The sequence below is a fragment of the Cottoperca gobio genome, chromosome 21 (genome assembly GCF_900634415.1).
Source record: "Cottoperca gobio chromosome 21, fCotGob3.1, whole genome shotgun sequence".
In the NCBI taxonomy this organism is placed as follows: Eukaryota; Metazoa; Chordata; class Actinopteri; order Perciformes; family Bovichtidae; genus Cottoperca; species Cottoperca gobio.
The window spans coordinates 8,681,631-8,753,248 of record NC_041375.1 but is presented as its reverse complement, the minus strand read 5'-3'; the positions used below and the strand labels follow the sequence as shown (position 1 = coordinate 8,753,248).

At 39.9% G+C, this 71,618-nt stretch overlaps 2 protein-coding genes across 2 annotated transcripts; one reads left to right on the top strand and one right to left on the bottom strand.

Moving 5' to 3' along the window:
• Positions 1 to 11,046: 11,046 nt before the first annotated feature.
• Positions 11,047 to 16,895, bottom strand: LOC115026605 (melanoregulin). Its single transcript, XM_029459477.1, has 5 exons — positions 16,649 to 16,895; positions 16,290 to 16,548; positions 11,760 to 11,850; positions 11,494 to 11,660; positions 11,047 to 11,275 (listed from the first exon to the last, which is right to left on the bottom strand). Exons 1-5 carry the CDS (start codon positions 16,723 to 16,725, stop codon positions 11,198 to 11,200), a joined length of 672 nt encoding a protein of 223 aa, XP_029315337.1. The 5' UTR covers positions 16,726 to 16,895; the 3' UTR covers positions 11,047 to 11,197.
• Positions 16,896 to 17,514: 619 nt separating this feature from the next.
• On the top strand, positions 17,515 to 23,428 carry LOC115026678 (carboxypeptidase O-like). Its single transcript, XM_029459582.1, has 11 exons — positions 17,515 to 17,582; positions 18,058 to 18,121; positions 18,342 to 18,443; positions 20,723 to 20,833; positions 20,928 to 21,044; positions 21,228 to 21,321; positions 21,700 to 21,792; positions 22,086 to 22,195; positions 22,452 to 22,536; positions 23,022 to 23,102; positions 23,229 to 23,428. Exons 1-11 carry the CDS (start codon positions 17,515 to 17,517, stop codon positions 23,426 to 23,428), a joined length of 1,125 nt encoding a protein of 374 aa, XP_029315442.1.
• Positions 23,429 to 71,618: the final 48,190 nt, after the last annotated feature.

The following is a 71,618-nucleotide window of genomic DNA, read 5'->3' as shown; positions in this document are numbered from 1 at the left end:
TAAAGAAAATACCAAAAGTACTGAATTGTCAGTCTGCACAAAAAGAATGAACTTTCAGCTCGAGGAAACATTTGATTTGGAGAACTAAACTTAGCAGTCATGAGGTTTTCACATGATAGCAGCAGTTTCTTTTTAGATAAATCTGAAGTGCATACGAGCCCCTTAGAACTGCATCTATTCATCACTTGTTCTCCTCATGGCCTCCAAGGTGTGGTTTTACTATCGCTCCCTCTCGGCCTTCATGTCGAAGCAGCTGACTCTACTTTCCATTTTGCCCTCCGCTCCTCTGCCTAACCACCGCTGCACTCACACTCTATCATTTAACTGTACCACAATGAGTAAAGTCTCCTTTTTGATGGGTCCACCTCTATTTGTGTGGCTGTCTAATGTGTCCCTCCCAGAGGGAAGGGAGGAGCAAAGTAATTGAGTCAGATAGGATGCTGAGCCAGTGTTCAAAGGAAAAGGAACACGCAATCACACACACACACACACACACACACACACACACACACACACACACACACACACACACGCACACGCACACAAAAATAGAAAAGTCGATGCCACATTCAGATCTGCAGATGGCAATGACCATTTTTTATTTTTCAAATATCACATACTGACTAACTACTTACATACTTGAGCTGTATCCACACCTTAGTTTGATTTATACCAGTAGATTGCTTTTGCACATTCAGCACATTGGTCAAAGATGGACCTTGGTGAAGATTCAATATTGGCTCAATATATATCTCCTTAGGTATTTTTTTGACTTTCCCAAGAATGTTTCTATGTATTGATTGATTGTATTGCATCTCTGGGGAAGTATAACAAGATGTTTACCCAACACTGACATATTATGACTTTATAAAGTTGGTATGTTGAATGTGTTATATTTACACATTTAGCAGATACAGAGCAACATTAGCTGCGACAGCGACACTGGCATTGTTTCCACCTTCTGAGTCTTAGTGTGTGTCCTGGAGACACCTGCTTGAGCAGGAACTACAGCATAAGTGGTTTTGAGTACTTTGACAGGTGCTTATATGTTTGTCTGTCTGTACGAAAACATTACAGATGTTTAGTTGAGATCCCAATGAAGGCAGAGTTTGAAGATGGGTGTGGTCAAAGCAATGGAGTAGCGGAGTAGGAAGTGTGGAAAGGACCATCGGCCCCCCCACTTTATGCTTCAGGCCCAATTTGGCGTGGCAGCTGGTGTGATGCAATTGTAACACGGTCTCTAGTTTAGCTCTGTTTTGGTCTAACCCAACTTCTGGCAGAACTATGTGGCTTTTTCAGCTGCAAAATGCTGCACTGTGTTTAACAGCTAGTCAATTAACTTTGTCTGGTGCTGAGCAGGTAGTGTACAGTAAAATCTAAATATATATAATACAAGATCATCCTTGTTTAATACAATGTCTGCATTATTGTTTTGGCCATCCTATCTATATAGTAATTACATTGTACTTGCCAAGTAACTTGCAGAGTTCTGGGAATGCAGCAACATTGGTTAAATTAGCTGAATGAGGAAAACACTGAAACGAACACACACACACACACACACACACACACACACACACACAAGCCGTCAGATGAAAATACAGTTTTTAAACAAACCACTAGGTTGGAAACTACAAAAGTTAAGATCTTAACTCATACTTAACCTGAGTTATTCTTTAACTAAAGTCAGATAGACAGACAGAAAAAGGGAGACTGAGATACAGACAGGTAGATAACGAGACAGTTAGACATACGAGGCTTTCCCCCTCATTTGACCTTTGTGAGCGAATGGCAGCTGCTTTTCAATGAGATCATATTGGTGGAAGCCCAGTATTTGTCATGCCTGTGTATGTGTGTATGTGTGTTTGTGTGTGTGTGTGTGTGTGTGTGTGTGTATTTGTGTAGATGTTTGTGCGGTGAATCACAGAAAGTGGAGATTGCAGAGTCAGGCAGATACATATCCCAGTGTCCCGGAGCTAAAATACACCCCCTACCTATACACACACACACACACACACACATACACACACACACACACACACACACACACACACACACACACACACACACACACACACACACACATACACATGCAGAGATTTAGAAATCACCTCAGCAGCAGATATCCGACATTAGGTGTGTGGTTGTCGGTGCAATTTGATGATAACTTAGTTATTACTTGTTTTATTCTCCTAAATACAATTGTTTTTGTCTGTAGACCACCATATTTGTTTTACACATTTTGTAATAACTAAAAATAATGATTGATACTGTCAATAATTGAATTTACTGCCTATTAAAACTTATTTTCAAACATCATGAAAACGATGTAATCTATCACATGAACAGGTGGAAATGAAATGTTTGACTATAGAAAACTTCTGCAAGTGAAAGAAAGATAAAAAAGAATATTCTTTGGAGATGAAATATCCACAACAGTATGTTCTAGCTGTAGCATGCTGAAAGGCATACAAATAGATAGGAAGAGGATTGAGCCTTTGATCAGACATCATGATTGATGAATCATCCGTGATGTCTGGCAGCTTTGAGCAGCAGACATTATGAGCATCGAGGTTCACCAAAGATATTCATCTGAATCAAGTTGAGACTATGACTTCACCATTGCCAGAGAGATGAAAGGTTGCAGTAGTTTGTAACGTAGAGACCGTTCATTTAAATGAAAATACTGAAGGCCCCAACACGTTGTAGACAATTGTCTCAGATTGGATTACATAAATGTATTGCTATTAGTGACGACCGCAGATAGTGCGGGAAAGACAAACAGCTGGAAAGTCAGTTTGGTGTTTTTTGCTGTGTGTGTGTGTGTGTGTGTGTGTGTGTGTGTGTGTGTGTGTGTGTGTGTGTGTGTGTGTGTGTGTGTGTGTGGGAGCTTTTCTGACTTTGTCTCTCTGTGCACTTGTTCAAATGAAGAACCAAAAGTGACAAAAGAAGACGTACAAACTATTATAACTTTAAAATAGTTCTCTGTAAACCACCTATTCCGTGTATGTGGACACAGTGGATTTGGCGATACCAGTAAATCCTATTTCAGAATTTGTTTTTGATTTCCAAACCATTTGTCAGTGTAATTATGTCGAGGTTGCAGACACACAGCCACTGGATAGCACCAACCTATATGTTTTTATTATAAAGTGTTAGCAAACAGTTGCCTTGTTACCCAAGTAGAAGACACAGAGCACCATTAGCATTCATTTAGTTCATTTTCAGTTGGGATTCTGGCATCCTGATGATTAGAAGTTCAATATTCAATCTGCTTTTAGCTGTTCTTTTTCACTCGACAATCTCCTGAGAAAATGATCGAAGTCTTCTCGCTGCTCAACGTTATTGTCTGTGGTCTAGCTAACTCCTCTTTGTCGTACACCTTCATTGTTCAGCATCAGTGAGCTACACCGTTGCACACGCTCCTTTATTACAATGAACACAGGCACTTTAGTTTATTTTGAGTCAACCCCACAATTACTACTCGTGATGCAGAATATATTCAGAACCAAGAGTGTGCTGCTACTGGAAACAGTCCCCATAGAAATGTTTTTCTCCTGTTTCGTTGGTTTGCTAAAAAAGAAACGACAGTTTACAGCTGCTTTAGGAAGTTGTTCAGCATTTACATTTTTTTACTATATATTTATGAAGACTTTTTAAAGATTAGGACTTTAAAAGGAACAAATGGACTCAGGCCTTAGTGCCAAAGACAAGGTAAGGACGTCAGAATATACTGACAGATTTATTAACGTATTTGTTATTTTTCGTCTTTTCATAGGATTTGCTGCCAATAAGAAAAACATTGGATAATACCCGTCTTTAAGGAAGTGTTGAATTTTAGCATCTCTATAGCAATTCAATATAAAATGTCGAAAGAATCTGAACCCAGGACATCTTGTTTATATATTACAGTACTTTAATCGGCGCCATTCAACTTTTATAATTCAAAACATCATTATTAGAAAAAGAAAGGCTTGATGGAAACTAAGTTAAAGAGACAAACATAGAATATGAAGTCACTGGTCTGGTCTGACCAATCCTGTGGTAGATAGAATCATGGAATCACAATTAAAATTCTATTGGTATTCCAGAAAGACTTCTATGAGAGGACTCTCTCCGCTTTCTACGATTGACCTCCCAGCTGTGGTATTAAACACATACACACACACACACACACACACACACACGCCACGCTACAGCGATGTCTTAAACATTGGACAGGACTGACTATTTCAAGGTATGAACCATATGTTTATGCTGTAAAGTGTGTGTGTGTGTGTGTGTGTGTGTGTGTGTGTGTGTGTGTGTGTGTGTGTGTGTTTCTATTTGTTAGTCTTTGTATATTAAAAGCAGAGCCGCTCTTCCATCTGCACCATCATTACATGACATCATCCACAGTCAGAGCGTCTGTTGCAACAAAAGGAGGCTCTTCTCTTCTTCAGTCAGTATGGTTGCAGTCTATATGCCATAAGTACAAGGTGCTGATCCAGCCTCTGATTCATGTCAAAGGAACGATGAACATGAGTGGGTTAGAGTGTGGGGCTGTTGTCACGGCTGCAGGTCAGGTTGTTCGAGTGATCAGATGAGTGTTGACAGAAAACCCAGCCAGATGATCATATGGGGGAGTGAATCATTGTCTGACTTTGCTCTGGAAAGAGGACCGAAGGGGAGATGGGGGAAATATTCTTTACTCATCACTATGTTTTTTTTGCTTACTTTTTACCATTGGTAAAATGACAAAGGACTTTTCCCCATCACTGCCATTTCTCTCCTTCCTTCTTTCTTGTGCCTTTATACACACACACACACACACACACACACACACACACACACACACACACACACACACACACACACACACACACACACACACACACACACACACACACAGAGACACGAGAGGGTTATTATAAAGACTAATTATTTGTTTCATAACTGGGGATTTGATTAAGTTGAATACTTTCCTTTTGGTCAGTTTAGTATGTGGTCTTAGCAATAGTGTATCCGCCCCATTACATACATATGCCCATACTTAATAGGATGATGCTATATCAAAAAATTAAAAACACAATTTAATTTAATTTACACACTATCATTTTTTTGTAGCCATCACAAGACTTACCAAGCACAATCTTATTTCAGACGGATACATCCAAATCGATGATATCATTTAGTAACAGCACTTGGAACTGGAAGCAAGGAAAACATATGCGCACATGTGGAAGTGAGTTTTCAGCTGTGGGGGTAGGGCTTAACAGCTGTGTGAGACAACTCAAACATCCAAAACCACATGAGTGAATGCTGAAACACACATATATACATATACTGCATGTACACACAGCTGCATCTGGATGGATCCTTTACTCCCATGATGAAGCTGATTATTGGTTCTAACCAGGACCTCCCCAGCTCATGTGTATAACATGTGTGTTCCTATATTCCAGCACATTCTCACTCCCAAGTCGTCAAATATGGAAGCTTGGCCAGTGGCCCTAGACTTCAAACTAAGACGCTCTATGTGGCTGTAGTTATGTCGGGAGTAAAGGAGGAAGTCAGAGGGCTTTCACCCAGGAGGCTGGTGTCCGTGTCCTGTGTAAAACCAAATGCAAACGCTGACATATTTTTAAGTTACGTAGCATACTTAACTTACGTTGTGTACGCAATGTAACCCATTACGTGACGTAACACGTTGTATAGTTAACTACATAACAATCATACCTTTGTTTGGTTAAACTTAACCAAGTTGTTTCCTGTCGACACCAAAGTTTATTTTGATAGGACAGTGTATGCAAGCAATGAGCGACACATACACAACGGATGCTAGAGGTGTACGTGGAGCGTCATAGTTTGAAGTGTAGGGCCACTGACCAAGCTGCTGAATGCAAGGCCCATCAAAACATACAATACCTACTAAGTACTATTGTCAGATGTTGACCCTCTATGTACGGATCCTCCTTCTGAGTCCTGAGGTCCATGACCAATGTAGTTATAAGAATAACAATTACAGTAACAATGTCTATTCATGCAGTGTTAAATTCAGGAGACTCCAGTTTATCTCCTTTAATCATGTTCGATTTGAGGGAAATAAATCAGGATATTTCAAGAGCATCAGTGGACTTGTGTAATTACAGATCCACCACTGATGACCACAGACATGCTGTAGAACACACCCTGCCCTGCCCAAAGGCTTGCTCAACCCAGTGTGTGTGTGTGTGTGTGTGTGTGTGTGTGTGTGTGTGTGTGTGTGTGTGTGTGTGTGTGTGTGCGTGCGTGCGTGCGTGCGTGCGTGCGTGAGTGTGTGTTCTGCATTATTTTCTGCCTTAACTACGAAGCTAAGAATGAAAGTGATGTCGAGCATGACTATGATGTCAGTGAAACAGCACAAACGATGTAGAATTGTAGATCTAGAAAAGCTAAAAGCGGCTTAAAATAAAAATAAAAACTATTCATTGCGAAGATGTTGGAAAAAGTAGTTTTATAATGACTGTTGCCTCAAAGTAATTAAGTTATGATAGACTACAGCTTATATATAGCTTAGTTTATAGCTTTAAATCTAAATCTACTTCCCACAACTGACAATATTAAAATTGCGGTTGGGAGAGTTTGACTTGAAAGCAACATAATAATGTTGCCTTTCCTGAGCAGACACTTGACCTCTGACCCTATGTCGGGAGTCACAGAGGTCAGCACACCATGGCCTGGGTTATTTGCCTGGTTCTCTAAACATCCGCTACAAATTATACTGAGTGTGTGTGCGTGTGTGTGCATGTAACTACATGTTTGCTAATGTTTGTGTGTATGGGTGTAACACTGCTGTCAACACTGTCTTATCATAAATAACTCTGAGATAAATAGTGGAGGCTTTGAGCGCTAAGGTTAAAATGGGAGCATTTGCAAATGCAATTTTCCTGGTGGAGTAAAACTAAAGGTGAACAAATTGAACCTGTATAGCTCCATTTTGGTTTAAAGGTAACACATCCTTCATAAGTATACCTTTACTATATTAATCTTATGGTTCTGTGTAAGACAACATGTACATCATTTGATGACAAATGTGATGACCACCCGTTCTGTTTTTGGTTCTGTTTGTTTGTCTGTTTGTCAGCAGGATTAAGAAAATATTACTGACACGATTTTTTGTCTTTGATAAAATTAAAATGACACAAAGTATAATCTCTTCTTTGTACCCAGCTAATCCTGAAACAAGACTAGGAGCCCACAGCCATGCTAGCGGCTCATTGAGGCTGTACTCAGGTGCAGCAGTGCGTTTAGCATAATGCGAATGTCACCATGCTAACATGCTCACAAAGGCAATTCTAAAATGTTAATGTTTGGCAGGTTTTAATGGTTACCATCTTTGTGCCTTAGCATGCATTTATTAATTAGCACTTAACACAAAGCACAGCTAAGACTGGTGAGAATGCCATTTGCAAATATTTGGTCATAAACCAAAGTACTGGACAAAGTAACATTTTATTTGTCAAGATAATTTGGTCTGAACTAGAGTGGAGGACGAACTGAACAACATAGCCATCCATAGAGCAACGCTGCTAGCATGGCTAAATATTTATAATACTCAAATGCTGAGTTTACCGTAGTTCACTAAATCTGACTCCTCATGTCTCAGTCACTAAATAAAGTAAATGTAGATCAACAGTAAAACACATGTCCAGTGTGTGAATGATGAGAGGTTCCTGCTTGAGCAGATTTAAGAAGTGTTAAAGCAATACGCAGTGATAAAGATAATGGATTGTAACCATGTTTAGGTTCCAAGAAGATGAGCAGAAATACATATGTAGTTACTGTTATGACCTTTGTTTATTGAATATGTGTTAATCCAATCAGTGGATTCAATTATGGCAGTTATTTGAGTCAACTGTATAAGCTCCAAATGTAAAAGACACTCCATAGTTCATCATCATTACAGACTTTGATATTTAAACCGTTAGTCACTGTGACAAAGTGTTTTGTATCTGGACATAAACAGGAAGCTCCTGACCTTCTGAGTCGTGCGTCTGCATTAGAAACTGCCTGAGATGTGAGATTTCAATGGAGGACAGCATACACTCAGGACCAGGTCTGTGTTTTTTAGTCTTCACACACTCAAACAGACACACACACACACACACACACTCACACACACGAGAGGGCAGAATGACATGAATGACATGGTGTGATGAAAGAAGCAAATGTCCATGAAAAGAAAGAAAGATCAGGGCTATACATTTTTACAATTTAATCACATAATCTAATTTGATATTCTTAACACATACATATTATAGCCAGGTGCAGTTACTTCCTGGAGTCTCCGCTGGTTGTTTGGCAACTTCAAGAATAAAAACGTGTTGTTCTTACACTTCGGTTCTTGCACGCATTAAAACAAGGGTTATACTGTGTTCATTTGTGAGTTTTAGGGTGCAGTAGGGGGTTTCGTTACTGTTGACAGAGTAAGGCTATCTCTTCCCCACTGTTTCCAGTATTTATGCTAAGCTAAGCTAAGCTCCTGGCTGTAGCGTCATATTAACGAACAGATATGACAGTGGCATCGATCTTGTCATCTAACTCTTGGAAAGAAAGCAAAAAGGCTTTATTCCATAAATGTTAAACTAAACTAAACTAAAACGTAAAGATGTAAAGAAGGAATAAAGAAAAGATGGACAGACAGGTTTATTCAGACATAACTTCACTGTGGATAGCCAATGCTATGACGAGAAAAACATCTCTCACCACTTAAGCTACGTGTGTGTGTGTGTGTGTGTGTGTGTGTGTGTGTGTGTGTGTGTGTGTGTGTGTGTGTGTGTCTGTCTGCCTGTCTGTGTGTCTTTCTGTGAGTGTGTGTCTGCGTGTGTGGACAACGCCCCACTAGAGACTAAATAATTATAAATGACCATCAGCAGCAGGAGCCACAGTCTTAATGACCATCGTCTCCAGTGTGTGTGACCATAATGCACTGTATGCTCTGACCACTGACTGGCTTTTGGCAGTATGTCGTACACACTTTTACTTTAACTTTTGTACTCCAACATTAAACACAACCACCCTCCTAATCATTCCCTTCTTTGTCCTGTCATATTTAAGTCCAATTATTAGCAGAACCATGATCTGTCTTGCCTACTCTCTTTTGGAAATCAAATAGAATTCTGAAAATTCTGAGAGTCTGAAGAATGATGTCAGCATTACTCGTTCTAAAATGCACACACATACACACACACTCATAATGAGAAAAAGGTGCAAGCAGCACAATGCCTTTCAGTGCTGCCAGATCATTGGTCTTCCCATATTGCTCCCCTCCCCCATCGCCCCCCTCTTTTAGTTCCACATCTGTTTCCCAAACTTGGGGCAGGAGCCTTGGAGAGAGCAATATCTGGGTCAGACGTGAACTCTCTCTTTCTGTGTGCATGTGCGTGCGCAAGCATGAATGTGTGTACGACATACCACAATCTTCAACCGCATGAAGAAGACTATCACACACTCTTTGAACCTGAAGATAACACAGAGTATTAAACTCATAATAGTTATTCAAAAGCTAAGATGAGACGTTATCATCTGCTTCCTGCACAAATCATGAAGAAAGGGAAGTTCAGAACATTAAGAAATGGCAAGTTTCATTTCCCATGGATCGGCAGCATTACTGACACTGTGAGCCATATTCTTATTCTTCTGTTCTGATTCTTCATTATTCCACATTATTGTTTTGACAATAAATGAAAGAGAAAAAGAAACAACTTCACAAGATTAATTTGATCAAGCTTTACCCCATCTGTGATACAGACGAATCCAAATAAGTGCATTCTTTTTTTTTTCCTGTTTAACCCACTGGAGCATGACTAGAGTCTATGCTGCCACCTTTTGGATAAAGCGGCTAGCACAGTGGTAGACTTAACTAAATACTGTAAATTTGAATTAGACTACTAACTGACTGAGCACATCCAGGTGCTGGACTGATCAAATATACTTTATTAGTGATAAGGTGAGCAAAAAACAACCCAATATCACAGAAAGTACACAGTTTTATCATAAGTATTGTCAGTTAACTAATGTTTTAAAGATGTTTGTGCAGAGATAAAGGAAGATATTTAAATGGATTGTCTAATATTTAATATAGACAGTGAAAACACTTGTGTACAATGTCATATTAGGACCATAGGCAAAAGAAACCTTTGCAAAAAAGGAGCCGAGGGAGGGAGATCATTTTGTGAGAAAGAAATCAGAATTTCCAGGATTAAAGTCGTAGATTTACATAATAAAAACTTGGATATTCTTTGAGATGAAGAGGGGAACATTTATTAGAAAAAAACTCAAAAATAGATTTTTTAACACACATTTACAAGAAAAGAACTTGTGAAAATAGGGGGGAGTTTTTTGTTAAGGAACAACATCGTTTAACTTTGTAAGGCTGGATTAACCTCATCACTCCACAGATGCCACCGGTAAACAGGGAATGCCACACACACATGTTAGTGAGGAGGTGTATGAATCAGGGCGATATCCTTCATCCGTCCAACACACTGTAGTTCCTGATGCACTACAGCTGTCACCTCATCCAAATCTGGATGTTGTTTTCTTCTGAATAGGCCCAATTCACGCCAATGTCTCTTCAAAATCCGGATGCTTATGACAATACGTGGATTAAGGGCTGAAATCACAAGTTATTCTTTATGCTGGATCTGATTTCTAAGTATAATTTGATTAGGTCGTCCACTGCATGCAAAACACATGTCACTGTGGTGTGATGAGGTGGATCCAACCTCGCAAAGTGAAGCGATGTGGTTCTCGTAAATTTGTGAGTTTCATCTCAGAGAAGTTTCTTATTTTTTTCTCGCAAATGTATGGCTTTATAATCTGAGAGAATATTATATTTTCAAGATGAGAAACAGTGTACCAGTGCAACAGAAATGCTAGAAGAGTAAAACTTCTGCTTTTAAAAGAAAATGAGTACATTAAAAACACAGCTTTTGCATACTGCATTACAAATTGCATGGTCTAAACAACACATGTGTAATTTACCAATACACAGTGGAATAAAATGTATTCAAACAGGACATCTCAAAGAGAAGGTATTTTAATTTGCCATTAGAATTACATTTTGCTCTACAAATAAATGAATGTTACAGTAGAAATGTTTTACTGGTACAGTCTACATTTTTCTTTACCCTCCCTCCCAGCCTTTAAGTCCTCTTGTTGCTGTCACCATCTCTCAGCCTACTTTCTTAGGATACTTTTCTTTGGCCAGTCGGACAAAGTCCTCAGCACTGTCCAGCGACACCAGGCGGTCCTGAGAGAAAGATGGAGGCAGACAGGGACAGAATGAAATACGTGAGGTTTGGCAGATGTAGCTGAAAGAGGAGACAAACCAAAAAGAATGACAGGGGAGATAAAGAGGATAACGGGAAGGAAAGAGAAAAGAACAAAGAAAGAGGTGTGTGTCTGTGTGTGTGTGTGTGTGTGTGTGTGTGTGTGTGTGTGTGTGTGTGTGTGTGTGTGTGTGTGTACCATAACACAGAGGTATCTGTTCTGGTGTTCTGTTTGTGGAGGAAACAGAGAGGTGTGGTCCAGCAGCTGTTTCAACAGTTCAGTGGCTTTGTGAAGATGCTCCTGATCTCGACTGAAGCGGTTCTGTCTGTTCACGAACAGCAGGGCATCCACCTCGCACTGATAACCTGCAGAGAGATGAACGTGAGATCACATACAGACAACAGAACACAACAGCATATATCAGGTTAGGGTTGACTGGATCAAATACCAGAAGAGTGTCTCACCTAGCCGCAGCAGGATTTTCTTCCATCGAGATCTGACTTCTCGTCTGGCGTAGCGTAAAGTGTGTATGTCATAATTCAGCTTCTCCCATTCCTATAAGCACACATGGATACAATCAGCCTTTTTAACTTACATGGAAAGTGGTGGATAAAGCTGTTTTTTAGTAATTGTGAGAGTACACATTTGGTTACATGATCGTTACCTGCTGCTGTAAGGTCCTGCATTCTACTCACACAGGTGTTTTAATTTATGCCTGATTAGACCTTTAGTCCCTTTAGTTTAGTTTCACCTTTTAGGGTAGAAAAGTTATACTTTTTTAATTTGCAGTTTGGTGACCCAACTTAAGCAACATGTCTTATGAAGACCTTGAACACGCATAGTTCTAACATTTAAATTAAAATAAAATATTTTTTAAACATGCTGCATGATTGTGGACCTGGGAGCACCTTTGAAAAAAACCATTGTAAAAACAAAACAAATGTTTTTTTAGGTAGGTGTTCAGGGTCTTCATAAGACATGTTACTCATTCTATTATTTTCATCGCTATATCTAGAAATTGTAAAAAGAAATTCACCAGATTTAGCCACTTTCTCATGTCCGCCCTATGGAGCAAATATTATTTCCTGGTTTCCTGTACAAAAATTTATAAAGTAACCGAAAATGTTGTTGCTAATCATTGACATGAAAATAAATCCACATAGTATTTAGTATGTACAGAAAGTAATAGAATGTTTACATGTTTGTTTGTTTATGGAGAACTTTCGGTCGGCACCAAGGTGCTTCTGGAACATCGTCCGGTACCTCAGAAGGGGGAAGCGAGCAACCATCCAAGCTGTGTACAGCAAGGGTGGGACCCTGCTGACTTCGACTGAGAAGGATATCGGGCGGTGGAAGGAGCACTTTGAGGAACTCCTGAATCCGACTAAGGACGCCCTCTATGGTAGAGGCAGAGCTGGAAGTTGATGGGGGATCATCGTCGGAGGTCACTGAGGTAGTCAAACAACTCCACAGTGGCAAAGCCTGGCAGGGGTTGATGAGATCCGTCCACAAATGTTGAAGGCTTTGGGTGTTGAGGTGCTGTCTTGGTTGACACGCCTCGTCAACATTGCGTGGAAGTCTGGGACAGTGCCTAGAATGTGACAGACCGGGGTGGTGGTTCCCCTATTCAAAAAAGGGGAACGGAGAGTGTGTGCCAACTACAGGGGTATCACACTTCTAAGCCTCCCTGGTAAAGTCTACTCCAAGGTGCTGGAAAGGAGGGTTCGGCCGATAGTCGAACCTCTGATTGAAGAGGAACAATGCGGATTCCGTCCTGGTCGTGGAACAACGGACCAACTCTTCACTCTCGCAAGAATCCTGGAGGGGGCCTGGGAGTACGCCCATCTGGTCTATATGTGTTTTGTGGATCTGGAGAAGGCGTATGACCGGGTACCCTGGGTAATACTGTGGGAGGTGCTGCGGGAGTATGGGTGAGGGGGTCACTTCTGAGGGCCATCCAATCCCTGTACGCCCAAAGCGAGAGTTGTGTCCGGATACTCGGCAGTAAGTCGGACTCATTCCCAGTGAATGTTGGCCTCCGCCAGCGCTGCGCTTTATCACCAATCCTGTTTGTGATTTTCATGGACAGGATATCGAGGCGTAGTCGTGGAGGAGAGGGGTTGCAGTTCGGTGGCCTGAGGATCTCATTGCTGCTCTTTGCAAAAGATGTGGTCCTGATGGCATCATCGGCCTGTGACCTTCAGCAGTCACTGGATCAGTTTGCAGCCAAGTGTGAAGCGGTTGGTATGAGGATCAGCGCCTCAAAATCTGAGGCCATGGCTCTGGAGAATCAGAGCAGCGGGGGCGGTAATGCGTTACCGCACCGTTGTGACGAAAAGAGAGCTGAAGCAAGAAGGCAAAGCTCTCGATTTACCGGTCGATCTTCATTTCTACCCTCACCTATGGTCATGAAGGCTGGGTCATGACCAAAAGAACTCATTTCGGTACAAGCGGCCGAAATGTGTTTTCTCAGATGGGTGGCTGGCGTCTCCTTAGAGATAGGGTGAGAAGTTCAGCCATCCGTGAGAGACTCGGAGTAGAGCCGCTGCTCCTTTGCGTTGAAAGGAGCCAGTTGAGGTTGTTCGGGCATCTAGTAAGGATGCCACCTGGCCGCCTCCCTAGGGAGGTGTTCCAGGCACGTCCAGCTGGGAGGAGACCCCGGGGAAGACCCAGGACTCGGTGGACAGATTATATCTCCTCTGGCCTGGGAACGCCTCGGGATCGCCCAGTCGGAGTTGCCGGATGTGGCCCGGAGAAGGGAAGTTTGGGGTTCCTTACTGGAGCTGCTGCCCCCGCGACCTGACCCCGGACAAGCGGTAGACGATGGATGGATGGATGTTTGTTTGTTTGTTTTCTTCATCAAAAACAAACTGCCATTTAAAGGGTTAAAATTCTGAAAAATAATGAGTATTTGGTAAATGTGATCAGGACTGATGGCGGTTTAAATTTCTTACTGGAATATAATATTAAATAACTTTTTTACACAGACATTTTTGTTCTGTAATTGTTTTCTCTGCTTTGTTTATGACTTAAGAACAGGAATACAATTACTTTTGCCAGGATAATCTTTGTAAATTTGTCCTTTTTTTATCTGTGAAATACCAGGGTCCTGATATTGTGCAACACACTGTCACAGCTTACTTGCCCACTTGAATAGAACAGAGCCATCATTAATGTTATTAGTGACACTTGTACTTTTCTTACTATGACAAGTCAACATGTCTGCTGTGGAAGAGGCCTACAGTATGGCAAACTGCACACTTAGGCCAAATAATCTAACTAGTAATGTTTGAAACATATTTTCAAAAAAAAAAAAATCTGAACTGTAACTTTTACAGAGTTTACAGTTCAACTTTTATTTACTGGGCTAGTTTTCCCCTCAGTGCTGAATTCCTTTTTAATGTAACAGACCCATTCTCAGTTTGTTTGGCGTAATATTAAAAACAGTCTCACGACACGAGTAACTGGTTCAGTGAACATTCTCTTTGAATTGCCAGCCAGACTGTTGGCCTACATCTCCATTAAGGAATTTCATTTATTAAACACAATGTGCCCACTGTGTCCTGCAGCCCGCTGTTCTCAACACGAAGACTGCCGGTCACATGTTCAACAAACTCAAACTCTCTACTCAGCTTTACTGTGACATCCTGACATTTTGAGGAAAAAGGTGACTTAGTGATGCTCCCGATGTCTTCCATCTACAGAGTAATGGTGTATGTAAGAAGGTATTTTATGTACTGCAGGGATCATCCTTCAAAGATAACATTATTCAACCTCATCAAACACACACACACACACACACACACACACATACACACACACACACACACACACACACACACACACACACACACACTATCTATCTAATCTATTCACTCTCTAATAATAAACAACCTACAGTTAGTGACCGTGTGAGAAGTATTGGGTCACTGATTGAATGAGTGAATAAAGTTTATCTTATCTGTGTGTGTGTGTGTGTGTGTGTGTGTGTGTGTGTGTGTGTGTGTGTGTGTGTGTGTGTGTGTGTGTGTGTGTGTGTGTGTGTAATTACATTAGAGAGCTGGAACAGTAAAACCGATAAGGAAAGGTAAACTAGATTGCTGAATTACTGTAGTAACTCTGTTACTAGTACATGTGTGGAGTTTAAAAAGCTTCTACATCTCTGTGCAGCTATGAACACCAGGTCTCTGCTGAGTTAATTTGCCACTAATCACTGGTAACTGATGACTATGTAAAGCTGATCAACAGCTATGCACAAACAGAGTTATGGATTCACCAAAACCCAGTTAAAAGATTATCACAGAAGGGTTTGGTAACTTTGTGTCTGATTCTTTTAAATTATTTAAATATTGTAAACAGCTACAAGGACTTTTTTTGCATTTTTGTAGAAAAAATATAGGGTCATTTTAAATAATCACACTGATATAACAAGGGCTTTTAAGTGTAAAAATGTGACCTTTGCTGCATTTTCAGATAACCCATTATTATATTATGTAGATTTATGGTTGTGTACAGTCTGTGTACTGTATATAAGTGGTGTCACTTATAACAACTTATATAACATCCATTTCCAGACATCAGATCACCTGGAAAAGGATGATTATTTCAAAGAATGTAATTTCAAACTGAACAGAGGAAAACTGATTCATACCTTGCATGGTGAAAGCAGTCTTTTCTAGTAGTTTTAACTTAATCTTAATCACAATTTTATTTTAAAATGTACAATAAACATCACATGTATTGTCAAGAGAATAATAATGCTAAAGTCTCTGCACTGAAATAACGGTGGCAAATGTGTTTATTAAAATAAATTCTTCAAGCTTTATTTTCTGGGATTTGTCGCTGTTAAAAAATCCACAAATAACTGATTCTTCTCTTTTTTTAAATACATATAACATATAACCAGATATGCTGCTGATTATGTCTATTTGTATACGTGTGTTAATTCCCTCCCACATTGCACATTTAATATGCAACAACACGCTTTATCTCACCTCTGTAGCCTTGTCAGCCTGGTCTCTCATACTGATAAAAGCCTGTAGCTCTGTGTCCGATCCTCTCCTGATGGGAGACTCACAGGGTCTGTTTGTGTTGGGCCACAGATCCACAGTGCTCCTCTGGCTCGCCTGGTTGTTCCGTGACTTCCTTCTCGAAGGACGTGGGCGCCCAAAAAGGCTGTCCTCTTCTGTGTCACTGTCGCTGGACTCACTGGGTAACAGCACTGGTTGTCTGGAAGCTGTAGAGGTGCGCATACTGGAGAGAAGGAAGAAGAAGAATAAAAGGGAATAGCTGGTTTAAAATCAGGATTAGATGCTTGTGGGTTGTCATCACGTCTGCCAGGTGTTTATCTCACCGCAAAATAGCATTCTTCTCTTCCCTGTTGTGTTTCAGATAGTACTGACAGCAGCAGATGGTAAACTTGGCACCCATTGGTCCTTTCCAAAAGTTTGTGACAATCAAAATATATCCTCCCTGATAAAATCCTCAAACAAACACACCGGCTCCTCTAGAATCCTCCCAAAATCGAAATATTTCCAACCTGAAATGTCTTCATTTGCAAATGTCGAAGACTAAAATTCCAGGCACTGTTTTAACTTGTTCTGTCCGTCCCCCTTTGCCTGTGCCTATCCTGGCCTGAATGAGAGTCTGCTGTCAATTACATTATCCACGTGAGTCCAAACAGGGGACAACAAAAACAACAACACACACACACACACACACACACACAGGACAGCTCAGGGATGAATGGCACTTTTATTCAGCAACTCCTGATGGTGCAGAATGCAGGAGGAGAGGCAAAGCTTTCTAGCTCTATCGCTGCAATACACAGGCTCACTGCACAACCTGTAGTTTAGATCTGGATTAGTATTATCATGTACTGCCTGCTTTCTGTTTCCTAATGTTAAATGTATGTGGAGAAGCATAAAGATTTACACATATATACAAGACAGCAGAAGGTCTACTACCCGGTGATATCAGCTGTTATATAATTTTAGTGGCACTTCATAAATGTTAATACATAACTGATTTATGACTTTCTCTCATATAATTCCTCATAGGTGACATGTGTTTGACTTGTGTATGTCACCTGGCTAATAAAAAAACACCACTGCTACTAGAAGTGACTGAAAGCAGTGTTAGTTAGTTAGTGCTTCAAGGGATTAGGTAGCAACACCGCTGAGTGAGCAGATAGTAAAACTATAAGTAAGAAACGAGCAAATGGAGAAAAAGACGCTTACATTATGGGTACTTAGTTTGTTCCTGCTGGTTTTAAAGACTTCTAACAGGTGAGCTGTGTTGTGTTCATTTTAAGAAAACAGCAATTGTTCAAATTTTTGTCTTGAATAGTAGCAATCACATACATTCAGGCATTTATGAAACAGAAGAGACACCATTCAGATTCAGATAAACTTTGGTTGCAATTGTTTCCACTTACAATGGAAGACCTGAGAGGCAAATCAAGGAAAAAACATTTAGTTGATCCATTTTCTCTATGTGCTCATGACTTTTTTTGCCAGAATATTTCTTTCAAAGTTACTTTTTTCCATCTGTGAAAACGGGTGGTAAAACAAATTGTCGGATGATTACAAAAGAAAATCAGGATCAAGTGTTTTGTTGTTGTAATAGTCATGTTGGCGACAAGATGCTGAAGTACACCACTACCTCATGTGCTATATATATATATATATATATCTATTTTTTTTTTTAAACAATGCAAATAAACATGTATTCAGTAACTCTATTCATCTTTTTAATTCACAGTTTAGAGGAGGGCTTGGAATCAACACGGATGCATGACTACGCTAAATATCACCCCATGGAGGAGGTCAGAGTCTATTTAGAGCTCTATAAATCCAGATGGCAGTTTATTATAAATAAATATTATTTTTTGTCTCACATCCATGTTTGTTCCCTATGACTTGGCCTTTAATATTTGTAGATGACAGATGGCCCTTGAGCAAAGAGAACTATAAAAATCATGATCAGAATGAATAATAACACAGTAACTTAACAGTAACAGTAACTAACAGTAAATTGTAATACAGATATACACGTGGATGGAAGAAGTGGAGCGAGGGAATCCAGAGCTGGTCTCCTCTGCTGTCTACGGACGCACTTATGAAGGAAGCAATATCACACTGCTGAAGGTATACACCACAGTCACTATAACATTAACATAACTGAATTATTCACATAATGTTATCTATTGTTGAATTTACGGAAGTGCTGAAAGGCAAGATTCTGTCTGATCTAAATTGTTTTTTTCCCTGTGTTTATGGCTTAAGAATAGTTGAATTAAAAGGGTTCGCCAGGATCATTTTTCTAAATTGTTTTTTTTTAATCTGTGAAAATAGATTATGATCCTGACCATTTGTATTTAAACGATTGTTGTTGTAATACTAAATGTGGCCACAAGAGGCTCACGTGTAAACTCAAAGTGCATTGGGGAAAAATAAAAAATCCCTTGGAAGAAAACCTAAATGGCTTTACTCCTATTTTGAACATGTGGTAGTCGTGCACTTCAGCCTCTTGTGGCCGAAATTATTCTGACAATTCTCACCTGTCAAAAGTTGTCAAAACAAAACAATTTAGAAAGATTATCCTGGCAAAACATCTCCTTTTTACCCGTCATAAACAAAGGACAGAAAATAATTTAAATCAGACTTGATTTCACCAGAATCCTTTTTCTCACTTGCCTCTCGGGGCTTCCGTCTGAACTGAAGATGAACTGCATATGAACTGTAGTCATTAATATGTATGCTCTTAAGACAAATGCTACTACACAAAGTGTCACTATCTATGATTGAGATAACACAAGGTGATTAGGTGGTAGAAATGTGTGCTGAACCAAAAAGCTTTAACTAATTATCTTATTAAATATTGCACAAGATCCACTCATACATATATAGCTCCGGTGAAATGGAATACTTTCCTTGCGATGGAAAATACAGGACAGAATGAACTCTGGAGCAGAGACCACAGCAACAAAAAATAATGACCTAATCCGGAGGTAAAGCAGCTCAAATGGGGACCTGTCCAACCCTGCAGTCCTAAAGATGGGAAATCTATATTATATAGTCTTACTTTATCATTACATACTAACCCCCTGTTACCCCCAATATTTATTTATTTATAACCTTTATTTTACCAGGATATTGAGATTAAAAATCTCTTTTTCAAGAGAGTCCTGGCCAAGATAGGCAGCAGCACAGTTACAGACAAAAACAAAATCACAACACAATCAATATCACAACATTAATTAAAACATTTACAGACACAGCGGTCTGCTTCAATGTCTTTAAGAATCGCTTTAAGTCTGTTCAGAGACCCGTGGTAGAGAGAGCTGAGGCACTGAGACGATGCATTCATAGTAAAAAACATCTCCATAGTCTAACACAGACAGAAACAGTTGCAGAGACTAATCTCTTTCTGGCCTCGAAAGAAAAACAGGACTTTTTTCTAAAGTAAAAACCTAATTTTATTCTTAATTTTTTCAAAAGTTCTAAAATGTGAGGTTTAAAAGAAAGAGAATCATCAATGATAATAACAAGATATTTGAACTGAGACACAGATTCAATCTCAGAACCCTGTGAAGTGGTGATAGGAGGGAGATTCAAGTGTTTGGTTTTTGCTTTCGAGATCATCATGAGCTTCGTCTTTCCAGCATTTAAAACAAGTTTCAAATCACACAAATTACATTGTACAATGTTAAAAGCAGTCTGCAGCTGACAAAGAGCCTGATTTGGGGAGGACGCAGAGCAGTAAATTACTGTCAACAGCATAAAAATGGAAATTTGCATTTAAAACGTTGTGATTAAGATTATTTATATAAATGATAAATAACAATGGTCCTACAACCAATCCCTGTGGCACACCCTTGGATACATTAAGAGAGCTAGAAGTTATACCTTCTGCCCTCACACACTGTGATCTGCCTGATAAATAGTTCTCAAACCAACAGACAGCTTGATCTGAGAAACCTATACTATAGAGTCTTTGTGACAATAAGGCATGATCCACTGTATCAAAAGCCTTGGATAAGTCAATAAAAAGTGCTGCACAATGTTCTCTATTCTCTAAGACATTTATAAAATAATGTATTACTTTTAAGGTGGCTGTTGCAGTGCAATAGAGACCCTGCACATGATAAGTAGAGATAACAAATGTTTTAAAATTAACTTTCACTCAAGCTGGCTCACCTGCTTCTACATTAGTTACTTATTGTCATGCCTTTTGAAACTATGTTTTTGGGTGTGTTTTTTACTTCTACTTGGAAGGGCCATATCCCAAACAATTTGCGCTAAGAGAAAGGCTACAAATCCACTTGTTCTATATTCAATTCTTCGTGGTAATTATAAAAGCACCACAGTTACTCAGACAATATTTTTTTAAATCAACCAAAGCAGATCATGTTGTGTGTCTCCAGTTAGGACTAGAAAACCCAGAGGGCAAAGAGAAGAAGGTCATATGGGTGGACTGTGGTATCCACGCACGGGAGTGGATCGCTCCTGCCTTCTGCCAGTGGTTTGTCAAAGAGGTTTGTACACTCAGACATCATTTCAATGATCAACATATTCACCCAAGCGAGTGCATAGCGAGTACAGTGACATGTGAGCGTTTATGTTCTTCAGATTGTGCACTCATATAAAACCAATAAGAAGCTGGAGCAGATGCTGCAGAACCTTGACGTCTATGTTACTCCTGTGGTCAATGTGGATGGATACATATTCACCTGGGCCAATGAGAGTGTGAGTGCTAACGTCTTCAGTGCTGTGACTCAGTGACTCATCCCCATCTTAGTGATGGGGTTATGATTACTTTGTGTCATTGATGTGACTATACTGTACCTGAGGGACTTCACATTTCATTCACAATCTAACTAACAAAGTACCTGACCTGTGCCACTGTGTCTGTGTGTTGTCTCCCTGTAGACTCGACTTTGGAGAAAGTCTCGTTCAGACCCTCCTCCTAACAGTAGCTGCTATGGTGTTGACCTCAATAGAAATTTTAATGCCAACTGGGGAAGTGAGTTGCATGCTTTGAAGAATCACAACATGACTAATTAGCCTTCATTTGCCTCAAGCTAATAGTGACTCCAAGCTCTCTAAGGATTTAAACATTTTATATTCGCACAATTTATATTGGTCATGTACCCAAACAGACAGAAAACTAAACAAAATTAATTAGCAGCATGTGTCATTTTTCTATTAACAAAAAATAAATAATATCATAAAAAATAAAGTGTCATCAGCTTTTGTCCAGGAATTTACATTTTATAATTATGTTTGACATAAGAAAGAATGTTTAAAACATAAACCTGACAGTGCTTTGTAAAAACAGCCATACTGTATATTATCAAGAGATTTGTGTTGATCTACTTGATTTGATTTTTCTTTTATTTAGCGGTTGGTGTGTCATTTGACAGTTGTCAAAACAACTACTGTGGGAAAGCAGCAGGGTCAGAGCCAGAGGCCAAAGCTGTGATGGACTTTGTTGGTAAATATCTATTCTACAATTAAAGAAAACAACATTATTATTATTATAGAGGTATGATCCTCTATATGGATGGAGAGTTTTACTAAGAGGTTGTATATAATGTCGCTGAGCTCATCATAAAATGTCATAAACACATAAATAAATTAAAATTGTGAAATAAGCACGTGCTTAAAAACATCATTGGTTTATCATTACACTTCTTTCTTACATTCACGTCAGGGTTGTACCTTTAAGAAATGAATGTTGTTATGTCATCTTGATATGAATCACACGTTCATTTTGTCTGTATCTAGGTAAGATGGTTAACCAGACTCTGTGTTTCCTCACCATCCACTCCGCTGGCCAACTTATACTCTTGCCATATGGCCACCCTCAGATCACTGCACCCAACTATGATGAACTGGTGAGTGTGTTTGCTGGATATCACAGAGAAGTTAGCAGCATACCTTCAGATAAAAGATACACAGCTTCTTTAAAGAACAGACATTACCGGCTCAAGGTTTATGAAGCCAACCATTTTCACTTTTTCGTCACAGTATGACTTGCATGCTCGTACTGCACTGCTGAAAGTAGACATTAGTTTGCTTAGTAGTACCACTTTTTACCTACTTTAACCTTGTAAGATTGTCTTTGATAGAGAGTAAGGGTTTTGTGTTCAGGTTGCAGTCGGGGAGGCAGCGGCAGCAGAGATGAAGAATGTTCATGGAATGGGCTACACTGTAGGAACATCTCCGCAAATCCTCTGTAAGACTCAAACTGACCTAACTTTTCTTCCCTGTCCTGAATAGCTGTTATTAATAAAAAATCTTATACTTAGCAGATAAAAAATAAGTAGAAAGTGAGTGATGCAAATTAGGCCACAGGTGGAATTACATATCACCTTTTGTGTCATTGTGAATGAATGTGATACAATGCATCGTCTACCTTAGATGTTGATGGGGAATTGTTTGTCTAAATTCATAGTTGCCTCCGACTCGCTTCAATATCATTTCAAAGCTTTGTTAATCCTGTAGACCGTATTTTGGACAATAATGAATCAATGTTGGTATATTAATAGTGTACAAGTTAGTGTTTATACAAAACAAAAGTATTTATTGCCAGGAAGATTTAAACTAAAAGGGAGAAAGCTAACCGGACAACAGAACATAGGAGCATAAGAGAGTGTGGTGAATGAAAGAGGAAATTGAGATTGGATAAAGATTAAGACGCACTCTCTCTTTAACCTTCAGATGCAAACTCAGGCTCGAGCCGTGACTGGGCTCGTCTCATCGGCATCCCCTTCTCTTACACCTTTGAGCTGAGAGACAAAGGTGAGCTGGACTTGTAACATGTACTTTACAAAGCCAAACATCAGCCACAACTAATGCAGTGGCTCTGACTTATTATATATTAAATATATATATTTAATACTTTGGTGTTACTTAATGATCCTTCAGGTGAGTTCAGCCACTTGCTACCAGAGGAGCAGATCCAGCCGGCCTGCGAGGAGGCCTACGCAGGAGCTCTCTCCATCATCGCAAATGTTCACGACAAGACCTTCAACAGCGGCACCCGCCCTAACGCTGCTGTTTCTGGGGTCGCTATGGGGATTTTAACTATCATGGTTGTGTCTTTCACCGCAGGAGTCAAGGTGTAAGGCAGTAAAGAAAATGAAAGATTGTACAACAAGTTAGTAGATAGGACGGTATACTGGACGTAATTGAATAGTCTGACTGACGCATTTACACAAATTATATTATTTGTGTTCATTAATGACATATATAGCTGATAAACGTGATTATCAAAGCCTGATGCGTATTTGTGTGCATGTACAGTATATACGTAGATAAATATATGTGTACTGGCTGTTTTCAGAGACATGATGTTCATACTTTACGCAGCAGGGGGCAGTGTGGGGCTGTTTTAGACACCACACTCTTCTTCTTATATCCAGACACATTTTACAACTTCATTCTTTCCTTAACTGTGTCATTTGGCTGGAGGGCTATTCATACAGCAGAGTCAACTTCTCACCTTTGGGAATCCTTTTTTGTCGTCATCACATCTGATTCTCTTCATTTCCAACACCAGGTTGCACCAGCAGTCGTAAAGACAGAAAAACACATATTTTTGTTGTTGCCTTTGTTCATGGCTCATGTTCATTTCTATATCCAAACAAAATGTTAACGTAGCACAATGATTACAGTCCCTAATCATAGCACACCATGCTAAAATCATGCCTTTGATGACCGCAACATCAAATCAGATTTGACTCTTGAGATTGAGTTTGAAATCTCAAAGGCTCTTCTGACATCAACTGCACGCCATACGACTTGATGATAATACACCTTAATGAGGATGTACGGTATTGGATATATGAATAATAAGTTGGAGGTGCTTTGAGGTTAGTTTTTGCAAGATTTCCATAAAAATTTGAATTTGTAACATCAAAGACATTCAGTGCAGTGTTTACTGCAGTTATAAATGAGGACAAATACTAGTTAAGCTGCGTTCTTAGAGTAATGTATCAACACAACAAAATCACATTATACACTTTCATTGAGATGAAACAGCCAATGACCATGAACACGTGTGGTTATTAGAGCAGTGAAACGTTCAATATCATGTGCAGGTGTTATAGATTTTTACCATTAATATTCTTTCTTGCACTGCACTGACCTATGCAGGGTCGGGAAGAGGACTGGATTTTGAAGGCAGATTCTTATTTCAAGTTTTTTATACAATTAAGTTTCAGGTGGCATTAGAGGCCCTCAAAATGCTATTGTGTCTGAATGTTTCAGTTTATTGTCCTCTAGTGTTGGAGGGATTACATGGCATCACCGAGCCAGCGCTAAATAGCTTCAGCTCAGACAATTGTGGTCATTCATGTCATTGTTGACTGGAGCCTGAACGTCTTTGACTCAAGGTCTTACTATATTCCTCAGATTGCCCACACTTCTCGACAGTGGAGGACTTTTGCTTTCCTCTGACATTTTCTCATTGGCGTTGAATTTTTAAGTCTATATTGGGGGAAAAAAGCCTTTTTTCAAAGTTAATTTAGCTCAAAAGCTATTTTTTTTGGTGTAGAAGAATAGGTGTCTGTTGAGAACTTCAGATATATTCCCTCAAACGTCCTCTCTCTCCCTCTCCCTCTCTCTGAGATATATATTTCCATAGTCCTCCCCTGCTACCTCAGTGTCTGCTAGACCAACCCGTTATTTACACACTCTGCCATTGACGATGTAGCAGCAATGGAAATAGAATTATATTCCAGCTCACAGACAGAACAAAAAGACCGGTCAAACACCAGGGGGCCGAGAGAATGATAAGCAGGAACAGTGACACACACACATATACAGCCCTTCAGGGTACACACTATCCACTGCTCCATCACTTATACTCATGAAAGATAATCACACATGACTTAGTGAGGCAGAGCAGAGCTTCCTGACACACACACACACACACACACACACACACACACACACACACACACACACACACACACACACACACACACACACACACACACACACACACACACACACACAGACATAAGAACTGGGCAGGGACTCAGAGCCACAGATTGACGGTGATTATAATTCACAGTGAAGTCTGGCTGGTTTAGCTATCAGCAGCTCATCCATCTATTTGTGTGTGTGCATGTGTGGCTGAGCACTCATCAAGGTATAGGGGGCAAACACTCCGTCGACATATAAATCACAAAGATAGGGGAAGTGGGGAAGAGAGGAGGGAGAAATCGAGTCTGCCCATCACGGAAGAGGTGAATGAATGGATGTAAGGAACAAAGAGTGGAGTACTGGAAGACAATAAAATAATATTAATCTACAGGGTATAGCACAGTGTGTGTGATTCACAAAACAAAATGGATTCAGTTAAAGTAAACAGTAATGACTCATTTCTGCCACTGGAGGATAAAAGGAAGAATGGCTTTATAATAACACTAGAGGAGCACTTGGAGAGCACAAACCTCCGCCAAGGCCGAATGCCCTATCTCGCAAAGTCAACGAAGGTGAAAAATAATTGAATCCGCCCTGTGATTCAGATGCACTCCAAAATGTAATGGCTTTGTCCTTGGCCCACGCTCCACACTTACACTTACACCAAGTTTCGTAAAAACACTACGGGCCCGTTGTGTTTCTGTAATCCTGCTGACAAAAAGACAAACAATCTGAATCGCAAACGTAACCTCGTTGGTGGCGATAACAACGTGAACATGTATGTACCTGATTTATTTTCTCAAATAAGGAAATTATTGTCCTGCCATCACCCAGATCTCTGCCATTTGACTAACTTTGCAAATTTGAATTTCTGGTCATTTTATATCGTTATACAATAGCGACAAAACGTATATCATAGCAGCTAGCAGGTGTCCATCAACCACTGTTCTATATCAGGGTAGATTACAGTTTGACTATGTAACTTTTAAAACAATTAAATAAGCAGTGTGAAGGATTTCCTGACATCTAGCTATGTGGGTATATCACTGAACCACCCCTGCCTTTACAAGCATGTCAGAGAACTGGTGACCTTCATGCAACGCAAAAACGTGGAAGGCCCTCTCTAGAGCCAGGGTTTGGTTTGTCCCTTCTGGGCTACTGTAGAACATGGTGGACTCACCTCCCTATGTAGAAAACAGCCATTCTTAGTTTCAGCTAATGAAATATTATGAATTATGAATATTAGATTACATTTTGGCCAATAAATCCCCCTTAGTCGTACAAACTGGTCATTTAATGACACAATACTGTGCGTCGTTTTCATTGCAAGGTTATTTACTAGCACACATTGATGGGCCTACACAATGTGTTGCCAGAGGGAGTTGTATTGCATTGCAGCAAAAGTTAAGCCAGGTTCAACATTTTTGCTGTACAAGCCCTTCATTTCAGGTTAATGTTTTTTAAAAGGTACATCTGATATATATATGTAAACGTACCTGTGTCCTTTAGATATACAAAAGATCTGTGTCAGGATCAGGATCTTCAGCAGTTTTATGAGATATAAAGTATCAAGGTGCTCTTCCAGTTCACCAAGCTTAGTGGTAGAAGTAATCTTTTATTAAAATCAGCGTAGACGTTATTACAAAGATGATTAAATAGAGCTTAGACTTTTTTTGTATTACCTTTATTTTATCTCAGCGGAAGCTCATTAAATCGGATTGGTGCAGTGATATTGTTGGGACCCTCAAGCAATAGTTCAACAGACTATTTTAGTCTCCGATCAATATGTAACCAGTCACCAAGGGACACATGACCGCTCTGGCTTGGCGTCAGACGGGGATTTTGGTGGAAAAGTTCGAAAAGATAGACAATGGAGATAGTTTCACACAATCCAATGTGCTTTATTGAAAGACATTTTGATGATTGGACATTTCCTGTAATGATTCAACAATGGAAACCCTTTTGAAATGTTAATTATGGCCAGCTAAAGTAAATGATATTAATATGTTTATTCAGACTTAACTATGTATGTTTAGGGTGAGACAACACGTTTAAACTCTCACTAACTCTCTATGAATCCCCCAGGTGGCAGCCAGGGTTCACTTTCCAGAAGTGCGAGGTTAAAAAGGGAGAAATCCTGTTTTTGTTTCTCTAAGTGTTGAGACTATTGTGAGAACTCAACCTCTCATCTGTCTGCTCCACTCTACTTTACAGAGACACCAGTGGGAAAAGCCTTAGCACTGTGCTCTTTTTCCACACAGAGTGACTATAAGCTGATTTCCGTAGTATGTCAGTACATCTCACCACTGATACTTTTTCATATTTTTAACTGAGACTCGTGGGTTTCATGGGGCTCTCTGTCCCCCTTCAAACGTGTGTTTGCACGTGTGCCACACACATTCAAATGATGAATAGAAGTGCGTGTGAGAGGGCTCCTCTGCTGTGGACCCATGACACATCTTTGCCACATATTTTTATTGCTAATCAATGTAGATGACACCATTTTTTACACACTGTCACAGGGCGATCAATGGGAATTATGCCATGCTTTTTAACTGTCACTGGTAATCAATGAGGGTGGCGCCATCATCTGCATCTCCTGATCATTACATCTGGTGATCAATAACCATGCAGGCTGGGGATGACACATGTTCCTCATACTGGCAGTACATGATGATAGGTAGATGTGTGTGCGTGTGATATGTGAGGACAAAAATGTTCGAAGCGGCCGAAAGGCAGACAGACAGAGGGAGGGAACTCGTAAAAATAAAAAACATGGACAAAGGTGGCTGGAAAGAATTTGACACTAGAGAGACACAAAGCTCAGGAAGTGGAGCGGTCATATTTCAAACCATCATTCTGCCAAGGCTATCAGCACACGGTACAGTAGACAACACAGCCTCCCTTCCTCCGTCCCTCCCTTCCTTCCTTCCTTCCTCACTAACTGTCTATAGGTGCTCACAGTGGGGCCTTGAGTGGGTCATTGAAAACGTGGTTTATGATGTGTATTTTAAAGGGACTGTAAAACTTTTTCCCATCAATCAGCTTCATACTATGAGCCATGAAGTCCTACATGATTGCACTATTTTATTCCAAACCTTTTGTGTTTTTCCATTAGAGATGCTATTACTAAAGCATGATCTTTTCCCAAACCTAGTAGTTGTATTTGAATTCACAATGTTACCAATGGGTTGCAGTATATCGGACTACCCTGCATTTTGAAAAATGATGCTAAAAGTTATCCGATGTGTAAAAAGGTGGACGCCAAGGGGTCCTGACCGAGCGTCCATATGTTAGGAGTTGGTATATGTGCCACTATGTTGCCAAGGTAGTCGCTAAATGTATCTGCTGTTTTGTGCTAATTCTGGAAATGAGTAATAGTGAATCAAAACAGTAAAATGCTGTGCTCTAAAACCAAAACAACGAGCTTAACGATGCTAAAACGCTCCATGGAGTGGAAGGAGAATTGTGGTCAGGGGACTAATTCTCTGTGGATGTGTCACTATAACCAACCCCTTTCAAAATAAATAGTTATTTCATTCATTTTAATATAAGATCAGAGTAGCTTTAACAAAACAAATCTAAGATATAAGTTTACTTACTAGCTTTATAACACTTTCAGCCAGGGCTCTTTTATTATATTGTCAATAAAGTATGACGTACAGGCCCGATTGCTTATTTCTTCTTCTTTTTTTGCATTTTAAGAAATTGTTGCTTATTTCCGAATGATTATTTAATGCTATTTAGAAAGAGCTGAAACCAAGATTCAGGTGTTTTATAAAGTCTTTTGAGTGTGCCTGAGCATGCATTTGTGTCCGCATATCCCCCACAACATAATCACGTGTGCTTGGAAAGTCTGCGGTACTTTTATCAGTGGTAGATCACGCAATAATTAGAGTTTCCTTTGCAGCTAGTGATGTTGTTATTTTAGAAGCAGAGACAATCAGGATATGCTGACTCTTTTCCCAGTTCTCACCAGTGACCGTGTGAGCACAAGAGTGATTTATTTTATTTACTTAACCAGGATGAACTTTCCAACCGAGCCCAACTTCCTCTCAAGAGTTTCACAACTGTAGAAATATGCTGAAAAATAAGTGTTGTCATTAGTATTTGTATCTAATTCTAGTCAAATGTTTCCTTATAGAGTATAAAACATTTCCCAAGTCTTATTCCCCCTCTCAGATAGCCTTCTTAAAGTTGTTATTTTAACCTTTGTGACTGACAGCTCTTTTTCATCTATGTACAATTTGATCCCCTTGAACCTTGAAAACAAAGCATCACTTATTCCCTCCACTTCCTGCTTGGCACACTCGCTCTTACCATTGACCCGACATTCTCCACACGAGACAACTATGAAAATATTTCACATCCTTCTTTCCTGTTCACGCACCAAGAGATAGAGCAACAGAGAAGAGTAGAAAGTCAAGACGCAGAGGAAGGAGACTGATGGAGAGTGAAGGAGGGATGTGTGCAGTGGTATAGAAAGAGGCAGACACACTAACAGAGACCACACAGCAATCATGCCGGTCACAGACCATCACCTAGAGGTGACCAAGCCATCTGTGTCTCTGTCTACCGGTAAAATGACTTGCCATCTAAACAGGAAATAACCAATAACGCACTAATACACTGAGGCAACACACAGAACGCCCTGATGGACATCTCTATTCTGACACTACTTTGTGTTTGTGTGCTTGAATGTGTGAGGGATTTTGCGAGACAGTAGATGCAAAAACAATTCACGCACTGGTCAAGTTGGGTAATTTTGTTTTCTTTCAGACTAGTGGGAAGAAAAGATCCAAAATATACAATCGGGTGTTTATTTTACTAACTTTGTCTATTTGAGTCAGTAGGTTTCTCCTAAATGTACTATAAGTCAGCATTAGATAATGCCTCATTTGCATATTTAAACATAACATTTCAGAAAATGTGTAAAACAAAAAAAAGATTTGTCTTAATGTAAGTAATAAACGAAGGAAGTTTCATGGGGATATCTATTAGTTCAAATGTTTAACCTATTCACCCTTTAGTTTTTATATCTTTAGTCAAGTGGGCTCAGAAGCAGTGTTTGATCAAGACTAATCCTGAAATGAAACACAGAAGGACTAACTCAACATTGTAAAGAATGACTCCTGGACAGGGTTTGAATGACTCTTTTTTAATAATGTGGAAAGGAATAAACCTAGGACTTAATGTTATTGTATTGGGCATACTCTGGGGAAATTGTGTGTGAGTTTGCGTGGGTGTAATACATTCATGATGGATTGAGTCTCTGGCTTTATAGATCTACATGTTGATTTATGGTACCGCTGGATTGAATAATGAGTGTGTGTGTGTGTGTGTGTGTGTGTGTGTGTGTGTGTGTGTGTGTGTGTGTGTCTGTGTCTGTCTGTCTGTCTGTCTGTCTGTCTGTCTGTCTGTCTGTCTGTCTGTCTGTCTTTGTGTCGTGACCTGTCAGTTGATCATGAATAACGATGGTAATCGATAGCCACACGGATCCTTGACCACTGTGGAAGGCTGGAGGTGATCAACAAGACATGTACACTCCAGGGTTATTATCATAAGCTAAAACTGAATCTACAAAAGTAAAGAAGCAATGAAAGATATTGATGTGAAATAAAAACGAAATAAAAATGAAATCCTTTAAGAAAAATTAAACTGAAATAATATTGTCTCGTTAAAGAACTAATAAAAGAATGTATTAATTGTTTTAGCTGTAATATATCTCTACAGATCTACCGTGAACTCTTGTGACAGAACTACAGAAATGTAATTGACTTGACATTGCAGGAGATGCTGCTATTGCTTCTTGATGAATTATTTTTGTTTTTCACGTGCAGTCTTGTCTTGTAGAATTAAATAAGAAGAACGTGATTTAAATATAGTTGTAGTTCAATGACATTTAAACAAATTCTTCATCTCAGATCTCATGTTAACCAACTGGGGTCGTTTGCATGAGTGTGGTGGTGAAAGAGGACTCAAGTTCATTCCCAAATCAAAAGGTTTAAACATGGCCAGTCCTACACAGTTCTCCTCCTTCTGAGGCACATGGCCCTTAAAAAAACTAAACCTTAAGAACTAAAAAATAAACTAAAAGAAAAAAAACTAATAAGAGCTCATTTCACAGCTATTATAACCTTGGTACACAAACTCACACACACCACCATCCTCTTCCTCCCCTTCCAGAAGCACGTGCAGTGGGACAGCTTTGCAAAGTACAATCTTTCTCTTTGTGTCTTTTGAAGCAAAGAAAACAGATCTAACACTACTGTATGTTGATCGTTTAAACAGAGGACGAGGGGATTTACAGCCACTTCCAACACAGGTGTGTTATACTTTCCTGTTCCTCTAGGTGGCACTGTGAAACAGCAAACAACTACAGACAACCATCAAGTGAGGCAGCGTGTCTGGTTTAGTTTAGCACATATGATGAACAGAAACAAAAGAAGCTTTAGGTGTCCTGCATGCCCGCTGACATATATTCTTAATATAAGTGAGACACATTTATTTTTCAAATATTATTATTCAAACAAATTAGTTTACCTTCCATTTTAGGTTTATATGAATCCTTACATCAACTCATTGTACAACACACATCACAAAATACATCAAATTATATATTAAGATGAATTATATTAGGCTTAAAAACACAGTGCTTTTCCCATTTTAGATCTGTACAGCAGAAGTTTCGCAAATGATGAAAGCTAAATATCAAAGGTCTTTTCTTAGTCTGACTCTTTCTCACTCACTCTTTGTGACTGTGTGTGTGTGGGAGTGCGTAGGCGGTGGTTCGAACAAATGAGCATATAACTGTGATCTCCAACTTGATTTATTTTACCAGCAAGTTCAACAAAAGGCAGTTTCCTCTCGGGTTTCTAAAATAAAAGTGGGCTGAGACTCATTCCAATTTATTTTCTTCTATCTTTTCCCCCTTTATGTCTCTCTCTTTTTGCCTTTCTTATTCTTCCCCTCACTCTGAATGTATGTGATGGTCCGTAATGTCAAATTGTAAACTTAGGCTACACATAGGCACACTGCTGTACACAAACACAACACACCCACAGTAGAAGATGGATAATGCTCTGGAGTAATCAGGCATGGATGTGCACACACAGGAGCCGACTTGTGTTGGACCCCTGCCCGACTGTCCTCTGAGGAGAGAGTGCCCTTTAGCCTACATAAGAAGCAGACAGTGTTCCTGCATGTGTCGGGATGTCATCGTTTCTCATGCTGCTGCTGTGTCACAGTCAGAAGCTGTTGGCGACAGACAATCAGGGTCAGACTAGATGAAGAAATCATGCAAAGGTGCTTGTTGATGGGATGATCAACACATAGCTTTGCATCTAAAGTTTATTTATTCCAAATAAGGAAACCTTAACGCTAAAGCAAGGTACCAAACGAGAAGTAACCATCATTCCACTGATGGAAATGAAGGAATGATTTTGAAACACAACATGTGGATTTTGTGTACTAAGCAATCATGACGCAAAAATCACATGAGCAGTCAGGGACGGTGTGCCCTTTTATTTCCATTTAAGCACGTGCCCTTTTAAAGAGCACCATTCTCTCTGCCTAATCTTTCTCTTTGCTCTCTTTCGCTGCCATACTCAACGACCACTGGTGGAATTTAACTAGGTACATTTACTTAAGTACTGTACTTAAAGGGATAGTTCAGATGAAGAGGGTTTGTATGAGGTACTTATAGTCAGTATGCCCCCAGTTTGGACGGTGGCAGCAGAAAAACGTATTTTAGCCTAAATCAAGTCAATATCAGTTTAAGTGTACGCTATATTTACAATATTTTCACGGCTTTACCTTGCCGTCAGACAGCCCTTACCAACAGGGGACTGAAGCCGCTCTCTTAATCCACCAGACTCCACTGACAAAAAACATTTTACCTCGCAGAATACGGAAGTTCTTGGTCTGGATTTTCACTTAATGTAGGTGTTGTAAAGGGTTAGTTCAGATTTACCAAAGTCACACAATAATACAAACTAACTATCCAAACGAGGCAGATCTGTAACTTCCATGTTCTGTGAGGAAAAATTATTGTTTTTGTTATTGGAGTTTAGTTGCTTTGAAGAGAGTATTAATGGAAATAAATGGCTTCAACTGGGTGTGACTGAAAAATCTGACTAGTAAAGTCATCAGAAAATGTTCAAAAATCCAACCTGTGTTCCCATTAAAACTGCCCGTCCACATTACACCACCATGCTGTTTCAAAAGGAAAGGGAATCAGATACAGAATAGATTGCTAAAGATCCTAAACACACACGAACACACACAGTCACCCTTGATTTCACATTTACATACAATGTGTCTCAGATAAAGAATAACTCAACACACACACTGTGTCACCATTAGCCATACACTACTGATAAAGCATGTGAGAAGACAATAAGTCCAACAAACTCACACACACAAACACACACACACTCGGCTTTCCTGGCAGAATCAAACTCATCATATTGGTACTTGATAATGTGATAAAGAGAGCACAGCCTCATACCACACACACACACACACACACACACACACACACACACACACACACACACACACACACACACACACACACACACACACACACACACACACAGAGAGGACAGCAGAGGGTAGCTACTCACAAACACACATCAGTGTAGTTTAGCGAGCGTCCATGCATACAGACTACCTGTTTAAACCAATCATTACATTGCTGCTGGCTCATATGTAACACTAAGGAGAGGAGGGTGGTAGATGGATGGAGGGAGCGAGAGAGGGTGGGGTCAGGGGAGGGAGGAAGATGGATTGAGCATAAGCAGAGAGGAACAGATTGTTGGCGTAAACCTGCAACATCAAAAAAATATTTAATCATAATACAGTACTACACTGTAAGTAAAATATATTAGGAGCGCTTTGTGGTAAAGGTATCCCAGGAAGACAAAAGAAAATACCATAGATGGAGGAAGATGAACAAACTATTTTACTACCAAACAGGATGACAGTTTCTTAAGAGCATCAAAGTAGTAAAGAGGATGAATGGATAAACGGCGAGAGTGGGATGTAAAGGAGGACAGGTGAAGGGACAAGCATTTTGATTTAAGGCAGGAAACTTGATGAATGGGAAGAATATGTAACACAGAGGCAGGGATGGCAGGGTGTGGCGCTGCGGACAGTCAGGAGAGAGAGCGAGAGAGATGTAAGGAGGAGATAAAGAGGAATGAAAAAGTGTAGGAGTGGGAGGGATCAAACCGGCTGGACGGGTGGCTGGTGTGAGGAATAATGTGTTGCAGGGGAAGAGGGAGAGAAGGTAAGCACGCAGGAAGAATGAAACGCCGTCGGACGCAGGGTGATGAATGGTGAAAGCTGTAGGCGGGAGGATGGTAAGGAAAGCTAGATGAGGGGAAGGAGGGATGAGAGAAGGAAAGGAAGGATGAAAGGAATACTGATGCAGGGTTACCCTCACACTGAACTCATATCATTACTAAATATCATTTACTTATGTAAAAGTAACAATAACACAGTATAAAAATACTCCTGCGTTCAAAAAGGTTTGATCAGCAAAAAAATGCACTTAAAGTGTGAAAGGTACTTATAATGCAAAGTAGATAATGTCAGTGGTTTACTATTATATTATTATTGATGTACTGTATGTAAGAGGTACATTGATTGAACTACCTTGTATACTTTTGGTAGTTTAATCTCTAACGGGGTAACATTTTATAAAAACATATATGTTTTACCTTATGTTTTAGTTTGAAAACATCTCTCTGAAATGTAGTGGAGTGGAAGTACAACACCTCGTTTCAAATGTTATCAGGCTCTAAATGACCGTTATCGGTTGTTTTCGCTACCACTCTAATGCTTCAGAATGTGCAAACTGCACCACCAGTAGGTGGAGGTGCATCCCCAACGTTATTAAAGGGTCTCCGTTTCTTTAGGTTTCACTTTCAGTTTAAGCAGCTAAACTATGTTGTTAGTTAAACTAACTCAACATTGACCTTTGGTTTCACAAAGGACACAAACTCTGGTTTGCTGGGTGAAAGTCCTGTGCTTAGGATGGACCCATCAATCGAGCTGACTTCAACAGTCTTTACTACGTCGCCAGACTTAATTCTTTGCTCCCGTCATAATTACAACAACGCCCCTTCTAACCCATATCTGTGACACAGATAACCACTGATAACATTTAATAGGCTGATATCATACGCAGCAGGTGCGTATAAAGTATTAAATAAAATGCAAATATGTAGCCTACCTCAAAATAATTATACTTAAGAACATCAGTTGAGTACATATACTCAGTGACTTTTCATATGTAGTCAGTGACTTTCCACCATGAATATAAATCCAGCCACTAGTTGAGAGATTATAACAATTGTCATAAACTGTTGGAGGAACAAACACGGGAGGTAATTGTAGTCAGATGAAAGAGCTTGAAAATGAGAAAGTGGTGGATGGAGGGAAAGAGGGAGGAAACAATAGATTGATTGATGGCCGAGGCGGGACATGGTGTCTGACTAATGGTAAACCAAGGTGGCAGGATGGACGGAAAGGAGAGCTAAAAGGGAGGGTGGTGGGGCACAGATGGATGGGAAGAGAGTCATGCTGCTTAACTAATGTTTCCCAGGCCTGTAGTTCAATTCCTTTTCAGAATTAAAGCTTCATCTATCACCACAATGTGCCTCGTTAGAAGTGAAGCCCTAACCAATCCCAACACAACCATTTACATTGTAAGTAAGACGGACGATGGAGCTTTTATCTGTCTGTCTGTCTGTCTGTCTGTCTGTCTGTCTGTCTGTCTGTTGTTCCTGTCTGTCTGTCTGTGTTCCTGTCTGTCTGTCTGACTGTCTGTCTGTCTGTCTGTCTGTCTGTCTGACTGTCTGTCTGTCTGTGTTCCTGTCTGTCTGTGTTCATGTCTGTCTGTCTGACTGTCTGTCTGTCTGACTGACTGACTGTCTGTCTGTCTGTCTGTCTATCTGTCTGTCTGACTGTCTGTCTGACTGTCTGACTGTCTGTCTGTCTGTCTGTCTGTTTGTCTGACTGTCTGTCTGTCTGTCAGCCTGTCTGTCTGTCTGACTGTCTGACTGTCTGTCTGACTGTCTGTCTGTCTGTCTGTCTGTCTGTCTGACTGTGTGTCTGTCTGACTGTCTGTCTGTCTGTCTGTGTTCCTGTCTGTGTTCCTGTCTGTCTGTGTTCCTGTCTGTCTGTCTGTGTTTCTGTCTGTCTGTCTGTGTTCCTGTCTGACTGTCTGTCTGACTGTCTGTCTGACTGTCTGTCTGACTGTCTGTCTGACTGTCTGTCTGTCTGTGTTCCTGTCTGTCTGTCTGACTGTCTGTGTTCCTGTCTGTCTGTCTGTCTGTCTGACTGTCTGTCTGTGTTCCTGTCTGTCTGACTGTCTGTCTATCTGTCTGACTGTCTGTCTGTCTGACTGTCTGTCTGTCTGTCTGACTGTCTGACTGTCTGTGTCTGACTGTCTGACTGTCTGACTGTCTGTCTGACTGTCTGTCTGTGTTCCTGTCTGTCTGTCTGACTGTCTGTCTGTCTGTCTGACTGTCTGACTGTCTGACTGTCTGACTGTCTGTCTGTCTGACTGTCTGACTGTCTGACTGTCTGTCTGTCTGACTGTCTGTATGTCTGTCTGTGTTCCTGTCTGTCTGCCTGTCTGTCTGACTGTCTGTCTGTCTGTCTGTCTGACTGTCTGTCTGTGTTCCTGTCTGTCTGTCTGTGTTCCTGTCTGTCTGTCTGCCTGTCTGTCTGACTGTCTGTCTGTCTGTCTGTCTGACTGTCTGTCTGTCTGTCTGTCTGTCTGACTGACTGTCTGCCTGACTGTCTGTCTGACTGTCTGTCTGACTGTCTGTCTGTCTGTCTGTCTGTCTGTCTGACTGTCTGTCTGACTGTCTGACTGTCTGACTGTCTGTCTGACTGTCTTTCTGACTGTCTGTCTGTCTGTCTGTCTGTCTGTCTGTCTGTGTAGATCTGTTTTTTTTCTTTCTCTGTCCATCTATCACCCTTGCACAATCACACAAACACATAATGTATCAAATACATATTCATGTCCAAAGACAAAGAAATTGCTGCAGAGACGTCTTTGCTTACGTCTTTCATTGAAATCATGAAACCAGACACTGAGAAAAGAGACATAGTGCATATTATTTTTTCACTGAATTATCTCTCTGTCGACCAGAATTGTGTATGATTAAGGTAATAATGGATATAGCAATCAAGAGACACTTTTCTCGGCCATGGGTATTCTTTATTATTACAGTACACACAACATTATACAGCTCTAGCTTAATTAAAATTGTGCTATTCATTTTCTTATGCTTTTCGCAATTATTTGTACAAAAATATATATGTCTCAGTGTCTGGCGACGGCGCTGCAGCAGGCTAATAATGAGTGGGTCGTATTTCACACAATTCAATTTCAGTGAAGAACTGCAAAAGATCTTAATTGCTTTTGGTTTTGCTTTCTAGAGCTGAGTCATTTCCCACAGTCTGTGAAGGAAATTGGAACAGTTTCTCTACCTTTAATATTTACAACATAATTATCAACATGCCACGGAATCCTCCCTAGATCAATGACAATTTAATTATCAAAGTAATAATAAGTTTTATATGCTCTGAGAATGAGTTTGATGCACACATTTGAAGATAAGACAGAGAGGAGGAAAGAGTATATGCCAGTAACTCTAAAATAGTTTATTACAGGTGCATCAAAACAGAATATGAAATCAATCAAGTGTCCAGAGGGGACAAGACACATGCAGACACTGAAGTCAGTAAAGGAAATTGAAAAGGTAATAGAAGGAAACGAAACAAGAACAGAGAAGGAAATGAGTAGAGTTTGGTGTGGATGCAAGTTATCTGAAAGAATTAAGCAAAGAAGTTGCTGCATCACTTTAAGTTTGAATTCAAAGTTATCTTGCACCAGGTTTATCTTGTTCCAGGGTACTGTGGTTCATGAGGAAATCAATTAAGGAATTGTCCTTCTTCTGTGCTAGCTTACCACGATGTCAGCTTAATTTTACTTTCAAGACTGTAATTGCAATTGCGTGTAACAACAAGTCCATCAGTGAATTACTTACACCCAAGGCACTGTAGGATGGCATTCAATGTGGGGGGGATTGACTGAGAGAAATTGGAAAATTGATTAGTTAAGAGTTGAAAATGTTAGTGTAAAAAAACAGGGTTGCTGGTAGGCCACACCTTAACTTTGGACACTACCAGGCTGTTTCGCACTTCTTCTGTTCTTTGTGCTATGCTAAGCTAAGCTAATTGTTGGAGGATTGTTGGAGAAACTTGTGGGTGCTTATTTACACAATTCTTGCTAACAAGCGAGGCAGAAACAGTGTCGCAACGTTTTTCTTCATCTAACATGTAAAACAATGAACGCAGGTGTTTTTGACTAGCATGACGCTGCCCATGTGTATTGTTGTTAAAATATTTCACCTCTAGTATCTCACTGATCACCATGGATCGGCATGTTGGCAGTGATGCAGTACACTGTGTACATTGTCGCCACACAACAAGATGTTCTGGGTTTGAATCTGCCTGATCTCTATAAACAAATATCTGCACCTGAATGCAGATATCTGGAGGCAACGGGACAAGATTTTGGTATTGGAAGAATTCTGGTTCTGGTTTTCATTTGTAGTCCATTTGAGTAGTATTCTGAGTAGTATTGAACAATCACATTTAACCAGCTTCTCTGCAAAAGCATACATGGATAGGCTCCAGCCCCCGCAACCCCACTAAGGATAAGTAGGTATGATAATGGACAAATGGATGGAAGGATCACCCTTGATGCCTCCATCCCATATTCGCTCCAGCTACTCTCTGTCTCTATTTGTTACCCAACCTCTCCCTGCTTTGCTCTTCCCTACTCTTTATCCATCTCTATCAACGCTCGCCTACCCTCTTATCTGCTCCCTACCTTTACCACTTGATCTCTTTCTCAATCTCTACTTTGCATCACTTCCTTTCTTTCTCTCTCCATCTGTCTGTCTGCCTCTGCTGACGGTGGCCATTATTAAAAGCTGTCCTGTCAGATATGTCGCTCATGGCTGTTATTGATGCCCCTTCATTACTCATTATCGTTGAGTGCCTGTATTAGTGCTGACTGGCCATAAACTGGCTGACACACACACACACACACAGATATACACACACTGTTGCACATTTCACTTGGACAAACACACTCACACGTCTTCAGCGACAGACAGTAGGAAGATGGAAGATTGTATTGTTTCCCTGAACCTCTGCATAGGATGTAAACTCACAGAGGTTTAAGGGGATCTGCCTGTTGCTTTAACTGTTGGATGATAAGATACTAAAAACATACTAAAATGTTTAATATAACACAGTTCTCTGTGTTTGCAATTTACCATACACCTTGTCATCATATGAGTGAGTTGCATTGAGTGTTTTTCAAAGGGGAAGAGTGGAGTAATACTGAGGAACTGATCACTTTTAAACCTGATATCTCTATTTGAGGATCAATCCATAGTAATCTAATGTTGTTTTTCTGTTTTCTTCTGCAAGACTTTCCATAACCATATTTATATTAACCCACTCCCCAACCCAACCCCTCTAACGCATCATTTCCCTTGGCATGACTTGGTGTGAAGAATAAGTGCTAAACAAGTAAACATAAATCATTTGTTAAACTCTGTCAGACAAACAAACATAAGCTTTAAAATAGCTGTTAAAAACAACACAGATGAGGGAGTCTTTGAAGATGGTGTATTATAATATGAAGCTTTATGAATCTATGTCTATAATCTATCATAATCTGCTTTGTTTACACAGAATCGTCTGAGAAGCCGTCATTGGAAATAGTAGGCAAAAATAGTTGTCAGTTGATTGGACGAACCATCTGTCAATAAAACTCTTGCCGAAGGGGAGAAGAACAAAAACATCTGTTCTTTTGAGAAAAAGCCTTCAGTGGCGTTCTTCGCTTTTCTTACAATGAAGAAATACTCTCCAGTTCAAATATAACTGATACTATTCAACGTTAACCTCTTTAGGAGCCACCATTGTTGTTTTGAAACAACAGTCGCCTCTCTATGTCGTCACACACACCTTAACCATTCCCGAAGCTGCCCGTCGCTCCTCACAGACACATTTTTAAGCTAACGTTAACTTTGCGAACACCCTAGCAAACACATTTTCAAAATGCTAAATCATTCTTGTTTGCTGTGTAAATACCTAATGTTAATGCAAAGTAAAAGATAAATACATTAGACCACGCCCACTTATATAGTGTATAATCATTTCATACCATTGATGCGATTTTAATGCGTCATCTTCAGTTAAAGAGCATCTTTATTTAAGCCTGACAAGATGGATTTTTGTGTGATCTCGTGATATCATGAGAATCCAGCTGGCATGCAAGGTAAGAAATCCATATGCATTCATATCAATTTTCAAAATAGGAGTTCTCTATCTTTTGTATAAATACTTTAGTGATATCAATATTGGTATTGGGATGTTAGCCATGGTATTATTTGGTAAAGTTGCTGGTCGAATGTGTTTGTTCCATATAAAATGTGCTGAATTTTAGATATATTGAAGAATGTGTGCGGGGAACACATGGATGATTTCATTGGCTCTGTTTTCTTGGATCAAGAGGGGTAGAAAGGAATGCCATGGATGAAAGACCAGGTGGTTGTGTGATTTCTTCTTTTTACACCGGTTAATTTAAATGATCCCTCACACACACCTCTCACTCATCCGCTACTGTTAACATAACACTGTGTCTGATTCATAGGTCACAGGATACTGGCGCTGTTTATACTACAGATACCTCCTTCTCTCTCATATGAGAAAACCATGCACAGTGTAGAAAGTTATCTGACAGATGCCTTTTATGGGTCTGACACTCATTCTACTGTTGTGCGAATACGTTGATTTTATCAGACCTCACACACGCCTACGCACAGAGGGGCATATGGAAGTACTTTCCCTTGTTTGTCTGTGTGCTTGTCTGTGTTGTCTTAGGGTTCGGTCACATGCCATAGGAAGCCATGTTGGCTGAAAGGATCATTGAGTGCACTGGCCAAGGAGAGGTAATGTTGAAATTAATTTAAAAAAAATGTACAGCAAACTAAAAGAAAAGTGAATGAAGCTTGTCGATCAAAAGTTCATCATCAGTATGGTCCCCCCCTTCGTTTGAAGCAGGGGGTCCCTGCTCCATGCTACACCAGTTGGGGGGTCCTTGTCCTGAAAAACGTTGAAGACCCCTGGTTTAGAGTATACGGTTTTATTGCACCTTATTGATGGTTTATTGTATTGGGACATACTCGATATTGTTCTAGTATACTAGAGTAGTAGTATGGGTATTGGAATGCACCCAATGAGTTAAAGGATTCTAAAGAGATAAGGGGAACTGCAGAGTCGGGTGATCGTTTTCTGTTACTTCATCAATATAAATGACACCTTTCACATTATAGTCAATTCATCCATAAAGAATAATAACTCATATCAACTGATCAATGAAAAGCATTAACGAGTATAGCTTTAAAACACTAAAGGGATGCTTTTAAAGGGTGAGCACAAAATAAATCTTCAGCCTTTTTATATTCAGGTTTCGACTTTCATGTGACAACACTACAGCAAAAACTCCTGATGGGACAGAGGTTGTATTGACAAGCACTACAGGTACAGTGCATGTGGGGTTGCATCGGTAAAGTAATAAAGAGACTGCGGGGTTGAAGACTTGCAAACTAATTGCGCTGTGATGAATTTGTCTTGGAACAACAAGCAGCGTCTGAATGCTGCCATGTCTCCTTGACTGATTATAGTGCACAACCTCCCCCTTCATCCATCATACATCTTTATGGCTTCTTTGGGGAATAGTTTGTGAACGTGTACAGTACTTGTGTGTTTGTTAGAGTGTGTCTCAAAGCGCACGTACACACACATTGCTCTATACTCATGTGTAGGGTGTTTGGTTGGTGAGAGTGTGCATGTGTCAGGAGAGGAGTGGTCAGGCAATTAACCAGCTGTGCTAACGATCATCTCACTGCAGAATCACACAATGTTTTACAGCGGCATAGAGCACTTTACTGCCTTTGTTGTCACGGTGATATAGTATTCTCCACCATAAAGTGCTGATACTGGTTGATTGTTCTGGCCTCCTCAGGGTTGTTCTTTTACGTAAATACACACAGGCGCACACACACACAACGCAAATGTGTTCTCCCTGTCTTTTACCCACACACATGTACACACACATTACCATTCTTTTATAGTGTGTGTATTTTTTATGGCTAGTGTCTACTGGTCTGCCCCGGGACCAATCTCAAGCCGTAGATCTCCCTTATCATAAAATGAGTGTGGTGAAGAGTCAGACGGAGCTTGGTAGCCATGCTGGAAATATTCCATTGTGCATCTCCTCTGCAGATATCCTCCATCATACCGACTGCAGCCCATTCATTCTGAAATGTGGTCGACACAACAGGAAAGACACTGAAGTCCAACTTTGTCAAACAAGCTTTTCATGTCATTCCTTTTCCTGTCTGAAATATATTTGGTGCATGCAACACAAAGTAGATTATCTTCATATTAATATATCTATCCTTTTTGTTAAGCATGTTATTTTTAGGGTGGTAAACACAAGCTGACCCAGGAAGAGTATTAGTTGCCTTAGTAACAGCAAATAGGGTTCCTAACGATTAATATTATAAGAAAGTTAAAGAAAAGTTTCACAAATAGACACCTTCAAATATGAGATTACAATATTGCATAGAATTATTATTACTGTATAAATCGCTTTATTGCTCACAATAAAAGCCTTAGACATACACACTGCATAACTGTTAACCAGAGTGAACTTAAATTCATTTAGAGCATTTCGCTAAAAGGAAACAAAATAAAATAGAGAAGGATGTTGAATACATCACTTATGCCGGTATGAATAGTTTTGATGAAAAATATGTAAGTATTTAGCATTTTCGTGTCATTTATCCGTCGCCCCTGGTCTATAAAGGTCTTTAGTCTTGTTTCTGTATAAATGAAAACGATTAGTTGGCCATGACATTTGGTTGTAATTGCAGTTGCAATCCAGCACCGTACATTTTGTAATGGTTTAGATTTTAGATATGGAGTCTTTTAATGACTAAATACAAGTAATTGAGGTGTACAAACACTTTTAAGTTACATCTGTAGAGAAAGCTGAAAGAACTCTTTGAGTCTTTTGAGTCCAGCCTAACTTAACGTCATAAACACACAAACACACTACTGTGAGAACTCATATTCACCACACACAAAAATGCCATTAAACGCACACAAGCACACATACAAGCACGTTGGGCCCCAAATTGCAACAGATGCTAACAAACCATTACAGAAGCATAAGCACCGCCATAAACAAACCCTCATGGTAACATCAAGAAAAAGTTTGCTGACAACGAGCTTGTTAATGTTGGCTTTGTTAGATGACTTCTTGTTGTTGCTGTTTACTGTTTATGCAGCCGGCAAACTCCTCTTTCTGTATCTGCTGCACATATAAAAGTTATACGTCAAATTATTTCCTTCCCACTCCCCCTTTTCTGGAGCAGGCTACAGACATTATAACTTGTTGTGTGTTTGTGCATGCATTCGTGTGCTTGAAAAGTGTGTAAAAGAGTAATGGCATTCCTGTCTGTGTGTGTGTGTGTGTGTGTGTGTGTGTGTGTGTGTGTGTGTGTGTGTGTGTGTGTGTGTGTGTGCATTAGCTCTCTGCTGTGTATGTGGGGTATGGATTTATGTGTGCACGCCTTACTGCCTGCCTCCATGCGTGCAGGTTTTGTAAGTGTGTGTGTGCATGTGTGGTGCACACGGAGGGTCTTAATTAATCTCTGTCATTAATAATTTAATCATGGCTTTTTGTTTAATAAACAGTTTGGCAGTGATGTATTGCGGCTGGGTCAGGTAATTTGATTGGCGGTGGAAATGAGCTGGTTATGCATATGTCTCTCTCTCTCTCTCTCTCTCTCTCCCTCTCTCCCTCTCTCTCCTCTCTCCCTCTCTCCCTCTCTCTCCCTCTCTCTCCCTCTCCTTCTCTTTCTCTCGCTCTCTCTCGCTCTCTCTCCCTCTCTCTCCCTCTCTCTCCCTCTCTCTCCCTCCCTATCCCTCTCTCTCCCTCTCTCTCCCTCTCTCTCCCTCTCTTTCTCTTGCTCTCTCTCTCTCTCTCCCTCTCTCTCTAGATATTACTGCTGGCATTCAGGACCGGCAAGTGTGCACACACAACAGGGGGAGGGCAATTACACTAAGATGCCATAATGATCAGTGATGGATGTAGAGAGAGGAGGTTCTTTCAGAGCACATTTCAGTTAATGGAATAACACTGTAGGGAAAAAACAGAAAAGAAAAAGAATTACTTTATATTACAAAGTACATTTCCATCAATGTCTCTTCAACTATTATAAACTGAGATTATATGCTTTTTTTTCTCCTAAGGGTTCCCTACTATTCTGCTAGAGTGTATTCAATGATTCCAGATACTACAGTGAGCCAAGACTGACTGTATCCATTGCTTTTACCTGTCAACACTAGATGGCACTCTTGAATAGTCAGCTTCAAACTACTTCAGAACTTCCCCTGATGCTTCCTTCCTTAATCCACAATTCCTTCCTACCATCATTCCCCTCTACTTATTTAGTTTCTGTCACCTGCACAATGTGTGCTCAATCACGAACACCATGAATACAACATGACTTGGTCAGCTTGATTTATCTCTCACTTCCTCGATAGGTAAGTACAGCAGCAACAGTGTGAGCTCTCACTGGCCCTGTCATATGTAAAATGAATACAGAAATACTGCTGGGTTCAGCTGTAGGATTTAATCTAGTACCAAGAAGCTCACCGTTCAAATAATATAAAAAATATAAATCAATAAATTAATAAATAAAAATCCCTTTATGTCTAATGGTCTTTTACCGGTTTACAGTGTCAGTATGCCCTCTCCACAATAATGACCAAGTAGATAAGTACTATATTCACACACATACAGTAAAATTAAGTAGGACTAGATAGCACAGAACATAAATTCTTTCGTTTTTACAAAATAGGTGGAACAGGCCTCTCTCTTTTATGTTAACCATATAACTGACCTGCTGTTTTAAGTTATGTGGTCTATTTGCAAATGTAATAATAATAATGTAACGTTCACATTGTGTTAGAAAATAGCTTACTCTTTTTTATTTTATTAAATGCAAAGAATAGTGTATAGTGTTTTGCAAAAAGTACAATGAGAGGACTGCAAAATGTAATTAGATTTTAAGGGATATATTTAGGATATTAGTGGGCTCACTGTCTTTGTTCCAGTGTGAATGTGTAACATTTGATCATGTACAGCCGGTAGATAGGCATGCTGTGGCATTGTTTGGTCAATTTGGTCAGCGGAGACGTATGTACTGTATCTATTAAAGTGTTTGTTAGATGTGTTTGTGGGGTCACAAGCAGCTCTACCAAATGTTGGCATTTGTTGAATTCTTTATGCCGAAAGAAGCACATGTGATGCAAAGATAGAAGGAGAGACGCAACAAGATGAAGCCAGATACATTCTCACAATGTCCATAAATATGTGGACGCACACATTACACTGATATATGATTGTTGAACAGTTCATTCCAACATCATTATCACTGACATTATTAATCTGGTTTAACAGCAACTCCACTCCTCAGGGAAGGCTTTCCACATTATTTTGGTACCTCGCTGCCATTTAGCTACAAGAGCATTAGTGAGTTTATGAATGATGTCGGGCATTAAGGCCCGGCTCGGAGTCGATGTTCCAGTTCGTCCCAAAGGTGTTGGATGGGGTTGAGGTCAGGGCTCAGTTCTTCCATAACAAACTGGGAAAACCATTTCTTTATGGGCATCACTTTTGTATGGGGGCATTTCCATGTTGAAACAGTCTTCCCAAATATATAGGCACACTCAAATATTATAGTATTCTGTTGTATTCTACCGAACCATGAAAACACACATAGTACTTCTTTCATGTGTGTTCTAGACATAACAATCTAGTTCTAAATTATTTAACGCTTACACAAGCACAGATTGTCAGTCAGACTAATATTTGCTAATACATAATTACCAATGTCTTTCTCTCTCACCCTTTCACACACACAGCCACTCATATGCAAGTACAGTGTGTGCAGGAAAATGGGACGAGGCTGATGCAGTGCATGGATTTAATATCCTCCATTACTAGGGTTATATTTCACTGAGGAAAACAATAATTGTGCCTCAATCCATGCAAAGATGTCTCAGTGTTGTGAAATTTGAATATGTTATTCAGTGTGTGTCCATCGTTATTGGTGGATAGGGAATTATTTTCCTTTATAACATGGCCAGTGAGAATTCTTGATTCTGATTAGCCGGCAGGAGTCCATTAATTTCTGGTTGGCGAACTGAAAATGTAGACACTTCTGACGCAGGTGCTCTAAATGAATGCACCAGTGTTAAACTGAGTTAATGAAAGCAACAGTTTGGGGTTCAGGAGCTTTGAGTTGAGTTTGTGCAACCAATACAATGTTACTGTAAAAAAAATAAGATAATGAGAATCACGCAAAGTTCATTTCAAACCTGTTTGGGATTGGTGAGATTCTGGATGTCCAAATCAACTAATGTTGAGAGAAGGAAAGAAGAGAAAGAGAGGAGGAATAGTGTTACCTACGTCTACACTGGTGGCCTGCGGTTTGAAGGGCAGATTCGGGAGCAGACAAGACAAGTGGAAATTAGTGTGAAAATGAGTGTGAAAGTTTAGAGTGTCTAAGGACCAGGACCTTACCAATTCAGTTTATATTGTGCTTCACTGGTGTATACTCATGGATGGGTTACTCAACAGGCCTAAGAGCACAAGAGGTTAGGGAAGCGCCCGGGCCAGAGTCTTCGTTTGAAGTCACTGTTAACATTTATTGTTATTGGGAATCCAATCAAAAGAGACACAAAATGACCAAAAACAACCAGAAAAAGACAAAAATCAACCACAGGGACACGAGATGATCAAAACGACTACAAAGAGATGTCTCTCTGATTTTGGAGATCTTGTTCTTATCTGGGGGGGCCCTTAGAGCCTGGGGCCCGAGGCCAGTTATACTCTTTGGCTGTTCCAGCCTTGTGTGTATGCGTATTCTCCACTGTGAAGATTAATAACACTGTGTTGCCCGGGGTTCAGCACTTTTCTCTATTCTTGTAATATGATGTTCACGATTTGAGAGCAATCAGCGAAATTACTCTTCGTGAAACCAGACTTTAAAATTGGTTTGGATTTTTAATACTCTATGCTCAGCCTTGTGAAACATACCTTATCATGCCATCAGCTGTTTTGTTTTTGGCTACTTGTTGCTTAGCAACACAGGTAGTATAATAGGGACTGTGTTTAATGATGTTTAAAAGAGAAAAGCAAGACCACAAGATTGCCAGATTGTCATATGCTTGGTGGTGCAGGCCATTGTTAGAGATAATAACTTCTGACTTGTACATTCCACCATTTTTATGGATTACGCCAAGTGGAGGTTTGCTTTATTCATTCATTACATTAATTGGTCATCCACTGCAATCGTGGAACATAAATCTGGTATTATATTTTTCTATCCTGTATGGCCACAAACAATGACTTGAGGTTAAGCCGATGCACACCAATGAGACAATGAATAAACTTCCATAGACCTCCTTCCTTTAACTGGTTCTAACAAAGCTCGCCATTGACGGAACATATCTGGATTAACAGTCAGTATCGTGGTATCAGACTGCAGTTGAATGACATTGTTCCTTCAAACACACAATGTATTTCCACTTTTCCTAATTAATAATTGTAATGTACACGACCTGCGTGCTGATCTCTAAATTGCAAAAATGAACATGTTCTTCCTTCTTGAAAAGACACAATGTAAAGTAAATTTTTTCAAAAAGACATCGCACGGTTAGTGCATTTTCTCCACTGAACTACCCAGAACAAAAACCTTTGTTCTATTCATTGTTTTTCAATGAAGATTTCATGAATCCGTACAGAAGAGCATTACAGTAGCATGAGTGCCTATATTTTTAGAAAGTACTGCAGGAATTGTGCCATGCCTCGCTACACAGGACCAATGCTCTTAGTCTTATACAGTATATAGTACTCAGTGACGTGTGGTGATATAAAGTGTTTTTATGGTAGAATTTGTATTTTTAAAATAAATTTAACCTTTTTTTTGTCTTTTTCCTTCTAATAGTCCAACTAGGGATTCAAACTCCAACTTTTCTTGTCAGAAGGATCTATTTTCTGCCACTGTTTCAGGGCCCGGGTGGGTCTCGGTTGCAGCAGTCTTAGCACAGTAGCTTTGACGTCAATTTCTTCAACCTCATCCTTCAGCTCCTTTTGGGCCATCCTGAGGCATTTCCATGCCAAATGGGACATAAAGTCCCTCAAGTGTGCTCTGGTTCTTCCCGGTATCTCCTCGCAGTTGGACATGCTTAGAATACCTTCACAGGGAAGCAAGTGGGAAGTGTCGCAATCGGATACCCAGACCACCTCAACAAGCTTGTGTTTAATCCAAAGATGACACTGTTTGCGGGTAACAAGGCAGTGAGCAAACAATGTGTTTATTACAAACATACTGAACCGTTTTTGATAAATTATTGTTCATTTTAAGTTGACAAGCAAATAGTACACTGACTCTAAAGCTCATCCTATACATGCACATACTAAAAGCATCAAAAGCATCACAATAGAGCTATATAATATATATATATATATAAATTGTAACTATAGCATAGATATAACTATATTACTTTATGCAACTCAGCTTGTCACATGACAAAGCTAGAACAAAACCGTGGTGGTGGTTATTAGTTGTTTTTCTTTCTGTGCTTGTCACAGCTGAACGGATAAATGACACATCCTTCCCTCGAGTGAGTTGACCGGTTTGTTGAACATGTGATTAATTAGACACATGGTGAACAGGAGTTTTAGTTTGATGGTGTTGATGCTGCAGAACACATACTGTACCGACTGATACATGTGATTTGATTTCCCCCCCTGAAAGAATGTTTTCTGAACCCTTTAGGGGATTAGACATGCATGCGATTACTTTTAATGAAATGTGTGTCTCTGTGTGTAGTATGTAGCGTTTGAGAGGGGTTTTCGTGTGTACACAGGGATGTTTATAGGACTATATGCACGTGTGCGCGTATGTGTGAGACTGTACTCGACTGTGCTGTGTTGGTCTGCCAGACAGGCTCATTAGCTGGTGGAATCGCAGCAGTAGGTAGTGAGGAGGTCCACTGTTCCTCTGGAGAGAAAGACTGAACAGATGTTTACTGTGAAGAAACTGTACAACAGAACAGGACAGGACACACAGCTGAAAATGACACACTCTAACACGTACAGGCAGAGCAGAGCTCTCTCTCGCTCACACACAAACAATGTACACCCAACATGAACATTCACATCATATTCACATCTTGAAGAATGCAAAAGGATACAACAAATGATGGGCTGCTTGTCTAACCCTAACCCTTTGAAAAATGTCCTTACATGCTGTTAGAAAGACATGTGACATGGAAAGGCTGGGGTCCCAGGGATGAGGCCAAGTTTCCATGGCAGGTTAAGATCATGTTATTTGATTCTGAAACATTTCTTAAAGATAAGTTGTTCTAAAAATGCTCCAGACTTAAAAGAAACATTAACAAGCAGGACAGAAGCAAGCGAGCACACTTAACCCAAACAGGTCACATCATCTGTCAACTTTTAGCAACAAGGGAGCTGTTTGGAGCCACGGTCCTTCTATCGGGCTACATTGTAAGCCCGCCCACTTTTCAAAGTTCAAAGTTCAAGTTTTTGTCATATGTAGGTTAACACATTGTATACAATAATAATAATATTTATTCAGTGCAGACAGCAAGTGCAACAGTTCCCGTACCAGACCGTGATACAGCCCGTCAGCAAGCTCTCGGTGGTACCTCTGTAGAAGTTTGTGAGGATGCTGGTGTTTATATCAAACTTCCTCAGTCTTCTCAGGAAATAGAGCCGCTGACGAGCTTTGTTGGTGACTGTGTCTGTGTGGAGTGTCCAGGAGAGATCCTCAGTGATGTGCACACCGAGGAACTAAAAGCTGCTGATCCTTTCAACTTCAGCATCACCGATATGGATGGGGAGGTGTTCACCCCTCTTCTGTCTCCTGTAGTCCATGATCATCTCTTTAGTCTTGCTGACGTTGAGAGAGGTTATTTTCCTGACACCAGCTGTGCAGTATCTTCACCTCTTCTCTGCAAGTCGTCTCATCATTGTTGGTGATGAGGCCCATGATGGTCGTATCGTCAGCAAACTTAAAGATGATGTTTGAACTGTGCTTGGCAGCACAGTCATAGATGAACAGGGAGTACAGCAGGGGGCAGAGCACACAGCCTTGTGGTGCACCTGTACCGCTCCTATCAAATGCAAAATATCTGCAAAATAACTGCTTAAATATTCCGGTTTTGACAACTGTGCCACAGTAGACTACAGAAGCTAAAAACGCTAAAAACATCACTGGGACTTTCACTTACGTACGTAATTTAAGTTATGTAGCAAACATACTTAACCAAAACCCAAATGATTCAAATTCAGCACTGCTATATAATCAAAGCTTCAAGGTTTAGTACAGAACTCCTGCTAGACTTTATAAAACACATTATTATGCCACATAACTATAAAGCACATCACAAGGAGAAGACAAGAAAATTCAAACTTTGTTAGCAATTTCAGATAATTCATGCATGCTAGGTCATGCAAGAGCCAGTCCTTTGTGCTCTGATTGGCTTAATTAGCTTTTGAGATCGTGTGATTTCTGAGAGTGAGGAGAATGACTTAATCACATATAATCAGATTTGAATAATTAGGATTTATCTACAGCATAACGATACATTGAAATATTCTCTACAATGTGAAATACCATCTAAGGCATAATACAATCATGCTTTGTACTTGATTGAAGCCTCTAATATACAGAAATGTGCTTCATGCCTTTTTTCTCCACATGTCGAACATTGTCTTGGCAGACTTTTTTGGTGTTTTGTCGTCTCTTATATGGCAATAGTCTCCTCAGATTCAAATTGTAAAAATCAAACCTGACGGAACTTATTCTTATGGTCCTGAATGAAGTAACAGCTGCTCTCACATGAAAACCTAATCTAAACTTCAGTTCCAACAGAACAAACCTGTGGAGTCGTCATAGACACTGCCTGCCAGCACACACACACACACACACACACACACACACACACACACACACACACACACACACACACACCGACACACACACACATCTTTAAGCCCATCAGTTGTCATGGGTACCCAGCTGACTAAAATAACTACTTTTATTTGTTCAAAAAGCTGTACTACTCTTCCACTTCTTCTCTCAGGTTTTTTTCTGTATTATTTTATTTAATTTTATTTTCATGCTTTTTATTTTTTATTATTTCCCCTCTACCTCAATCAATACATGCATTCATCCATCTTCAGCCTCAACCCATCATTACCTATACTCACACACACTCCCTCTTTATTTTCTTTCTAAAAGCCTACTGGGAGCTCTGCTTCTGTCCTCACTCCTTCTTTTGTACATTTTTCGGCCCCGCCATCACTATTCTTTTCCTTTGCAAATTTACCTCGCTTAATGAACTGGACTCACCTGTTTCTGAACACACACACACACACACACACACACACACACATGCAGACACAAATTAGCTTGCACATACACACATTTAAGCATAGAAACCGACACAAGCCAAAAGCAGGGCACATACACAAAGAGCACACACACAGTGCCAATCCACTTAACCAAACCACTCTCCTCCTGAAAACGGCTGATTTGAGCCCCTGCAGCCTCTAATCATCCAATCAGGGACAGAGCAATCTCCTCCCCACTGGGCCTATCAGAGCCCTTCGTTTGGGTTCCACTGTTCCTGCGGCGATGGCAAGACAGAGTCGTGTTCGGAGCGTCCTGCCACTCATTCTTGGCATGTTCAGAGGGGCTTTCCTTGCTTGGGCTTAGCAGTTCATTTATGTATTTCTCTGCGGTGCACTGGACTGCTGTGAAAAGCGAACGTTGCCGGTGCCAAAGCAAGATCACACGTATCCAATTTTGCTCCAATTTTTTGTTGCAACTGACGGTCACCGTCACCTCCCGAATACATAACATAAAAGCATTTTATTTTATAATTACCTGTGGATCAATGAGTCATACATTAGTCTGATTGCTGACTGAGTAGGAGTTATATAGTTTACATGTTGTTTTCATAGATAATTGTAATGCAATAGATAGATAGAAAAAGTTTGCTCTGGATATGTAGTTATTCAGGGCAAAGTATGCATAAATCATCTTCCAAAAATGAAACTTTGGGAACAATTTTGGGTCGGTAAATGCATTACATGCTGGGTCAGGGCTAAAGCCAGTCTTTTGTGCTCTGATTGGCTTAATTAGCTTTTGAAGTAGGAAATTACCCCTTCAATGAGATTGGTGTGATTTCGGAGAGTGTGCAGAGAAGGACTTAATCAAAAATAATCAGAATGGAATAATTAAGACTTTTATCTGTAGCATAAAGTTACAATATGATGTGCTTTTTATTAAGAAATGACCTATTTACAGGGCTACTGATGTATGGTGGTATGATTATGCTTCATACTTCATTCAAGGATATAAATGAAATACATTTACATTAAGTGATATCTTACATCTGTACATTGTGTTTCTGCTATCCATTAAATAGGTATCACCCTCTTACAAGAGCAGTATTAAACAGAAAATGTAATTTTAAGACCAATCAAACGACTGCATAGATGCAGTATGATGGGCTTCAATGGTTACCAGTGAGTGTGAAAAACACAGCTATCATAGAGAGACTGGACAGATAGAGACGAAGCTACACAGAGGAAGACTTTGCCTTCGAAGTCCATTGTGCGGGTGGTCGAGAGTTGTTGTCAAGGTGATAGCAACCACAAAATGTCTCTTTTGTATGAGCTGATATTGCCATCTGTTCACTTCGGTGTCATGAAAACAGTCTATAACACGCTTCATGTGAAAGGGGGTAAAGAAAAAGAGTGCAGGCTTTTAGAGCAAATCGGGGATGAGAAGAGGGTAGGAGGAATTAGCTTTATATCCGTCTCTATGACAGTGAAAAGGGACATAATTAGAGAAAAGCAATCCCCCTTCCATATCTCTCTCTGTCTTTCTTTACCTGTACTCTCACTCAACCCCCATCTCAATCACTCTCTCTCTCTACTCATCTCTGATTTTCTCCTTTTCATGCTCTATAATGGCACATTGAGAAACCTCCATCCAGCCTCATCCTCGTCCTTCTCTTCTCTTCCATTTCCACCCTTTTTTTCCTCTCCTCCTCCTCCTCCTCCTCCTCCTCCACCACCACCTCCTCCCTGCCTGCATTACTGCCTGCCTGCCCCATCTCTCACTTCCCACCTGTCTCTATCTCATTACTCCAATGGGGCCACCATGCTGTGATCTTGGCCACTGGTAATGGCTCATGGCCTCAGCGGATGGGAGATTGCAAATGTAGCACAGATGAAATATTAGGTGGTGACTTGGATTGTGTAAATCAATGGTTTATGAAGGCTGACTGGGCTCCTTCATCCCCTTGCACATACACATCTGAGGCTTGGAATGTTCCTCCTATTGTTTCTCACTCCGTAGGTGACCCTCACTTTTCTGTTGTTGGTAAATCACTCCTTCTCTGTTCTTTCAGTTTGTCATTAACGTCCAACTATTTTTTCTCTTGTTCGACTATTATTACACCTCCTCTCCTACTCATGCCTCATTGTTTCTTCCCTCATTGATGGGATTTGATAATGAGGGCCACGACTTGGTCTTCATTTTTAGCCTCTTTCCTCTCTTCCTCCTCTCTCTTATCTGCCTATCTGTGCAGCAGAAGGTAGACAGTGGGGATCAGAGAGTGTGTGTCTCATCCATTAAAGCCTCTGCAGGTTCATAAACCAAATCACAAATCAAACAAAAGTGCAGAGCCGGAGCAGAAAGGACTGTAGATTATGGCAGCCAAGTCTCCAAACAGGGTTTAGTAATGTCTTGATGAAATTAGCGGGGGAACCATCAAAATGGCATTTTAAAAATAACTATAAGGGGCTTGCAAATGACTTTAATGTGGCTGCTGGAGTTCCAACAGTAATTTGCTCAGGTTGTACATTTGCGAACCTAATAACCATGCATTGAAGCAAAAGTGTTCACACACTCTACTCTATATGGTTTGCATTCATGATGCAGTTCACACTTCTTCCTGATTAATGCACAAATACACACAGTAATTTTCTGTACGTCTTCTTCCCTTAATTTCTTATTTTTTTACCTTCTGTCTGTCCCTGTATTTTTATTTAATCTTTCTCAAAAAACATCCCGCACAGAGACTTTAAAGTCATGTGGCATATGATTGGTTTAGACTTTTCAGGTGCAGCAGGAATGAAATACAAGATATATAATGGGAGCTTAAAAACAATGACTTAGCAAATAGTTGTGATGCTCTATGCCCAACCTACATCCCCATGGGTACATGTACCCAAGGGGATACTTCTGCAGTTACCAGGGGGTACATGTAACGATGGTAGAGTAGATCAACCAAATTTAAAAATATTTATTAGGATTTGATTAAAATAATATATCTACATATTAAGTCAGTTGAACAGATATGCAAGAGTGAATTAAAACTAGTGGGCAAGCGAACACAGAAGTTTAAATAGGTAGCTAAAAGTAATCAATAAATGGTAGAATTAAATAGCTAAAAGTTATTACTGAACCGTTGAAATGATTGGCTGAAAGTAATCGATAGATGGTTGAAACAATTGGCTAAAAGTACTGACTAAACAGTTCAAACCATTAGCTTAAAGTAATGGAGAAACGGTTTAAATGTTCAGCTTCACTCCAAGTAGAAGTAGTATAGTGCGATTACTAACCAAACCAACATTGAATTCATTACCATTCAATGGTATGAAAAATGAATAATACCAACTTTTCAGCTTTGCTACATAAATTGGCGTCTGTCCATTCTGTAATGCAGATACATGTTTAGAGGCAGAATTAGTGGTTTAAACATTTTAAAAGCGAGGCACAGTAATATAAATGATGTTTTGCCTTTGGCAGGTACAGTACGTTTTAGCCAAGTGTAAAGTCCCCGTCCTCAAAAAAGTTGTCTTAACACTGTGGTGAACTGATCACTCCCCATTGATGTGAGGACAGCAGACAGTCTTCACACCTTCCGTCGCAGACTGAAAACTCATCTGTTTCGACTGCACCTCGGCGAATGAAGAACACTAAATAACTGTACTTTGTATGTTGCACTTGTATTGGTTTGGCTTATTTATAGCTAATAGTTGAATTTGTATTCTACTGTTTCTGTATTTTGCACTTATGTTGTTGCACTTCAAACTAGCTATTTGAAGACAGTGTTCACTTACGATACGATCACTTACACATACGATTGTACCTATTTGAAGCTATTGTACTTGCAAGATTCTTCCTGTTCTCCATGATTGTTTGCACTTATTGTACGTCCCTTTGGACAAAAGCGTCAGCTATATGAACTGTAATGTAATGTAATGTAATGTAATCACTCAAGATTTGTCATCATGCAGGTGACAAAGGGAAGGCACCAATTTTGAAAGCCAAATGTATTGTAGCTGACACTGTGATTGGAGATTTGTTTCACTTGTACAGAACCTGCGAGACAAGAGCCTCCCTGTTTTGTTTACTTGTAGTACTAGCGTTAAAGTGAAGTGTTAATACATTGTTAAATCAACTTCAACACACTCACACACACACACACACACACACACACACACACACACACACACACACACACACACACACACACACACCTTGAAACCCCATTTAATTTCTCCAAGTAACAATCAATGTGTTCCATCCCAAAGTGCTGTAGTAAAATTTTAACAAACTCTCTCTGTAAATGTAACAATGAAATGTCATTGGACAATAATAACGTAGCAGCATTCTCAAATGTCACCATATATTTGTATTATTGTTCTGTTTTCGAATCAGACAAAATAGCCTCATGCTTTGTGTAGTTAATCAGCCAGAGGTTCCCTGTCTTTGTGAAAACTGTTGCACTTTAGGCAATTCACAAAATTCCAGGCACATGTAATTATTGATTGCATGAAAATGTCAAGAAAAGGCTATTATGATTCTATCTAGTGCTTCAGCAAAGAACAAAAAGCCTGTAGTGGGGGAGAAAGTTTAAAAATGCTTATTGCCGATTTGTATTTTTTTAAAGTAGATTTTCTAGATAGACGTTACTTCAGAAGTGTTCATTAATGTTGTTTTCAGCGGTCAATAACATGATATCACTCCTGAATAGAAAGCCAGTGACTCCAAACCTTACAGTCGCTAAGAAAAACATAATTGTTTGTGGCTTGATGACTGTACTTTAGTTGTAATTACAGTATATCAGTGGGTATTTTGAAAAGGTTTAATTAACCCTAAAGGTGAGAAAATTATGTCAAACATAGAGATGTATTTCAGTTTTGTGAAATCCATGTAGTTGCACAAGGTTTGGAGTTGCTAAAGGCTGGGTGGGACGTGTTAGGAACACAAATAAAGTTAAACCTCTATAGGGGCCTTAGGCCTATATAAAATATCCTAACAGCTCTTCGTGTTGATGGGATGGTGTCCCTGTTTCTACATTCTAGATGAAGCATAGAAAATATTTTAGCGTCGGCTATGTTTGTTGTTGATGATCCGTGAAGCTTCCCCCAGGACACCTTTTGTTCAATTTTCCACTGGTTGTCTTCTGGGTAGCCTACCGCTAAACCAGAACAGTAGCCTATAGGCTACATACCTTTTAAGCTACACATTATTACATAGGGCTACACGTCACACTCTGCACTTACTGGAGAAGCTGTCTGAGCTACCTAGCTTGATACCAGTTAGCATGCTCATTAGCATAACGGGATAATAACCCGTCAATAACGGGACGATACACACAGTTTGCACAGTTTATTCAACAAACGTATTTGTACAATTCACTCTTGTCTCATAACTATCTACAAACCACAGCAGACAAAGGGTGGTTAAATAAAAGTTGATGCTAATAGCTTCCTCTATTTTAGAGTCACCAATCCCATCACAGCAATTCCATTAAAATGAATGTTACAAAATGTTGCCATTTTATATTCTGGTGTGACTGTGCCTACGTGTTGATTCTGATGTGAATTTTTGGTAAAAGTTCAATTTTCAACTGCCATCTTTCCTTTGTGGGTGAATTTCTGTTATTTCTTCCAACTCTGATCGTAATTATCACTCCTGCTTTCCCTTACATTCACTATTTCTGACTTATCTGACCAATGTTCTTTCTGCACGCATTCCTCAAACCAATTTTTCTTTGGATGATGTTCTTTAAATATCATTGTGATCCTGTCATTCTATCTTTCAGACCTACAGTACTATTGTGTAACCAACTACCTCTCCATCACCACAATGATCTTCTGGATCTTTCAAGACGTGTGACTGAGAAGTTACATTTTTCCTCCTGCTGGCTTTACTTCACCACTACCAGCATCTAGATTGGGGAACATCTCGTCCTATCTCCTTTCTTCATGGGCCTATGCTTAATGAAAATGCTTAACATTATTTGTCTAATCATCAAAGTCTTTCTAACCTCAATAAATATTGTTACACACTTCCAATTGATCTCTCATTAACTTGAGCCACTCCTCAAGTTAACATGATGTTGTATGTAGTAAAGTGGTCACTGTCCTTTGAGGCAACATGTTCATGGATAAAATACCATCAAATAAATGGTTTTGCCCTACTGTAAATACACTGGGGCTGACATAAAACATTTGAGCATTCAACATGTTTAATCATAGGCTTTGAGTTGTAGTGATGCAGACAGATGTAGCCCTTTTATGAAACACAGTTTTTCATGCTTGTCGCATTGTTGCAGGACTGTTACGATCCCAGGAGTATGTACCATCTAAGGTTCCTTCACACTAACAAAAGGTAGAGTGTTGTACCTTTGTTTTCAGAGAAAATTTAACTCATATTCATTAATCTGTTGAAAGGTATAATAACAACATGGAGTCTCACGAACATGCCTTATCTCTCTCATCCTCCCATTTTGTCTGTCTTCCTCTCTCCATCTCTCTCCCTTCCTCTCTGTCTATCATTCTCTCTCTCTCTCTCCCCTCTCTTCCTGTCCCCAGTGTTCATTGCCACATTGAGTTTTCACAGGAATTTGAGCATGAATTAATAATTAGCAACAGCTGCTGTTCTTGTGTGCATGTGTCCATGTGTGTTTTTATGTGAGCGAGTTTGTGTGCGTCTGGTGGATGCTAACTATTCTCACGGGCTCACTGTCACCTCAATCACAGTTTCACACACTAAGCAGCCTGCCAAACAGCACACACACACACACACACACACACACACACACAAACACACATGTGTGCACATGCAAACTTGCATCCGAATTCTTGTGCAAACCCACACATGACTGCACATGACGCTTGGATCTATCATTCACCACGCACACACACAAACACTGTCTACGTATATTTTTGTGCCTTCTTGGCCCTCTTCCTTTTTGTCCTTTATGTCTTTTTCCTTGTTCGTTCTTTCTCTGTTTTTGTCCCCATTTGCTCAGCTGTTAGCTATGAATTATGTATTATATCCTTATGGAGTGAGAAAAGTTGGCTTGGGGCTATCATTCCCCACTTAACGATCATTAGCTGTGTCTTTGCTCCAATTAGAGCTTGATGGCAAATCAGGTCCTTTTTGCATCCATCCAACTCCTGCATAATGTAGCTCATTGCACCTGTTACTGTTGCAGATTTGGTTTGGATTCTACAACAAATAAATGATGTAGTCCGGACCAAGAAAACAAAAAACTACCTGCAGGTAAAGCTGAGGTTGTGACCACGCCTGTACAGTAGATGAGATGTGATAAAGGAATGAAGGAAAGCAATAAAACGATGAATTGTTGCCTCTCGTCATTAAGGTTCATTTAAGGTTCATACTGACGTTTTACAAACCAGTAGTTGTAAACATGCACATGGTCAAACAGCTATCTCCGTGTTTCTGTGACCTATCCTCCATCATCTGTGTATTAGCTTTTATTCAGCAAGCATGGAAGTCTTTCTTTGTATTTTCTCTTCTGCAAATGCAGAAATCAGTAGGGCGCACATACATAACAACATAATAAAGGAACACAAACACATATATTAAAAACACATATAAATGCAAGAGTAGAAGGTGGTTTTATACGCTTTTTAGCCACACTAGCTTTAGGGATGGCAATGTCGGTCAGACCATCACTTTGGTCCAGAATAACATATCTCAACTAGTGGATGGATTTGTTTGTCCAGACATTCATCGTCCTGAGCAGTGAAGCCTTCTTTTGTTTGTGATCCTGTTTTTTAGCATATTGACCTTTGTGGGTTTTAGTGAAATTTCTTGGTAACTATTGGATAGATTGCCATGCAATTTAGTACATATATCTATGGTGCCCGGAATATATATATATCTATAACACCCAAGATCCCTCATGATCTTAGGTTGGTAGCTAAATAGCTTGCAGGAAGGTTCCTGCTGCAAACTGACTATACTGATCCCTATACAGTAGTCTGTGAATGCATCTCTAAATGAATGAATGCTATTTTCAACACAGATTTACAGTGTGTGGGGTAGGATTTGTCCAATGTTGCACATTTCATAATTACAAGTAGAAATGGATTGCTACTTCTCTAGCTGTTGCCAGGATCAAACCTTTAAACTTTCATTTACAATTCAGTCGGTTTCTCTAACCACAATGACCCCCTCGCCAACAGAGAAAACAAGTTATTCCCTTTATCATTAAACCTTAACAACACGGTACTTCATTTTGTCAGAGCATGTGTCCTCTCCCCTCCTCTCCCAGAATCCTTTCTCTTTCACCAGACAGCCTTTTTGCCAAGACAGGATTTTATTTTTGCTGACTTCAAGGCAAATTGCCGGATAAATGTCATCCTTTCCATTATGCTAACATTGCCGCCCTTCTCGCCTTACCCCGCATAAAACACACACATACACACTCACAAACACATTCAGACATTGAGCTTGTGTGAGCCTGTTCTCTGTTCGCACCCTAGCCAGATGTACAGTGGGTGTCACTGCGGTGCCATGGTAACGAGCCATAAACCGAGACTCATGTCTTGCCTGCACTAGTGACATGGTGGAGTACAGAGTCCCTCTGTTCTCTGTTGGTCACACAGCAGCAGTTGCTGTTTATTCTTTTTCAAACATGAATCCTAGAAAAAGACATCACGCTGCAACACAACCATCTTATATTGTTTGACATACTACTGCTGGATTGTTGCATGCAGTGGGGAATTCTTAATGACATCTTCTGTACTTAATATAAATACATTCTATACAGCAGATGCAGTACACATTGTACTGTATGTTGTATGAGCTGTACTTTATCATTCTCCCAGCCTGTCTCTGTGTCTTCACCCCTGTCCTCACTTTGGCTTACAGGCTTAGTGGGCAGAGGGAATGACGGACGATAGAAAGGTGGAAGAGTGTGCAGCATTACAAGCTACAATGTAATGGAGAGATTGTTAAAGGAGTGAGGGGATAAGATAGTAAGAATTTAATGATTATAATGATACATTTTTAAAGGGAAGAAAGGGAGATTATGGAGGGTGTCAAGATGTTATGATTATAACAAGACAAGCTCACAGTGAGGGAGAGGAGAGAAGGAAAATGGAGGGGTGTGTAAAGATTTTTAAAAAGTGGGAAAGATCATGATATAGAGAGAAGAAGAGGAGGAGAAGCAGGTTAAAAGAAGGTGAAAACAGAAAGGTCATAGTGAGGCGAGTAGCCATTCTCTCCAAAAACAAATGGGAACAAACCCTCTTCAAAGGAAAAGACTAGATACTAAATAAACACAGAAAGTTTTTTTTCTTCTTTGTCAAAGCTTAGGTTTCCATCAGGCTTTGAGTGTGTTATCATATCTCTTTTTATTGAAACTAAAGAACATTGTGTTTATCTCTTATCTTTTCACTTGTCTTTTATTTTAACTGCTTCCTAATACCCCACTTCTCTTTCTCCACATTTCCTTTCTTCTTTCTGAGGATTTATTTTACTGGGGATGAACAGATTCTTATGTAAGCACGACACACCGAGAGGAAATTCACCTCTGAGAGGGGACGGCCGAAAGAATAATATTTTAAAAGTTCTGAACTTAGATTAACTGGGCAGGAGGAGTTTAGCATGAAGATAAAAGGGCAGAGGAAGAGGAGGTTGGAGAAAACAAATAAAGTGAGGGAGCTGTAATAATGACAGGAGGTGAGGGAATGAAAGCATCACCAGTTTGTGTCTACAAAACTTATTTTGTTCTCTTTAGAAGCATGCACAGGTCATGTGACCATCCATGTGCACCTCTCCTGTATAACCCCTCGAAACCCCTGACACACAAGCACACACACAAGTAGAAGTGATGCTGGGGGCATTTAATGTCAAACTCGGGTTATGTTGCTTAATAATGTTATTTTTAAGGATACGTACATGTTTTGGTAAAACTTAGCAGGAGCTAAGCTAGCTGGCTCCTTTAGCTTAGCATAAAAACTAGAACAGCTAGCCTGACCCAGTCCTGCTTCCTGGAGGCTTCCTAGAGTTTTTGTACACATTAAACAAAAGAGATACAAAGAGTAAATTATTCAACTTTTGTTACATTCAGACAGAGACGATCTAGCTGTTTCAAGTCTTTATGCTAAGCTAAGCTAAACAGTTGCTATATATTTAGTGTACAGTGGTATCAATCTGCGCGTCTAACGCTTGGCAACAAAGCAACTATGTGTATTACCTAATATGTCATACGATTCCTTTGAATAGGATCTTAAGTAAGTTCTTTCTGTAATCACATTGTATATATTTTCCCTGACAAACAAACAAAAAAAGTCAAACACTGGAACAGAAAATGTGTACAAACTGATTTTCTGCAGGATACCAACAATTCTAAATTGAAGTTTAAATAATGTGCACCACCATCCAGTAAAAGCTGAGGGGAAAATGTCAATTCTATTTGCTTTACCGAAAACATAGTGCCTCTATTTCTTCCAGAAGGTTAAGGGTTCAAACTCCAAGAAACACTATTGATCCGTTGCAGCATTAACATTCATGCTGACGTCTTTAAAATGCAGTGCCTGTCAGTGAAGTATACGCCACAGGGCTGAAGGCTAGATTGCGGGCACATGGGCATAGAATTACAATGGATGAATAGGACATTTTCTGCTGTGATGATCATCATCTTCTGTACTCTTTCTTTCTTTCTTTTTTTTATGCTTGCTTGCTTTTTTTTTCATTACTGTACTTTTGGTGTGATTTAAGGAAAAGAACCCTGAGCCGTAATGAAAGAAAAGGGAGGGGGAAAGTACAGGTTATCAAAAATGTGGATAGCTTTGAAAGGTCACTGTGTGTGTGTGTGTGTGTGTGTGTGTGTGTGTGTGTGTGTGTGTGTGTGTGTGTGTGTGTGTGTGTGTGTGTGTGTGTGTGTGTGTGTGTGTGTGTGTCAGTGGCAATGCAGGAGTTCAGGCAGCAATAACATCGAATGCCAAATAAAATAAACTTTTCTCCATTCTCTTTTTCTTGCTTTGACTCGGTATACAATATACTACAGTTCCTCTTTTACACACTATTTCACCTACTTTTTACTTTTCCCTCTCCTTCTTTTAGCTCTGTGACCTGTTCAAACCATGGCCTGGTGAAAATTCAATTTAAGAGTGCTGTGATGTGTCCCTCCATCCCCTGCCCCCATATTTACAGGCTAAAAAAGTTCACTGACCGACCCCCACTCCACACATACACATACAAAACAGAAACTGCAGAAGAAGAAAAAGGAGTGTGAAGAAGGAAATGATTTCCTGAGATTTCAGGAGCGCAACCGTCTCAGGACAATCATATGTAATTCATTTTCACAATGTACATAGTAATAGTTCACACACTTTGGGGCGTGTTGCTTCTATTTCGACAAAGTGAATAGAGGAAAGGATTTGTTTACGAGGGGACTATGAAAATATTGTTCCAATAACTATATGTGTGTGTGATTTCTAAGCTGTGTCTTTGTACAACAGTGTATGAAGTTGAATATACATTACCCAGCACCACTCCCCAAATATATTCACTTCTTCTCACAGTCAAAACTGAATATTGTCACTTTCTCATCATCTCTTTGAATCCTTTCCTCTCCCTTTTGGTTACTGATTTGTTTTCCCTCTTTTTTCCACCGTTTGTGTTGTTTTTTCTTTTCATTTCTATCACAACTTCCTTCTGTTCTATGTCTGTGTGGGTCAGACTTTCTTTCACAGTGGGGGATAGAAAAATAACATCATAATCTCAAATATGCCATGGCACACTTGGGATTGTTTTAAACATTTAATGATGGCATACTCTGGTGTGCGCACACACACACATACACACACACACACACACACACACACACACACACACACCCACACGAGCACACACCACAAGACACACACAAGACCTTATATGTTGTTCTGTGGCTGCTTTTCTTAAAAGCAATTGTTTGAGGTGGAGGAAATGAGATATAAGCAAAGAGAACAACATGCAACAGAAAGTGGAAAATACAAAAAAATAATTTCCCTCTAGAAATATTTCTCTATAGAATAAGACATCTTGAAACCTGTGACAGAGAGAAAGAAGTATTGAACTCTAGGGGGAGCACTTACCACAGAATTCCACTGAATGGTTTTTCTCAATCTTGAGAAATCAAGTCAAGAATTTAAAGGTTAAAGTCCTAAAATGTTATTGTAGTAGTAATTCCTTTCTTTTGATGAAAACTGAAAAAAAAAAAAGGAATTCCTCCTTGCTAAGGCTGGAAGGACTTAACAGAAATGTCCTCCTTTTTCCACTGGTTCTAGACCAGGGGTCGGCAACCTTTACTATCAAAAGAGCCATTTTGCCACCTCTTCCACCAAATAAAATGTGTCTGGAGCCGCAACACATATTTCATAACACAGCTTAAGTTGTATATATAGTTATACTATATTTGTTGCATTTATGAAATTACAGAAAGACAAAGGAAACTGTAGAGATTATATTGTTATTAGGACAACACCAAACTCTTTTAGCGGTATCAACTGCATCACAGCGCTGTCTGTTCAACATCATTCACATCACTTGACTCATCACAGGCGATTGAAATGCTTCAGCTGAATTGATGTCCTCAATTTGTTGTTTGGTGATGTGTGTTGCCATTTTAATGGCCCTGTCCTTAATGGTCTTCGCAGAGAGAGACATATCTCAAATTTTCTGAACAATTTCATCTTTGTTTTTGAAGTCCGAAAATAGATGCTCTGATATTTTTAAGAATGCTTCTTTCATGTGTTCTCCATCTGTGAACGGCTTTCCACGCCACACTATCTCCTCAGCGGCCACAAAACTAGCAGCAGTAGATGAGTTTGAAGATTTCATTCATTTCTTGAAAAAATATTTGCTCTGCTCCGCTTTCAGCAGAAGTTCAGAAATCGCTTTTTTTCTCGAATCTCCAGCTCTGTACTTTTCGGCAAATGCTCGTGTGTCTGTTCTTGAAATGTCTTTCGACATTACATTTTCAGAATTAAACTCTCTTTTTTCCTCCGAGACTTTTCTTTTTTTAGTTGTATCCATTGTTAGCTTACCGAGTTAGCCGGGGGTCAGAAACTCAAGATTAGTCACCTGCAGGGAAAGGTGCCGCGCGCGTAGACGCAGGAGAATGTGACGCATATTTTAGTGGACGAAATGTAAAAATTTAATTAAATGTATTTCAGTGTCACAATATCACCTCGAACTCCAAGATAAGAGCTGTTCCATTTGAAAGATTGTCCACTGTGCAACAAAACAATACATAAAAATAATTTTATTTATTTCCATGTTTTTCTTTGTCAAAGCTTCAGGGAGCCACTACAGAAGGGTTAAAGAGCCGCATGTGGCTCCGGAGCCGCAGGTTGCCACCCCCTGTTCTAGACACACACACACACACACACACACACACACACACACACACACACACACACACACACACACACACACACACACACACACACTTCATCAGAAGTAAGTCAGATGAATCCTAATAAAAAATGAACATCACTATGGTAATCGTGTGTGATAAAGTTTTTCAAATATCCTCTTGACTGCATTTAGTTCAATTTATTTGTGGAATGACATACTTTTCAAATCTCACAAATAAATGCAGGATGTATTTGAAAAATTGAGCTACATGTTTAAATTGAGGTTATTTTGTGGAGTAAAATGTTACCTTCCTTTTGTGAATTGCCCTCGATATAAAGAGCACACTCTGTAGGCAATTGTTTTTTTTGTTTTTTGGTAGAATCCAGGTAGAGCACACATTACTCATCTGCATTCCAAGCAGTACTCTGTGGCAGTGTAGTAAAACAGAACACAGCTCTCTCTTCCCTGTTTACATCAAGGGTCGGTACAGCAATAAAGAACAGCTTAGTCCCCCATTAGGATCAATTATTGAACCCATGACTGAAACCATGATAAGCAGCAGGCACACATTGCACATTGATTGCATGGCAAATGTATTAACCCTTATGGCTCACACAAAACGTCATGTGCCAGACAATGTGAGCAGTAGACACTGGGATTCCACAAGGATCTATTTTAGGTCCTCTACTATTTTTGGCTGTATAAATTAAATTTCCGCCCGTAAGGTAAACAGTTTTTGACCACACATGCGCTGAGGCTTCTTGTTGCTGCAGTAGTTGGCCTAATTGTGGTTCTGTATGTTACTGTTTGTATGTTTAATATTGGAAACATGTTTGAGGTTAATGCACACCAAGAAGTCAACAAGAAAAATAAATGGACTGATTGTTCAACTGGAAAGTTCGTCCCAGACTGTAATTCATCTGACATGCATCAGACATGGAGTTAAGCTTGCGTTTATTCGTTCATCCGGGTCACAGCACCTCAGTGGCTTAAGCCATTGGCTTAGCCTGCAAGAAGTTTAGTTATGTTTTGCACATTATTTTAGTGTTAGTCTCAAGTACATCAGTGTATTTCTTCCTTAATAAAATCTTTAAATATTTGCAAAGTGGTATGGAATACTGAATATTTGTAGCAGCAGACATAAAGCAACATTATTATTCACTCTCCTTTTATCTCTGGTTTTGTATCCACCAACTCCTGAGGGAAATACTTAGCTCTTTCGATGCTAAATGCTTTATTACAGGAATCTTCAACATTTTTCAGGCTAAGGACCCCCAAACTGATGGAGAGATGGAGCAGGGACCCCCTACTATATATATTATATATTATATTATACATTAAACTATGCCTAGTGCCATATATAAACATAGCTAGCTACCCTGTTATTGTGCATTCAATACTAAGCTATTCAATTAATACACAGGTTCATATATTCATGTTTTTATTTTAAACATGTGAAAGGTACAGGATGGCAACTGGCAGATAATTATCTGTATATTTTCAGGTCTTCTCTCGTTTGCGCTTACCCTTATCAGCTGCTACATCAGGAGCAGGTGCCGCCTCGCCACCTGCATTTTCACCGGTGGTTCTGAGGTAGAGGGTATCTCACTTGTGTTTTTTAGTTTTGAGCAGGTAGCATACAGTGTCTCAGGTTTGTCTGACATGTTCATTCTAGAGGTGAGACTGAACCAGAGCAGTACAACCAAAACAAATAGCTGAAAGACACTAAAATGCTCTAAATGCAGAGTTGGGTGATCATTTTCTGTGATTCGGTGATGTTTACAACATGGCAACCCCATTCACAACACATAGTCATTTAGTCCATTGTCAATATAAAACTATGGAGTATTTGCAGCTTTAATGTTGTAAAATATTTGATAAAAAGAAAGAACGAGATCACGGGTACAAGCGGCCGAAATGTGTTTTCTCAGACGGGTGGCTGGCGTCTCCCTTAGAGATAGGGTGAGAAGCTCAGCCATCCGTGAGAGACTCGGAGTAGAGCCGCTGCTTCTTTACGTTGAAAGGAGCCAGTTGAGGTGGTTTGGGCATCTAGTAAGGATGCCACCTGGGCACCTCCCTAGGGAGGTGTTCCAGGCACGTCCAGCTGGGAGGAGACCCCGGGGAAGACCCAGGACTCGGTGGAGAGATTATATCTCCTCACTGGCCTGGGAACGCCTCAGGATCCCCCAGTCGGAGCTGGAGGATGTGGCCCGGAGAAGGGAAGATTGGGGTTCCTTACTGGAGCTGCTGCCCCCGCGACCCGATCCCGGATAAGCGGTAGACGATGGATGAATGGATGGAAAAACATCCTGAGGCAAAGTTACTTGTATGTTGAACTTGTGCTTTTCAAGAAAAATATTCAGTACTGGTGCCTGAAGTAGAAGCACACATTGTTGTCAAGGATGTATGACTTGCTTTTTTATTGTACTGATCTTTAGCATTGCACATCTGTACTTGAAAAGGAGCATCACATTTACATACAAAAAGCATACAATGAGCGATTCTTTGCAACTGCTGCCTTTACTAAAACAGCTTAAGAGTTTGCACACTTACAGTAGGTGGATAGCTAGAAGTGCATATACATATTATTCTCCGGCTTAGGGGCATCAACACATTCTGTATAAAATTCTTTGAACTGCTTCGGGATTAATCCAAAGCAAGAGTCTGTGTCAATCTCTACTATTATTCGCGATGACAATGTAAGGATGAATAAAGCAGGCCAAGACATTTCCAATGAGATGGCGTGTTTAACATAACAAAAGGATGTTTTTCCTGCATCTTATTCCGTTTTTCTGAAAAACCTTGATTTTATTCAGGCAGTCAGTCAGTTTGCTATCATCTCTTCTTTTCATTGCCTTGTTGTGTAAGCCCCCGTAAACCCCTATCTTTTTCTTACCCTTCACAACATTTCTTTCTGTCTTTCTCGTTATATTTCCTCCTCACTTTCTGTTTTCTCATCCCTCTGTATCTCTCATTCCTCTCTGAGGATTTGCCCCAGACATAAAATGCTTGTATATTCAATTATTTATTTATTTGTTTCTCATTTACATGAGGGCAGAGGGTATGGTAGTGTGTGTGTGTGTGTGTGTGTGTGTGTGTGTGTGTGTGTGTGTGTGTGTGTGTGTGTGTGTGTGTGTGTGTGTGTGTGTGTGTGTGTGTGTGTGGAGGGGAGGGCTGGATAAGAGAGGTCAAAGTATAAGGATGATGTAGTTATGGGTTTGCAATTAATGAATTTACATACGGTAATGGGGAATGTTTGGCAGGCAGAATGCTGCTCCCAGAAGGGAACAAGTCTGACCTCTGACAAATGGACTGATCACAGAGGCAGAGAGAGACGGAGAGACACAGAGAGAAACAGAGAGAGACAGAGAGAGAGACAGCAAGAGAGAGACTGACCTCAGAGAAAACAGAACGATCTCCCACTTAATTTCACAGACACTCATTTACAGACGTTTTCGTAAGAAAGAGAGAGAGAGCACAGGGAAAGAGATTAAATTGCTTCATGCATTGATAATATCTTATATTTTGTATTAGAGGGAGACAGGATGGAGCCGAAGAAAGGGAGAGGGAGAGAGATCGACAGGCTGACCAATCTCTGGGCGATCTCCTTAATTTCACAGGCGCTCATTTACAGGCGTTTTCATAGAAGAGAGGGAGATTAAATTGCTTCATGCATTGAAAATGTCATATTTTTTGTAAAAGAGAGAGGAAGGAGATAGAGGGCGTGAACCAGTTGGTCTTTTGGTCTGCAATTCCTCGGAATCCAATTCAGAGTTAGACTGCGGCCCATTCCATCTCTCTATTCATCAGCTCACATCACATTCTTATTGTACTGAAAAGGCAAATACGACCGACAGTATTAATTTAAAGGACCAGGCGGGTGATATTCAACATTTTTCTTATCATCAGCAGAAGAACGAAACCATCAATGAATGTAATCGAGTGTTGCCTGTGTAGCTTGATATAGCTTATTTCTCCTTGCCATAGCGCTCCACTGTTAACTATTTAAATCAAATCAATGACACACGACGTTGCATTGGCTAGTTGCTTCATTTTGATGAAAATAGAATTTATTTTTGAGTCCTGCTGTCATAAATACTCACCAACCCACAAAATGTGTGTTATTCCGCACCTGAAAGTAGTACCCAACAAGTGCACTATTTACTCCAGTTTGAGTTGCGTTTGCACACGCATCTCTTTAAGGAAATAATCTGAATGTAACCAATCTGCTTATGACTGCAGAAGCAGATTCAGTTTACAGTTAGGGCTTTTCTTTTCCCAAAACTGTAAATTCATATCTTTGTTCTCACACAGACATTCAATCCAATTGAAGCCAGCCTCTCCCTAAACATGCCTTAAACGCCATTTTAATTCAATCCTGAAGCACTTTCTTTCTTGATTGAAGAGTTAAATGTATATTTCTTGTAGTACATTACATTAAAATGAAATGAAATGAAGATCCGTTCCCAAGGTGTATGTTCCAGGTTGAGTCACAGGCTGCCTTTATGATGTATTGCAACTTTGTACTGTGACATCAGTGGCGAAAGGAGCGATCAGAGCACAGTTACACAATAAAATACACACAAAACACACACATACACCTCCTGGTCCCCACAACTAATAGGTTTCGGAAGCTGTCGGAATAATTCCTCGCTTGTTATACACACATAATTAGTTTTTAAAGTAGCTTTCCGCGAATATAGTATCAATTACTTCCACTCTCTTAGCTATCCTCCTTGGAGACAGGTGGATTTTCTGATGTGACAGTGTGTTAATTGAGCTATTAGCCAGAGGTGTGTGTGTGTGTGTGTGTGTGTGTGTGTGTGTGTGTGTGTGTGTGTGTGTGTGTGTGTGTGTGTGTGTGTGTGTGTGTGTGTGAAAGAGAGAATTTTGAGACGCAAACTCAAGGTGTGTTTAAGTTCAGTTTGTGGTAGGTGGTGCGAGTGCATATGCGTCTTTACGGTCTTTCTTCTCTAATTAACACTTGCTCACAAGTGCTTTCACAGCTGGTGAAATACAGAAGCTCACGTGAAATATGTTGAAGGATAACATTACAGTGTTGAAAACATTTTTTACATTTCTGCTGTGAATTCACAAAACACAAATGTTGTAATTCTCATGAGAGGAAGTTGCTTTTAACAAGTAAAAACGAGTTAAACTTTTAACTGGGGTACATGGAGTACCAATTGTTTTTTCCTTTCCCTGTATGTCCTGATCTTGCTTTGCTTGACTACACTATATGCTTGTGTTGTATGTTTCTTTGTGTTATACATAAATATCGTGCAAATGTTTGGCTGCCTGGTCAAGATGGAGAAACAAAGCAATGTTACTCATGGACATTTATATTTCAGGAAGCCTGTAATGTAAGCAAAAGTGAAATTAAAGACGCTGTTGTGTTTTCTAGGGTTTTGTGTCATCATTGCTCCTCTCTAACACAACAGTTTTGTTCTCTCAAATTCTCTGAGGTGACCACGCCAAAAATATGTTTATTCTTTCTTATTTTCTGTTTCTTTTGCATTGTTTTACTGTTCTACATGATGACACTTTTTCATGTTTGGTTCTTTGTCCATGCAACCTCTCCTTCACTATACCATATAATCAAGATTAGAGTAGTCTGGTGCATCACAGGGTCAGATGAAGATGCAGCTGCCAGAAAAACCTGACCTCTTCTCATGAGTTAGACAAGAATTTTGACGATGTTGTTGTTATTGTTCAACAGCTACACTGGGCTCTGAGTAGGCTGCGATATGTAAACCAGCCCAACATTAGCGTAAACGTTTTCAAACGCACATGTGGACAAATGTGAAGCTCAAAAGTAAAACTGTTCCCTAAATCATTCTGAGAAAACTGAAAAATTAAATGAAAAAAAGAAACCTAAATACTTTGAATACTTAAAAGTAGCAGAGTTATTAATTGGATCACATAAATGTATTAAACAGAAACCATTTTAATTTAGTCACATAAAATGTCTGACTTGCATGGTCTTAAATTACTTTTTTATATTTTATTTATATAGCCCAATATCACAAATTATACATTTGTCTCAGTGTGCTTTACAGACTGTACAGGTTACGACACCCTCTGTCCTTAGACCCTCGCATCGCACAAGGAAAAACTTCCTAAAAGAAACCCCATAATTAAAGGGGGAAAAATGGAAGAAACCTCAGGGAGAGCAACTGAGGAGGGATCCCTCTCCCAGGACGGACAACGTGCAATATATGTTGTGTGTACAGGATAAACAACATAGTACAAATACAACATTTGACAGAAATGATGTTGTGTTGAAAAAGAGAAAGTTTGGATGAATCCAGGAAAATGTCAAAAAGGCTTTCCGGTGTCCAGCAGGACCAGGGCAGCAGGCGCAGCCACGATTCCTGATCCTGACATAAACTTTATCAGTGACAACCTGCCACATGAG

Coding starts and splice junctions, on each gene's coding strand:
- LOC115026605 (XM_029459477.1), bottom strand. CDS start 16,725: ATGGGTGCCAAGTTTACCATCTGCTGCTGTCAGTACTATCTGAAACAC. Junction 16,549..16,648: donor GAGAAGAATGCTATTTTGCG/GTGAGATAAACA, acceptor CCTTCTCTCCAG/TATGCGCACCTCTACAGCTT. Junction 11,276..11,493: donor ACAGATACCTCTGTGTTATG/GTACACACACAC, acceptor TCTTTCTCTCAG/GACCGCCTGGTGTCGCTGGA.
- LOC115026678 (XM_029459582.1), top strand. CDS start 17,515: ATGGAGAAAAAGACGCTTACATTATGGGTACTTAGTTTGTTCCTGCTG. Junction 17,583..18,057: donor GTTTTAAAGACTTCTAACAG/GTGAGCTGTGTT, acceptor TTTAATTCACAG/TTTAGAGGAGGGCTTGGAAT. Junction 18,122..18,341: donor AATATCACCCCATGGAGGAG/GTCAGAGTCTAT, acceptor ATTGTAATACAG/ATATACACGTGGATGGAAGA.